This window comes from Pseudopodoces humilis, chromosome 3 (genome assembly GCF_049639895.1).
Source record: "Pseudopodoces humilis isolate 2021_Gansu_Grassland_sample_001 chromosome 3, ASM4963989v1, whole genome shotgun sequence".
Taxonomy (NCBI): domain Eukaryota; kingdom Metazoa; phylum Chordata; class Aves; order Passeriformes; family Paridae; genus Pseudopodoces; species Pseudopodoces humilis.
Window position 1 is genome coordinate 79,540,953 of NC_142202.1, and position 72,089 is coordinate 79,613,041.

Here is a 72,089-nt window from a genome sequence, read left to right on the forward strand (position 1 = left end):
GCATCTCTCATAGAATGGTTAATCTTAAATAAATTCATTTTTTGCAATCATTCTATAATTATTTTATATTAACTACATTTAAATTTAGTAGCAAAATCACAAAATACTAATTTATTATTTAAAACAATATTTTAAAAGTCTAAACTGTGTAAATTAATCCTACAGAAATATGTCTTCATTAATCAACTGGTATTTTTGAAAAAATGCAATTAGAATCTTATTAAATCTAAATTAAAAGCTTACATGCAAAACAATTTAAAAACAGATACTGAAACTTAAGAATTCACACTCTTTAGTGTTTGTTCCTATTACAATGCAGACTTAAGAATTTAATAATTTTTTCCAGGTGGACAAAACCAAAAAGGGTTTAAATTTGTAGCTAGTTTCAGATTTTAAAGTAAACAGGCTATTTAAGTGGAAAGGACATGGTTTGCCGTCTTGTACCCATATGGGAACGTTTAATATTAAACACATCATAAAAATAAGAGAGATTAACATTTTTAAGCAGCTTTGTGTCATTTGAAGGGAGGTTTTATTTTTATTCCAGGCTCTGAACTGAGCTTGGCTTTTTCAGCTCGTGAATTCTGAGCCAAGGATAGGCACAGTGAAGGAAAAGTGAGCATGCAGTGGGCAGGTGTTCCTTTCCACATGGTGAATCAAGGTTAAAAAATCTATAGAGAGCGCTGGCTACGAGGGCATAAAGCATAACAAATGTGCTCAGTCACTGGGCTGGTGCTAAGCTCAATACAACTGGTTAAGCCTAAAGCCATGGTTTGCTCTCCTTGCTTCTGTAGAAGGGTCAAAGTCCCAGATCTTCATTATTAGGAAGCAAATTTTTGGTAAATACTTCCAAACTGGGCCATTATGAGGTACTTCTCTTACCGCGCTACATAATGTGCATTGAAATCTGTGCTTGGCATTTCTTGTGTCATAGCCACAGGGCAAAAGCAGAATTAGACATAGAAACAGAGGGATCCCTGCAGAGACACCAGCAATGGCAGAGTGTGAATTCTTTCTGGTTTGCATAGAGACGTGTAATGTATGATCTGTAGTTGGAGGCTGTACTTCTGAGCTCAGATGTTTGATAGCTGATAGCTTCACATACTGAGAGATATCAGCATAACATAATAGCTGTATGATAGTCATGATTTTACTGACTTGCAGTCACTGCTAAATATTTTTCAGGGTTTATGTTTTTTTTTTTCCATCTTTACCATATAGTTAATGAGCACAGAAGTCTCACAAATGTCCATTGTTCTCAAAGGATTGCCTTTGGGAACTCAAGGGATGCTTGCTTGATTTTTTTGTGGAAGGAAGATAATTGACTTATTGGAAGAAAATCAGGCACATTGGAGCCGGGTATACTTACAATATTTCCAACAGTTTGTGGTGGGTTTTCTGAAACTTAAATTATCTTCTCTGCTGCAGGATTGGGTCAATGACTCCTGATGAAAATAGTGACGTGACTAGAACATGGTTTTCTTTCTCTAGAAGGTTGTAATAACAAGACTGTATCATCATCTCTGTGACTTGTCTGTCTCACTTGGTGTCTGAGGAAGGGGATGGGGGATGGTCTTGTGACAATAAAAGGGAGGCATTATGAACAAATGCAGTGTGTTGTTTGTTCCTTCACGTCCATCATGTAACAGCATATCCTCTGCACCTTTCTATGTTACACTATGTGTAAAGGCCTGTAAATATATGTAAATAATTAGATGTCAGTCATCTTGGGGAGTTGTTTTTCAGTTTAGTGGCAGAAGAAATGCTGAACTACCAAAGTACATGGAAGCAGCAAGTAGAAATGCCTAGGAAGAGCGGGGTCTCCATGACATGGGAATTCACAGTCCTGCTAGAGTGGATGTCTGGCAGATGTATAGACTGTGTTCTGTGAAAGAGACCTCTCAGTATTTTCAAATACTGCCACACCCACACGAATTTCTATGCACTGGAAAGACACTCTGAAGGTCTGAACCAAAGAGCTTTTCCTTTGCTGGGGGAGCACTTGCTTTCCATTCTGGTCCCACTGAAGTGCTCTGTAGAAGCTGCTGATGTGAGTTAAGTATTTATTAACTTAGAAAAGGCTTGTGCAACATAGTCCCTCTTGCTTTCATTGCCTTTTTGAGCTGTTACAATGGATGGGCTTGATACTCAAATCCTTCTTTTTCCTAGAGGAACACTTTCGTTCTCCTTTACAGAGGACTTTCTAAGAAAGGATTTGTAAAAAGTGCTTTTCAGTCTTCTTTCTGGCCTCAGAAGACCATTACTAATACAGATGTCTCAAGTGAAATATCTGCCTGCCTAGCAGCTGTGATTAGGTTTAAGGACCTATTTGATCCTCTTTTCTACCTTTCTGAGCCTTTGATATATGCTCAAGATAAAGACTTAAACCCCTACTGTTGTGCTCGTGCAGAGGTCAGGAAAGAGTCCTGCCATCTAAAGTGTTCGTGAGATGACATGAATGTTCAGTTCTTATTCCTCAGTCTGTAGAATCTCAAAGCCCCAAATATTTGATCTATCCTTACGGCAGTGCTGTTGGGCAACCTTTGAAGAGTCTGCTTAAGGATCTCCAAATCAATTTTACTTTCCCCCTTTTCCAGGTGTTCATAATCTCTAGTGGCTACAAAAGAGTCTGGAAACCACCTTAGTCAGAGGTGCCTCCTCTGTTTAGTGCTGGGTAAGCAAAGTCCTGCTGCAGAGCCTCCTTGCTTCTCAAAATCTCAACCTGAGTATGCCTTGTGGTGTTTAATTCTATTTAATCCCTTTGCCCCTCAGGCCACTCTCCTGAGTGGTGGCAGATATTTTAAACTCTGTGATGGAGAGTTTAGGAAGTTTCCAGCTTCCTAGCTGGAAATAACTCTTTTCTGAAAGCATCCTCTGGCTTTCTAAAGGATTAGCCACAAAATATGTGTGTATATGGGACTGGAGCCCAAATACTGCAGCCAGGCAAATGGTGGATGACTTTCATTCTGGAATGTTTTATGCCAGGAGCCCTAGCAGAAATCTCAAATATTTATTAAGAAGACAGGGTTTCTTAAATTTATTAACTTACATTTTTCTGTAGTATCCATCTATATGACCTGTGACTCAAAATATTGACCAGAACTGAAAAGAGGTGAAAAAGAGGAAGGTATATATAGTTCATTATCATTATGATATTGAAAAATTTTAATTTTAGTTCAGTGGATGGTGTAAATGCCTATTACTTACAGAAGACATAAAAATTCTAAGTGCTGCTTTATAGAAAGAAATATGTGTTTATATATTTCTCAGGCTCACTCTAGGTTTGGCAAACCTTGATTTCTTTTAGAATGGTTTTTGTATGATGAATATTTTCTGAATTTCTTAAACCTTTCACATACTTTATGATTAGAGCCTGGGTAAGTCGAAGGAGCGGATTTTCTTGGGCTGCAAGTCAGGTGTTGAAGTTTTAAACCGTGTTTTTAATGCTCCTGTTTTCTCTTTCTCATCATCTTGATAGTACAGAGCACTGGTGAACATGGGCTGCTTTTTTTTCTTTTTGTGACCTTCTGATTTGCAGAGTTTTGTTGTTCATAAACTGTAATATGATAGGGTTGTGAGAGAATTGGATAGTCACTTCATTCTCTCTTCAGTGTCTTACCCAGGGTCGATGGATCAGTATGACAAAGGCTATATAATGTCAGGACTTGTGAATTATTCAGAGATTTTCAAAGGCTTTCCTTTACTGTCTGAATTATTAATCTTGTTCATTTACATCTTTAACGAATGATGAAATTAAAAGTTGAGTGTGAAAATAACATTCTTTTCATATTTTTTCAATTGCAGATTTGACTCTGCTTCCTGATAGCTCTGTGTATTTTTTTACCTCATCCTCAGAATTTCCTGTGGTTTGAAATTCTTTTACTGACATGAAAACAGTTGTGATTTGAAAAACAGAACAACGTTGAAGCTGGTAATACATAAAGCAGTTGAACTTATTAATATGACTCAGAAACAGGATAGAAGTAAAAGGTGTCATTTCCTATGTGTAAATGGAAAACCTATGAAACGGAGGTCTGGGAATCTCCTGTGATTGCATTGACAGACTGTGAAAATAGCAGGATCCACTTATAGAGACTGACTTGAAAGACCTGAAGACAGATCCAGTGTCGTCCCAGCAGCAAATCTATGGGAAGCTATTTTGTACAAGGAATTGCTATTGATGTAATGAAATAGCTAAATGCTCCTTCACAAACTCTCTCTTTGGGAACCTGTTACCTTTAAAGGGATGGATGGCAGGAGAAGGGATATTCCCTTGCTTTTTAGTGGAAGAGTCCTAGAAATAAGAAATCTGTATTGGTTTTGCATGGCAAGTTTTTGGTAGCAGGAGGCTGCAGGGGTGGCTTCTGTGAGAAGCTGCCAGAACTTCCCCTGTGTCTGCCAATTCCAGCTGGCTCCAGATGGACCCACAGCTGATCAAGGCTGAGCCCATCAGTGGTGGGGGTCCTGCCTCTGGGATAACAGACTTAAGAAGGGGGAAAAATCCTGTTCAACAATCAGAGAGAGGAGTGAGCATATGTGGGAGGAACAGCTCTGCAGATACCAAGGTCAGTGAAGGAGGAGGAGAGGAGGTGTTCCAGGTCTGCAGAGACTCTCCTGCAGCCTGTAGGGAAGGGCATAGTGAGGTCGCTCTGACTGCAGCACACAGAGGGCCATGGGGGAGCAGAAATCCACCTGCAGCCTGTGGAAGATCCCACACCAGAGCAGGTGGATGCACTGGAGCAGGGCCCTGGCAGGACCTGTGGATAGAGGAGCCCACACTGGAGCAGGTTTGTTGGCAGTATTGTGACCCCTTGGGGGACCCAGAATGGAGCAGGACCCACACTGTTCCTGAAGGAGTGCAGCCTGTGGAAGGTACCCACGCTGGAGAGGTTCATGAAGATCTGCAGCCCATTGGAAGGACTCATGTTGGAGAAGATTGTGGAGGGATGTCTCCCATGGGAAGGACCCCACACTGGAGCAGTGGAAGAGTATGAGGGGTCTTCCCTCTGAGTAGAGGGGAACAGCAGATGTAAAGTGATAAACTGACCACAACCCTCAGTCCTTGTCCTCCTGCACCACTTTTGGGGAGTAGGTAGGAAAAAATGGGTGTGAAATTGAGCCCATGAAGAAGGGAGAGGCAGGGAGAAGGTGTTTTAAATGCAGTTTTCTTTCTCATAACCCTACTCTGATTTTATTGATAATAAATTAAACCAGTTTCCCCTAGCTGAGACTATTTTGACTGCCCATGATGGTAACTGGTGATCTCTCCTTGCCCTTATCTCAGCCCAGGAGCCTTTCATTGTATCTTCCCTGTCCTGTCCAGCTGAGGTGGGGAAATGGCAGGGTGGCTTTGGTGGGCACCTGGTAGTCAGCCAGGCTCATCTACTAGAAAATTGTATTACCTTGAATTTGAACCCCACAAAGAGCTGAAGTTTTCTCTTACCACTTACAGGGAAGTAAGTTACTTATCTCACCCCTTGGAAGCCCCTGTTCCCTGTCACAGAGAAGAGAGTGGACTGGAGACAGCTGAGGTCATGAGAGGCATCACAATCAGAGCTCCTCCAGGAAAAGCTACCTCTTCTGCACTTGGGTCATGGTGCACAGACACTTAATGCTGATCTCTCTGGGGTTTATTTTAGTAGGGAATGGGTATTCCCCTGTGTTCCCAAGCTGGATAGGAGTGCTGGAGGGCAGGAAAACTCTGCAGAGAGATCTGTACAGGAGATGGAGAGATGGACCAAAGCCAATTTTATGAGGTTTGAAGTGCACAAGGCAGTGCTGGGTTCTGTGCTTGGGTCACAGCAACCTTATGCAGTGCTACAGGCTTGGTGAAAAGTTCCTGTTAGAAGAAGATGAGGGGTTGGCAGCCAGCTGAACATGTCCCAGCAGTTTGTCTGGGTGGCCAAGAAGGCCAATGGCATCCTGGCTTGTATCAGCAATAATGTGGCCAGCAGGACCAGGATTGTTCCTCTCCAGTGCCAAGTGGAGAGGCACTGAAGATGCATCTTGAGTGCTGAGTTCAGTTCTGGGCCCCATCACTACAAGAAGAACATTGAGGTGCTGGAGTGAGTCCAGAGAAGGACAAAGAAGCTGGCAAAGGGTCTGGAGCACAAGTCCTGCGAGGAGTGGCTGAGGGAGCTGGGAGTTGTTTAGCCTGGAGAAAAGGAGATTCGGGGGGAGCCACGTGGCTCGCTATAACTACCTGAAAGGAGCCTGTAGCCATGTGGATGTCGGTCTCCTTCCAGATAATAAATGACAGGGCAAGAGGAAATGGCCTCAAGCTGCACTAGGGTAGGTTTAGGCTTGGTATTAGGAAAAATGTCTTTGCTGAAAGGGTTGAAATATTGGAACAGACTGCCCAGGGAAGTGGTTGAATCACCACCCCTGGAGTTATTTAAAAGATGTGTAGGTATGACTCTTTGGGACATGGTTTAGTGGAGGGCTTGATAATCTTAAAGGTCTTTTCAAAGATAAACTATTCTATGTTTTTATGGTTCTATAATTTATGTCCAGAATGAAGCATTTCAGTATTGTGAAAGAAAATAGTGAATTGAAATGTAAACTTACAGCTGAATCCATTTGTTTCATAATGTATGTTCAAAGAAAAAAATGTTTAAGTGTGATTCAAAGCCTAAAACTTATTCAAAGCATAAACATTTCCTAAATTTTTAGGAAATTGGATTTTCTGAGAAAAAAGCTTTGCATGTCTTTTACTTACAGGGCGCTTACAGGGCAGCAAATATGAAGATACCCATTGTATTCTCACCTTTGTTGGTGTCAGTCAAGTCAAAATCCATTGAACTTAAGGGATTTAAACTGATATAAAACTTGTTAGAGGACAGAAACAGGTTTAAATCTTAGAACTATGACAATCTAACTGAAAACCAAAATACATTGAAACAGAAAGCAAATCCATGTTTTCAATAATAAGGCACAAACATTGCAAAGGCAAACAGTTACAAATAGGCAATACTAATCAAGTTGTTAATATTACAGAGAAAATGCAAGTAACTCTCTTTCAAGGGACTTAGGCTGCATAGTCTCCATTAGCTGGAAAACACACAGTTAAAACTAATAATCAAGGAAAGAAACAAATGAATTATTTATCAGTGCCATGACTATTTTATGTGTCATGGCAATCCCCTCCAAATTGTTTATTCCCTCATAGTTGCTGACTTTTTACTTTCTGCATTATGTTCACAGCTTAATGAAAATTGCCTTCACAGGTTTATTTCCTTAATGAAATGCATAAGTACAAGTAACACAAGTTTAGGATAATACATGTATTGGTACAAAATGTTTAAAATCACATCTTCTTGCCCTCAGTGTCCACTTTTGTGCCTAAATATATATGATGTTGATCTGCTACAGTAGCATCTGTTTTTCTCTGTCTTTGGTGTGCGCCACAAAATTTGTATCATGGTTTTTGGTTGATATCAGAGAATAAATACACAGCTTTAATCATATAATTATTTTGTGTTAGGAGGATTCTCATTTTAAGACTGGATTCATGTCTCCTGCCTTCCTTTTCTTGCTCCCTCTTTCTGTCCACCTTTGTTTCTTACCTGCTCCTTCACCCTTTTTTCTTCTGATGCTTTGTGGGTGTTTTACTTATGCAAAATTTAACCTTAGAATCTCTGTTTTTTCCCCTGACCTGGTTTGGTATGGTGGGCATAAAACTGGAAGATTCACATCTGTAGTTGTAGGTATGTGTCTGAGCTGAATTAAGTTTTTCTTAGTTTGATTATTGAAAAAATGAGTTGGGTTTTCTTTAAACTGCTTCATATTTCTAATGATAAACTTTTGTTGTTGGGGCATGGGAAGAATTGGTGTTTTTGAACCATTGGCTGTAACAAGAGGGCAGGTATCTGCAGGTTCCTGTGTTGTCCCCAGCAAGGAAATCTTCCTAGGTAGCGCTTCTCTCAGGGTAGCCTGTTGCAGCCTGGGGAAAGGTGACTGCTGGGGACAATTAATCATGAGGAGATCAGCACCGTCTTTATCAAGTTGCCTCTGTGTTGGGATGTGAATATTGTCATATACTGTTTTTAGAAGGTGTTTAAACCTCCTGTCCTGACGAGGCAAAGGACTGCTGGTAGTAATTCTGTTTTCCACCAGGGACCATGGAAGTATTTTGCTTGTACTTGTCATTGCTTGGATGTTTGAAAAGGGAGATTGCTTATTTGCTGTTTTGAATGGGTATTTCTCATGAAGACATGGTCTTCTGGCCTCTGTCAAGTCTTCAAAATCATTGTGATTGTTCTGAGAGTCCAAAAGTGGCTGATAAATGGGCTCAAATGGCATACTTTTTCTTGATGACTCAGGAGGCCCACAGCTTACCAACTCTCTTTCTGCAAACTCGGAAACTAAACAGAATATAAAACAAATCAGATCAGCTTCCACTGAACTGGTATTTTCAAGAAAATAACATGTTATTATCAAATCAGCTTCATCCCATAATAAAATACGTATTTGTAAAGGCATAAATAAGAGTACGTCTTGACAAAGAATGAAATTTTGCACTGATGATTTCAGGCAGATGGTGATCTGCTGGTAGGCAATTGTCAGATTTTTTTGGGTGAACAGCCTCAAATGAGCCTCTCCACATGAAGTTGTCTAGCTTAATTTTATTGAGTACTATAGAATCAAAGAATCAAAGAATAGTTTGGGTTGGAAGGAACCTTAAAGATCATCACAATCCCCATTCACCATTCTCTAGTTCAGGTTGCTTAGAGCTCCACCCTACGTGGCCCTATAGGATTGGGGCATCCACAGCTTCTCTGGGCAACAAGTGCATTTATGCTTCTATCACATCATTTGAAACATGATACATATCTAAATAGCCATGAGGGTGCCATAACTGGAGCAGAAATAAATTCAGATATGGAGGTTGATTATCCTGGCATCTTCTGTATTTCTGAGACTGTGGAAAATGATGTCATGAATATGAGTACAACCCCTCACTGGGTATAGTGAAATTGTGACACTTGCACCATGCTCATGTAGAATAAAGGGAATAATATAATATTAATAAAATAAAGGGAATGTAGATAAATGCCCTTTTTCACTCATAAATGTCTGTTCTTGCAAGTGCTTTAGAGGTACTAGTACCATCCCCTCCTAGAGGAAATAACCCACATATGGACATGGAACAGTTATTTGTTATCACTGTCTGCAGAGTATGTACTGGGTCAGGTGTTTATCTGCTAATTACTTCACTTGATCAAAACTAAATCTATCACCAGTGTTTTGCTCAAAATACTCATAATTTCAGAACAAAATGCAAAGATATTTCTATAACATTTTCAGGAATTTTGTTCCCTTTTTTCCCTCAGACAGGGAAAAAACCCTTTTACCCTTTTGAACTAACATTCCGAGACTTACAACAGTACCTTTTGACAAGTTTTCTTGGTTTTCCAATACAACTGTGATCTCATCTTCTTGAATAGCATTCTGCATTGCAAGGGTTAGTACAGTAGGAAATTCCCTACTGCCATAATTCCCAAGGTTTTCCAGCGTGTCCATTTCAGCCTTCTGGGAAATCTTAGTTTCTGACTCTTTATTCAGCTGTTTATCAGAATTAATACTGTGTTTTTCTGCTTCATGTTCCCTCTGTAAAATGATCAGACACCATTTGATTTGAAGGGAACAAAAAAACACCTAAACTTCAGAAGAAATCATGCTATAAGGTGTAACAGGAAATCTTGTTTTCAAACAAGCCTTAGCTACACACATCAACATTTCATCTGAACAGACCCTACTCCAGAGGTTGTTCCTGAAACCCAGCATTTCATGGGCTGGCAGACCCTTCTCTCTGCCACACAGGCTGCAGGGAGAAAGTTTGCATGAAAATCCACTGGGCACTAGAATGCCAGCTTTGGAGAGCCCTCCTTTAAGGCTTACGGCTCACAGTCTCCCAAGATGCGTAAGGAAGGTCAGGGATCATAAAGCTCATGAGGCAAAGCAGAAACATCACAGAATGCTGTGGGCTGCTCCTGATCCAGAAGAAAGATTGTCATGGGCAAGCTGCTGTTTGCTATGAAAGCAAGTAGTCAGCACAAGACTAGAACAGATCTGGGGAGGTTTTGCAGTGGAATTGCAGCAGGAGGACCTCCATGGAGCTGTGGGAACAGGACCATTCATCCCAACAAGAACATGGGCTTCAGGACTCCTTGCTGCAGTGCCACTTCACTCCTACAAGTGTCTTCCATGCACAAGGGATAGGTTCTCATATGGAGGTCACTTGTCTGTCCTATGATCCAAGTTTTCAGAGTCTTCTCTGTGTCAGCCTCATTCACACTGAGTTTCAAAGTGTCAAAACCTTGTGAAAATGCAAGGGCTGTGAAATAAGATATTAGCTTTCAAACATATTTTTCACAAGGGGAGCATTTTGCAAAGCAAAGAATAGAAGAAATAAATCCTTTCCTACAGAACTAAGTCCTGTGATGAACTGACTGTTTTGTTCTGTGAGCTGCTTCTGTCATAGAACATCTCCCTTCAGGTCTGGTGCTCTTGAAAAAGATATTTCTGAAATGCAGTTTATGAAACCAAGATAACTACCCACATGGATATCCCAGTCCAATGCCAAGTTTTTTTTGCTGCTCTCCATATCATCTTTCACAGACCCACTTTGTCTCTGGCTACCACTTCAAGGATTATCTCTAGTGACTTTTGATTTTTTACTGACATCCCCACAAAATACGAAATTCTTGCTTCCAGAATCAGAGAGGTAATTAATTTTACTATGGTGTACTCATCTTTTTCATGGTTTTCTTCTGATCTTTGCATTGCAAAGTACTCCCATTGTTAAAAATATGTTTTTAACATGTTGTTTTTAAAAGTGGGTGTAATTTGTGGAGAAAAGGCACTTTTGATAGCTTGAATGTATTTTGTGAGTTAGCAATAATGTTTGGAAAAATTTGAAGGACTCCAAACCTCAAATCTGCAGGGTCATCCCATCCTTCCTACATACTTGTAGTACCCAAACACAATTAGGGACATTATTTTAAGAGTATTTATAAAAAGAAACAAAATAAGTTTAAGTTGACAACATATTGCTAAAATCACACTAGATCAATTGGGAATTTGAGATGTCATAAGTGTTTTAGGCTATGCAATCAAATAGTCTCCCAGGATTTTACACACTGCTAGTTAAGAAAACAAATTTTCATCTTACATTTTGCAAGCTGTCACCTTATATACAGTATATTGGAAAACTTGCCATGACTGGTTTTACTGCCAGACCTCTTAAGAGCTAATTGGTTAAGCACCTGGGCAGGAAGCTTTTTGGCAGAAATGCTATTTTCTGCAAGGACTAGCTATAAAGTTCTGGATGGCAAATTGTAATCATTAAGGCTCCCTCTTCTACAGCAGAACGCATAAAATGTAAATACATTGCTTGGAGAAACTACGATGCATAAAAGGACAGGCTGTGTTTTAAGTTTATCCAATGACTTATGGCTCAAATTTGAACATGGAAAGGATCTTATGCTTTTTTAAGGGTAAATCTTTCAACAGACTTTTCTAATTGCAGCCAGAAAAATGAGAATCACATCTGTTTGCATCCAACAAAACTATTATTTGCTTGTTCAACCGTTAACTTCTGTATACAAGGAGATGGTGCAAATACAATGACTCATACTGGTTTTTCAAATGCAGGGGGTTTGTACATGAGAAATAATTTCCACAAACTTTTTTTTTTCAGTTTTAGATTAGAATTTCTCCTGAAAAATTTTCCCCAGGAGATGGTATGTTTCTTGGTTTTGTGCAAAAAAATCATAGAATATTCTGCTGCCTAGAATGGGTTGAATGTACTGTTTTGTGATATGTATTTGAATTCCAAACAATGTCTGGGCAGATTGTGTTGGTAGAATATTTTATTGCTTGTTATTCATAGGCATTATCATGAGTGCAATTACTTTTCTGTTTGTGTTGATATTTGATATGTTTTGTTCTTTTTGGACAGAATATTCAGAAGAGCTAGATGCCAAATTTTTCAACAAGTAACTTGAGAGGGAAGGAGGTTTCTAATTTGTTCAAAAATACCAGAGTATTTTTTTTACTATAAATTTGCTTTTTTACAGATATTAGCTTCCTGCAAATATCTCTTTTCATAGGCAGACAGAAGTATGCAATAATTTTTATGGTCCCAGAAAGAAATAGTGTAAATAAATGGCAACTAGATTTCAGGTTCCTTCATTTTACCTGTGACTCTTAATTGTTACTTGTCTATTTCTGTAAGATTTGATTTATATGCAAATTCTAATTTTTGTGCTTGAATTTTATACACACAAGTTGTCTTGTTGAACTTGGTGAAACTATCGGTATCCTTAAAGTTAAAGCAGATGCATACGTTTGCAAGATCTGGAGAGCTGAAAGGAAATAATGTGATTTAAAGATGGATCACACACTGCTAGTAATAAATAGCAAATAGTTGGCTTTATACAGGATATAGAGAACATCTATCTATGCATTTTGAAATATCCTTGGCATAATTTATAACACAAATATCAAATACCCATGCTGTTGTAATTAAGCTCTAGTAACATCAGGATCTCAACAAGAAGATGAATAAAAAGTGGGAAATTTCCCCCTTGCATTCAGTTAACAGTCTTTACTTTTCTTCCTCGGTTCCAGCTCTCTGTGGCTGGGTGGTCGAAGAAGTGCATTACAGCCTGCCAAAGAGGTGGTTGAATTTGGCCTCTTTTAGACCAAAGCAGAGAATCCTCCCTGCAAGATAATCCCCTGCCAGCTGCCTCCTTCGAGAGCCGTGCCAGCACAGCATGGGCCAGTCTCCAGGGAAGCTGGGGGCTGCTCTTGGCTCTGCCTCTGCCCAAAAACGTCATGCCACCCGTGTGGGGCTCCGCCTTGGGATCCAAGAGATGCATTCTTTTCTTTTCCCTATATACTTCACATATGCTTAGGGCTAAGTTTTGCCATTGTGCAAGTATGTGCATAAAGTAGCTTTAGCTGAAGAACAGGCCAGAGGATGCTGGAAAAATAAGAGCATTGATCGAGTAAGAATGCCCAGCTTGATTTCTTAGCCAGCCTTCCTCTCTTTTTTCCCTGTTTTTGCCCAAATTCCAGCCTTGCTCAACATTATTATTGAATGTTGGAGAAACTGGTAAAAAGTGGTAGCACTGATAGCCGTGATTTAAAAGAGCTCTTGAGGAGAACTGATTGCGCAGGTTACTTATGCAAAAGACTTGAATAAGAAACAGCCAAGAGGTCATTATTAACTGCAAAAAGTTGCAGAACTTAACTACTAGCAAGGGAGTAATATTAATTTTTATGATAGAGAAGAATGTAAGAGGGAATAGAGGGACAAAAATAAGAAACAAGTTATGTAGTGTGATTATCTAGGGAAAAAACAGTGAGTTTGCCAACAGTTTTAGATAACAGAATGATCTCTAAAACAATGCTAGTAGCAGGCTTTGTGTTCATGAGTTTAAAGGTAGCATTTACAAACTTTGTGCTGATGGAAAAAGGGAAACAAACTTTTAATGGCATGAAAAGATGGTATAATTGGTCTGTTCTAATTTCCTAATTTGTATATCTCCCTAACAGATATAAAAAGGTATTATTTGTGGTGGAATCCACTCTGCCAAATTTAGACATTTATCTTGTGCCTGTATTTCAAGTTCCCATCGAAGATGTCCTACTAAAAGTGAGTTATTTCCTTGTGCAACCATCAAAGGGAGATTCTGTCTGCAAATTTGAGAACTCCCCACATTGATCAAGTGAATATTTGCAGATCACCTTGGTTTTGTGGTGCAGAAGAAAGCTCTGTACACCTGGGAGTTATGAGGAAAGTGAAGAAATGAGGAGCTGGGATATGGCAGAATTGAACAGACCCCAGAGTGCATATTCAGTTTACATGCTTAGACATGTCCCTGCTGGGTTTAATCCAGCAAGGAAAGTGCAAAGTCCTGCTCCTGGGGAAGAGCAACCCCAGACACCAGCATGTGCTGGGGCCACCAGGCTGGAAAGCAGTCCTCAAGTTGTCCATGAGTCAGCAATGTGACCCTGCTGCAGAGAAGGCTGATGGTACCCTGGGCTGCAACAGGAATTGTCAGTGTTGCCAGCAGGTCGAGGGAGGTGATGCTGCCCCTCTGCTCAGCAGTGCTGGGGCCACACCTGGAGCTTTGCATCTGGTTCTGTGCTCCTCAGTAAGAGAGATATAGACACACTGTAGAGAGTTCTGGGCCACAGAGATGATTGAGAGACTGAAGAACACACAAGTTTCCCTCTGAACATCAGGAAACAGTTTTTCACCGTGAGGGTGACCAAGCACTGCCAGAAGTTGCCCAGGAATGCTGGTGTTCATCCTTGGAGACAATAAAAAGCAGTCCAGATTTGGTTCTGGGCAACCATCTGTATGTGGCCCTGCTTGAGCAGGGGAGTTAGATCAGATGGCTCCCAGAGATCCCTGCCAGCCGCAGCCTGTCTGTGATGCTGTGATTTTGTGAAAGTCATCACTGCTTTGAGCTGGAAGCTGGTCAGATTATTTTGCGTCAGTACTGGTTTGGGTGTAAACCTTTAACTGGAAAAATGTCAGCACAGAGAAAGAAAATGTCACTCACTGCTTCATTAAACATCCCCTCTTTTCCTCCTTGCACTACCAGAAGTTTCATTCTGACTGGGAAATGTATTTACTAGAACTCCAAAACAATATTTTTTAGTGTTATTAACTTACAATCAGCTATTTTAAGGGTCTGTGCTTGAATTCAGTTTGAATCTCTGCATTAAGAGGGCATTTTGGATGTCAGGAGTGGCAGGAAGTATCCCAGACCCTTAGTCAGCTTGCAACTTTATGTGCATGATCACTTCCCTCTTCCACCCGGGTAGGATGCTGAAAGAGGTCATACATGACATGAAACACTGCCACTTGCCTGGAAGGCTAGATCTCTCCTGGCTGTAAATCAGCTTGATATCCAGAGCTATTAGAAAGCTGGTCAATAGCCCTCACAATATGGGTCTTTTTTAGTGACTTATGATTTAGCAGATCCTACTTAAAATCGTAATATGAAAAAATTTGCATATGTGAAGAAAAGCCTCCTCTCCCTAAGCATGCACACACACACTCTCCAACTCATATTTTTGAGTTATGGCTCTGTCTGCAGACACTGCACAGACTGTTGTGACCTTGGGGCTGTGTGCTGGCATGGAGATCTGGATCTGCTCAAGCTCATCTGAATAATTTCTAGAGGAGTCAACTGGACCTTCTCAAAGTACAGCTTCTCCAGGGTGAAGGCTTTCAATGGGAGGCTAATCGCTAATGTGTGTGTTTTTGTAGCTGAAACTTTTCCCATTGCACTTGTGTGTTAGAAGCTGGAATTTGGCTTCCTGTCTGCCTAGTCTCTGCCTGAAGCAAAATTTTTATGGCTGAGCTGTGAACCCCTTAGTGGAGATGGTTGTAAAAGAAAAGCTTACAGCCTTTTTGACTAATTGTAGCCTTACCAATGATTACCATAACTTTTTGAATTTATTTTTAAAATGTTTGTCCCCTCTGATCTCACTCCATGTTCCGGAGTAAGCTGGAGTTGAAGTGTGAGAATAAAATACAGGGGTAAAAATAAGAAAAAAAAAGATGCTAGGAAAAGATTTTACAACTTTCACAGCTTCCCACTCACCTCCCCAGACTTTGGATTAAACCCTCACAGACCAGTCAGAAAGGAAAGAGATGGAGAGGTCACTGAGATGCTAATGCTCTTTTTCCCAATGGAAAAGTAATCTTATATGTAAAATAAAATAATTCTCAGTCCCATTACAACCAGCAGCTCATTTTAAAAATTCATTAGTCATAAAAAATTATATTTATCTCTGGGAATAAAAAAAATCTCATAAATTAATCACCTCTGAGAATGCCAGAATGTAGGTTTCTTGAGACTGCACTTGGATCTGCAATTTCATAACTATTTTTTTGATGAATTTTTCCCTGTTCCTTGGATAATCACCTTTTTTCTTGTGTGCTACATAGTTGCTGCATTGTTCCTCATAAAAATCCAGGGAGCACTTTATGTCTCTAATGAGCATAATATCTTACCTGAGCTCTTTTGTGGTCTTTCTGGTACCTGAGCAGTTTCTTCAGCAACAAGCAATAAGAAGACATGGCAGGAGAGGGTCTGTTATTTATTAAACTGTTGATAACTTCTGAAAGACTGAACTCCATAATGTTTGTCATGTAGTTTAAAACAACAGGATTCAATCCACTGGGGGAAAATCTGAAATGTTAGGAAGAAGTATTTTAATACAAATGATGCGACCAGGTACAATGTCAGAATTTACAGTAAGCAGACAATACACTTCTTGTGTATTGTCTGTATATCACTTCTTGTGATGCAGCTGGAGTTGGCTAAGTTGATTTTACAGGCAAATTATGATACACAGTTGTGCAATAATCTTCTTGTCTGGCCACACTAACTTCACTGCTGGGCTGAGGCTCTGTTACTGCAGCATTAAACATCCTATTGTTGATATAATTGATTACTCGGAAAGGACACGCACCAGGATTAAGCTTGAAAAATTAAAATATGGAAAACAGCATTTTCTCATTTTTATCAAGTGTGTATATTTCAGTACAGGAGCCTCAAATGGATTAAGAGGGAGATAGTGTGTGTGCATATACGTAAGAAGACAGAAAAGTAACAAAGGCAGGAAAATCTTGAAGGACAAAAGAGAGAGCTAAAGAAAGTACAGTAGGATTCTAATTTTTTATATAAATCAGATTGTGAAATAAAACATGTTTTGTTTTAAGGATAATTGTTTTACTCATGGGTTTCTGTGAGTAGTAAAGTCTAGTAAAGCCATTATAGAAATCATCCTTAGATTATGAGACTCCTGAGATATTTTTTGACCTTGAGTATGAATGAGAACAAACACGTGAAGGAAGGAAAATGGGCAAAGGCAGGAGCAGTGGGCATTTCCCACAGAAATTGCAGCATAGATTTCTAACAGTTCTGGCTGTGAGTGGCAGTGGATCACCATGGTAGGAAAACCTGCTAAGAGTCCTCTAGACACAGATGGTGCAGATTACACAGGCCAGATTACTCTCTTTTTCAATTAGTGTGAAATACTGACCCTTACAGAACAGTTTGGGAATAAAATATGTGACCCATTACTAGCTACTTTACTAGCAGTATGATGTAAAATGCCCATCACCGAATTTAGGCATTTAAAAACATGTGAAGCATGCTTTGCAGCCTCCCAATATGAAAGATGAATAATATCTTGAAAATTGGCAGCATTTATGTGAAGTGTTCTATTGCACATATATATTTCAAACTTTTATAATAATTTTAAACCATAAAGTGCCTTGCTAAGAAAAAATGGAGACTTGTTAAAACCAGTTACAAAGACAGATGAGAATAAAAATTATTAGAATAACAAGAAATTTGGTATAATATAAAAAAGATTTCTCCAGGTGGGCATGTGAGACCTAGTATTGTAGGAAAGGATTAGAAGCACACTGAAATTAGTGGCAGCTGTGAAGCATATTAAGAACAAAATTATTGATACTATATATATAAACAGTTCTATAAGGGTGTTTCCTTTTAAATAAAATTTATTCAGAGTTAGAAGTGTTGATGTGGTGTTTTCTGAAGTAAAACTCTCTCATTTTGGAAGGGCACATAGGAGATAAAAAAATCTTATTAAAAAAAACCAAAAACAAAACCCCCAAAAGGATCAAAAAAATGTTTTCCTCCCAAATCCCCAATCCTGAAATCCAAAGGTAGAAGACAGATGTCAAAACTGTTACCTGTTCTCATAGGCAGCAGTGTTCAGTATTTTCCTGGTGAAACCTTCATTCAACCATTTGTCTTTTATTGCTTCTTTGACTCCAGGCCTCTTATCAGGGTCGGGCTCAAGTAGAGACTGCATGAAGTGTACAGCTCCTGTACAGTATTCCAAAAAAATGGCTTGTTTGCTAGTAATATTTCACTATCTGAGCACTGCATATTTTTCCTGTTTCAGAAATGTAGCACTTGCCCTGCTTCTCCACATTGTAAGAGCCTCAGCTAAAATTCAGTCTCTAGGGCTTTTCTTTGAGCCTGCCATGGTCCCATAGGGTGACCCTTTTCCCCCAAGGGCAGAGTGGGCAGCAGTGGCCAAACCATGCTGAGATGCATGCTAGGGACCTTTGGATGCTGCTGTAGATGCAGTTCCTAATTTTCCTGATTACCCCAGTGAATGCAGCCCATGCCACCAGCAGTCATTAGACAGCATTTGATTAGGCCTCTGATAAGGGGCACTTCAGTGCCAGCTGACTGCACAGGAGTTATGTTCCTCACCCAAAGAAGAAGCTGGTTGCATGGATAAAAGCCTCTGTAATGAGGTATGGAGATGGACTCCTGTGCTCAGATGATGTGTTGTGCTTTGTCTCCCTGGACTTGGGACAGAGAGAGCTCAAACATTCCAGTATGTCAATCACTCAGCTCCAACATTTCATGAAGTCCCTCTTTTTTTTTTTTTAATTTTTTTTTTTCTTTTTTTTCTTCTTGGGAAAACTTTACTGAATTTTTCCATATTCCTTGGGGAAGTTTTCAAATGGAAAAAATGGCAAGTGAGCATTAAACTGGGAATGCGCTGCTCCTTTCACTTGTAATCTCCTTCAGAAGAATTTAGATCTAAAGTATGCAGAGCCAGTTTATTACTGCTCTCTCACTGAATTCCCAGTGGGCAAGAGAACAATGGAGTTATCCACCATCTTCCACTAACTGTGTGGGCTTTGTAGAAAAAGCAGAGATAATGCATTTATTAGCAGAAGCTATAACAATAACATAAATAAGAAAAATTAGAGTTATAATAATTCCATCTACGGAGGGTTTCTACAAAAATGAAGCTACTATCTGGCAACTGATCTCCAAAGAAAGAGAAATGGGAGACTAATGCACAGACATTCTTGACAGCTATGGTAGATATCCTTATTCCATTTACTAGGGGAGAGAAAGAAATTGAATCATCACATTATCTTAATACTCCAGACTAGATCCAGCTAGCTTAATCTGGAACTGTCTGCTGCTTCCCAGGGCTCAGCTGCAGGCAGCTGCTGAAGCTAATCCTGGTTCCTAGGATCATTCTTGCCTAAGAACATCGTAGTTCCTCACAACCATGGGGAGATCTGAACTCCTGCTGGTAGATAGCTGGGCAAAATATGTCTCTCTTTCCTCTGCTTTCCAACTCGGTCAGTGAAGACGTACCATAACAGCTCTGAGAAGGGACCCAAGCCTGTGATGGCCAACAGGGAGGATGTTACTCCAGGTGGAGAGAAAATAGGGATCAAAGCCAGAGGTGTATAAGAATCGTTGTAAAGCAGAAGAATTTTGAGCTTTGAGGAGGTAAACCTTGTACTGCTGACTGAGAGCATGTACACTCCAATGGGAATTCTGGGGTTTAGAGCCATGGATTGTAATTCAGGCTAGAATTTTTGAGAACTATCTTTCTCGGTTGTCCCAAATATACTTCACTGACTGTATCTTATTGAAGATTGTCAGTAAAATTAGTTGAAAAATGCCACATTTTGGTTGTTTCTCATGAAAAATATTAGCAGACTCCTCACAAAAATAATCCTCCCATGACTTTAATAATCTCAGTGTTGTAGGGTCTGTCAGCAGCCAAAAGATAAGGTCTCCATGAAAAAATATCTAAGGTTTAGATAATTTATTTGTGGGAAAAACAGGAAAGAATGCCTGTCTGTGATACACAGCATGGGACATACTAAACATGGCAATGCTCTCATTTACTGCAGATCTGCTCCAATTATGTAAAAGCAACATACATTTTATTCTCCCTGTAAGTAAGCACCAAGAATAATGGTCTTTTGAAAAGACAACAGTGTTATTTTTCTTGTAGCCTGAGATAGAGTGATATTGCCACAGCCCCAAAAAAGTTGTTTCTAAATGCAAACGAAGCAGCTGGAAAAGGTACATCTTAGTTTCCAGAAGACTGTGTTATTGCTAAATTCACATAATTACAGGGGTTGAAACTTTTTTGCATCAGTATTCTTTATAAAAACTGAAGTGTTTTACCAGGGGAAATATCAGATGGAATAGGGCTGATTTCTCCAATTAACATCTTTTGATGCAGTTGCTTGATATTAAAAGGCTCCACTGTGAAGGGCAATGTGCCAGTTAGCATAGCAAACATGCTCACACCTCTGTCAAAAGAAAAGACAAACATCAGAGCTCCCTATAATGCTAATAAACACTGATTTAAAAATCTCACAAAGTTATGAATCAGTTTTCAGAGAGTTGCCTTCAGCATCACAAATGAGGTTACAAATTACCCCTAAGCAGAAATTTGTACTGAATACACATCTTATGCCTTTTTTTCTTTGTGTAAATGCCATTTTATCTAGAAAAGAATGCTTTGGGAAGTGTGCATAAAATAGAGTGTGCAGTGAGTGATGGGAAAGCCTGCAGTGTTGAAAGTGGAGACCTGCTGTTTATTTTAAAAATAAGCTAATTGGAGTGACAGTGTAATGTACCCAGCCCATCAGAATAAAGCGTTTTGGTTTGGAGGCTGAGTGACAACACGGCACAGGGACTGATGCAATAGATCTTGTTCCAAATAGTAATTCAATTCTTCTTGCTTTGCTCAGATTGCTAAATTAGGTGTGACTTATGCCTAGAAGGCTTTCGTTTGGTAACAGCTTGCTGTTGGCTAAAGTCTTAAAACTTTAACTCTTGTGAAAGACTAACAGCCTGCTAGCAGCAATCAGCAAACTTTGTGAAGGTTTGCCATTCAGTCTGGAAAAGTACCAACTTTTGGAAAACTTGCTTAGCTGTCCTGAGTTTGTGAACAGGGAGGCTTCCTTGAACACTCTCCATGGTACTTCCTTGCTCCAGCTGAACTGCACCACCACAACAGCTCTGTTCTTCATCATAGAATGAATCATTGAACCATAGAATGGCCTGGGTTGGAAGGAATCCTAAAGATCATGAAGTTTCAATCCCTCTGCTGAGGGCAGTGACACCTTTCCCTAGACCAGGTTGTTCAGACCTCCCTCCAAGTGTCCTTTACCATTTCTCTACTGAGCTCAGCAGAAATAATAATTTTAGGAATTCAGGCAATTCTAATTTATTTGACTTTTTGGTACACTAGTGCAGATAATATCTGTGAAACAAATCTGTGATGTGTTCAACTCTGATTTTTATTAATGTGTTCAAACAATTGAAAAACATGAGATGGACTTGCTGTTCAAAACCTCTTTTAAAATATTACACACAGTTACAGCTAGTAAACACTAACACACTTGGTAGTTACTTTTAGATGGAATCTGAATGGCATGTTAAACGTGAAAGTTTATTAGCCATAACAAACTGCTTCTCCTCTGTCCTACTGAACTTGAGGATTTGTTTGAATACAGCAGCTGTTTCCTCGATTCAGCTGTTGCATGAAAGCCAATCACTTCGCAGTCTCCAAAGGACCTTTAAAATCTTCTGCACAAAAGTAATGATTAGGCAAACAGGCGCTGCAGTTCACTGGTGCATCTCAGGAGCCTTGCCTGTACTGCAGCTGGATCTGGTTGGGTCTGTGAGTGTGCTTTTGACAGACTGGCTTTCTGGTTCCTGTTGTAATGACCCCTTGTTGGTTCTGCTGCATAAAGTCAGTATTTCTGCACTACACTGAAATATTTTCATTCTAGAGCCCCATCAGTTTGTAGTCCTTTACCTATTTTGTGACAACAGAAGTAACTTACCTTTTAACTAATATTTCAGTCCATCAGAATTCCCTTTCCCAGTATGATAATGTGAAAAATTCCAATTTAAATTTTATACGTGCTTTATGTCTGAGGTTCAGAATATGTCTGTGTAAAACAACAAAGGCCATATAGATGTTTTATATAGACCTTGACCTGTTATTTACTGTTTATTAAGAGTGAGCTTGGTAAATAGTTCTAAAGATTACTGCTTTGCCCCATTCAGATATCTGAAATGTGAAATCAGAATTACCCTATTTTAGTGTTGACAGCATCCTCTAGACATGATTAATCTGTGCTATGTTTACATAAATCCAGAGTAGCACTCTTGAAAACCAGACAAACATTGAAGTAGTTTGGTAGCACGTGTTCCTTCACCCTTAACTTTGTGTACTATTCATACCCTGTAAATTTAGAAGAAGCTGAGATATAGGAACCATGGTTAGATAAAACCTCAAATATATAGTATGTCTGCCAGAGCAGGTCTTGAGAGGAATAATATACTTTCTATATGTATATAAATCCTTTTTACCTTTTGAGCATATAGGAAAACGAATCTTCTGTTTTAGGCACCTGAACCAGGTGTCTGTATGCAACTACCAGCAACCCTGTAGAGCAAACTAAAACTCTTTGTCCTTTGTGAACACGTAGTTTAGTCTTTACTGCTCTTTACACAGCTCTCTTTATGGCTGAGAACTCCTCAAGGAGACTCCATATCCTTGCAGATGGACAGGCAAGTGTGACATCCCTGTTCAGAGCAGCTGGGTACCTCCAGGCCTTCCTTTCCTATTTGCAGGTGCCCTGAATGAAGTGGTTTAAATCAAATGCAGCATTGTGTGTTAAACACAATGGTTTGGGTTGGAAGTGACCTTAAAAATCATTTCATTCCAACGCCCCTGTCATGGACAGGGACACCTTCCACTGTACCAGGTTGCTCAGGGCCCCATCCAGCCTGGCCTTGAACACTTCCAGTGATGGGGCATCCACAGCTTCTTTAGACAACCTATTCCAGAAGCATATCATTATATCCCTCAAATAAATATGCTTGTGAGGTGGGATGGGAGGGGTATTTCTAAACTAAAAAGCGCTGTTACTCTTAGAAGCCTTGCGAGCTATTTGAAATTCATGGGATTTTATCACTGGCTTCAAGAGCTGGATTTGCACTCTAACACTTGGTAGTCAGGATACTGCAAGGAATTATGGTTACAATTGTAAATAAATGGGAAGAGTCTGGATGAAAGTGCATTTAATGAGCCAATTTTTTTTTCCATCTTAATATTCTAGGCGAAGATTTGGTTTAGTCTGTATTACTCATACTCATTTGCCATGCCCTGAATCATTCCTGCTAGAAATTGGCTTAAAAAATGTCTCCTGGGTGGAGACCCAGATATCTGGCTACAGTGAAAAAGTGGAGGAGAAGCTGATACACTGGCATATATATGTATATGCATATATATACATATGTATGTATGTATGTATGTATGTATGTATGTATGTATATAAGCACACATATATACAGATAATCATGAACTGCTTTTGGCAAAATGGTGGACATAGAGAGCTGTTCTCCTGTCCAAATCCATGAAGATTAAAGAATACAAAAATCGACTAATCTACTTAATATATCATAATTTTCCCAGCTCCACCTAGGAAAAATGTAAAAAACCTCATAACTTCCCTACTAGAACTACAAACTGCAAATGTGTTTAAAAAGTCTAAGATACTTTATGTGAAAAACTGCTCTTCTCCTGGCACCTTCTGCATTCTTGCTTATTACAGGAGATGTATCCTGTAGATGTAATGAAAAGGGACAGTGGAGGCCATGAAGGTTTGTGTCATCTATGAAGGAAAAGAACTCCACTTTATTATCGTAATTCAGTATAAAGGGCTTTGCTAAGGTATGGGTGGAGGTCTCATAGCTCTGTTATACATCTTTGGCCTGTGTGTCCCTGAGACTCAAATTTTCTGTACAGATTTACTTTTTTTTTTGCAAAATTTGCCTTAGACAGAAAATGCCCATTTGTCAGTCCAGAGCTTTCAAGGAGTCTGATTTTCACAGAAGTTACTCAGCTGTCAGCTGAAACCAGCTGCCAGGACAGGAGGGTAGTGGGGTCATTTGAGGGGGTTGATATGCACAATTCTTTCTCTGACTTTTTGACTTAAACCTATAGCACAGGTTCCTACATGCAGGTACCCTACCTTCTGCTGGCTTCTTTTGGCACTGGGTTAATCCAGAGCAGCATGTGTATTGATCATTCATTTTTTTTTCTCCAGTGTTTTGCAATGGAAGCACATTTCAAGATACTCAGTTGTTTGGTTTTTTTTTCTGGTAACCTTTCCCTGTTATATCTCTGCTTTTGCCTTTAATGCCCCAAAGCTGAATGTTACCAACCCATTTAGTCTTCTCTAAACCGGTCAGTGCTGAGAATGTTTCAATAAGTACATTTTTAGATCTACTTACATGGACCAGACATCTACCTTTGGACCATATTTCTTATGAGCAAGGAGTTCTGGGGCAGCATAAGCTGGACTTCCACACTGGGTATGTAACAGCTCCTGGGAGAGACCCTCAAACCTTGCAGTATTGCTCAGTCCAAAATCTGATGGTCACAAAGCCAAAGACAAAGAAGTTTTAGTGTCTTTTGAAATTGCTTTATCAATTATCTGAAAGTAGGAGAAAGACAAAACCAGTATCCAGTTGTAGCATCTATTGATGTCTCAGCTGTGGATGCCAATTTGGGTTTGAATAAACATGCCATGAATTAGCAGGGGACTTACAGTGAAGTTACCCAGCCATGGACCTGGCTTGATTGATTTTGGTTTAATTATTTTGGTTTGTCTCTGTTGACTGCATGAGCTTAACAACATAGCCACATTAGCATGGCTTAATGAGCTATGACATTGGGCTCAGCTCTGTGTGCTCCAGCCCATGGTAAATGTGGGGGGAAAAGGACTAACTTAAGCCTTTTTCTCTGTGTATGTGCACGTGTGCAAGGGGGAGGAAGGAGAAAGGTGTGATTGTAAAGGACTGGCTGGCTATAAAACAGGGGTGAAGAGTTGGTGCCTTTTTTTCTCAGAGGTGTTAAGCTTTTAAAAGTTTGGGAAACACTGGGTTAAACATGTGGCTTCCCTAAGATTTAGAATCCGTTGTGAGGACTTTTCTGCGAGGTTTCATGGAATAAAATTAATGTTTCTCTGAGCTGTGTTAACTGCTTGGTGCAAATTCTCTCATTTTTATAATTGTTTGCTTCACAGCCCTAGCAAGATTTCTGTTAGTGACCAAAAGAGTCTCTCTTTTTTTTTTTGACACATACCAAATGATGAGGTCTCTAGCTGAAGTAATGACTCAACAGAAACTAATGTGTCCATACCTGTGTTTCACCCCAGAAGATTTATTTCTTTGTCTACAAATCACTTCTGGTAGGAACAGCTTTCTACACATAAATGCTGTAATTGTTTCTTGGTTCACCAGCAATACACAAGGGAAAATAATCCACAAAATTGTTTTTCTTGTTCTCTTAAAAATATGTTGCAGTTAAAGTTCAAATAAACAAGCTGTTACTAACTTGAATTTATTCTAAAAACTCAAATATATTTATTGAATAATCACAAGCTCACTTGTCAAGTATGGTGTTTGAACAGTAGCTGAAGCTGCACGCACACAAAAAAAGCAGAAAGCAAGCCTCACAGACAGCGGTGCACCTACCAATGATTTTGATGTTGTTGTTCTCATCAAGAAGAAAATTTTCAATTTTTAGGTCCCTGAAATTAAGGCAGAAAACAAACTTTAGGATGCCTGATGTCCCAGCTAAACATTTGCAGATAGTTTTTGGCAAAGTTTAATTGAAATTATAACAATAGTTCTGCAAAGCTCTGCCTACAATTCTAACAAGATCCTTATTCCTTCCTGAAATTTTCAGTCAGGAAAATGGAAACTATCTGTATTTCAGGGAATATTTTAAGAATATACATTTTAAATAAAGTATTAATTTTAGGAATCATGTTCTACTGATTTAGACTTTTTTTTTTTAGTGAATTGCATTTATTTCTTCTTTTGAGTAAAAAAGTTGCACATATTGGACCACAGTTCATTTGGCTTTTTGGAGTATTGAGCACTCCTGCATATTTCTGATTTCTTTGCAAGTAAGTAGTGCCCGGGAAATGTGAAGGGTGAGAGGGGAGCTGGAAAGTGAGATTTGCCTTGCTTGTAAAAGAGGGGATATGTATCAAAGCTGCGTTGGAGACAGCTACCCTGAAAGCAGAGACATCTTTGGTGATGTCCATGTAAACAGAATCAATAGGATTACAGGAAGATGTAATCCAAGCTGCAAGAAAAATACTGGCTCAGGTACTTGTGTGAGCATTTACATATTTCCAAATTAAAAACAAAAGCCAGAATAATGCCTTGCTCTGGGGAGTGCCTGAAGTGTCAACTGAAATATTTGTCATCGTGGAGGAGTTCTCAGCCAGTGTAATTTCTGAGCTGGGGGCCAGGCAAAGATCTTGCAATGCTTTTCTAAGTCCTGGATTTCCCTCCCACCTGCTCTGAATCTGTGAAGTGCTTTTGTCAACTCTTGGGGAGACCTTGGAGGACAAACCAGAAGGAGTGATGGGAACAAGGCACAAGGGCTGGGTGAACTGGTGCTGCATGAACAGCCTTGCATTGCTGCAGGGGATCAAGCCTGGAGGTGGTCGTGGTGAGTGGGTTTAGGGGAGCATCCTTTTAACTCTGTGGCTCCGGATGGGACAGCATTGCATTCAAAACTCTCTGCTGCCCCAGGCTGAGAATGGGGATGGATTTAATGATATCTTTTTAATAAGTTTTAATTTGAATAGCATGTTTTCTGGAGTGGCAAATTAACAGTGCCCAAAAGCTGGGAGGTAGATTTAAGGTAAGTTTGTTCATAGCCTGCCTGTGCCATAACCCTATGCACTGAAATGCTGTGGTTTAAAATAATTTGTGTTTCAGGCTACTGCAAATCTGACATTTCTATTAGATTTAGCACCCCACAGTGCACTCTGATGACTTTTACTCACTGCCATTAAATAATGTTATGTTTGCTATGATTGCTACAACTGCTGTTCTTTAGGCTGAGCTGACTGCTCACAGAGTTAATAAAAATGTAGACTTTCTTGCCTGAAAAACATGATAATGGTCACTATGAAAGTTTGCATAATGTCAGAAGTTATCTTACATCAAAGATACATCATGTTCTTTTTTTTTACCAAAGGAAACTTCCCAAGGAATGTTGTAAATTTAAGCAAGACCATGATTTTTTTTCCTCCTCATTCCCATGGGCGCTTCAGAGAGAGAGAGAGAGCCTAGAGGGCAGCTTGTGATGTTTCTCCAGGACTTTGGTTCAGTAGGGATTCAAAGGAACATATGACATTTTTATTTGAGGGGAGGGAAAATATCCAGGAAAAACAGGCAGGAAAAATTAGGAACTGTATAAACAAGTAAGTTACTGTCACCTCGCAAGTGCCAGCTGCAGGGGTCGGTAGCTGTCTGCGCACGCGCCACTCCAATCCAGTTGCAAGGCAATGGGATTTAGCTTACACATCTTTATTTGGGGTTTCTAAGCTCAGATGCATTACCTCACCACTTGGCCATGTCCAGAGCAGGCACAGGGATAGTAAGCAGAACTCAGTTGATGAGTGTTAGCTTGTGGAGCTGTTGAGCCAGCTCTTGTGCCTGAACCTTCTTATATCTGGCACAGTAAAATGCTGGGCGTCAATGCTCCATCTTCTGGGTCATTTTGGCAACTGTGACAAAAGATCAACCATGATCTTGCATGGACAAGAAAGGTTGCTACCTTTGCTCTGAAATGTGGACTCAATTTAACCTGTAAGGATCTGGTGCATCAGTGCTCATTTTAGTGATGAATTGGAGAAGTAAAGGTTAAAACACCAAATAGTTGTCCAAACACAGTATCAAATTTCGCTGGAGATATATCAGTTTGGACTAAAAACAGCTACAAAATTGACCAGTTTTTCAGCAGGTATTTTGTTAAGACAGTAGAAAATATTATTTTTCTGAGATACATGCAGGGTTAAAAATCAGGAGTGCCCATTAAACACTTTGGTGAAAAGTAAATTAAATTAAAACATTCCTAAGTGATGAGCTTAGGGATGAGACCCTACTATCAGCAAACACCTCAATGCTTGGCATAGACCCAAGCATTGGCACACAATTATGAACTCATAACTGGTGTGATTCTACCAGGATCCTCTCCACAGATCAGCAGCTGTTCCCAACAGGCAGCTTGGGAACCCTCCTTTCCTTGTGTTAAAGCAATGCAAGGAGTTGAGTTTTCCTCAGTGCTTAGATGGGAAAACCAGACTGGATTTGTGAGGCAACTTTCCTACTTCTTCCCTCATCTTTCTGGAAACACTGATGCCTTCGTTTCAAAAGAGGATACACCCACAATTATCCATGTTGGTTTAACCTCTGCAGTGAGTTGCAATAAATCACTGCAGCTGGATGAGCTGAGCGGGGAAGCCCTTCCAGATCCTTCCCAATCTGCTTCTGGTGAGAGGTCAAGGCCACAGCTCTGAATCTCAAAGCTAGAAGCAGGTCACGAGTTGAAGTACTGCTGACTGAACCTACACCTGTGACTGGGCTCCTGCCAGGCCATGCAACTTCATAAACTCTGTGACAAAGTGCTGGAGAGGCAGGAATGAATTTTCCTTTGGTATGGGCAGTTTGATAGTAAATCAAGTCACCAGAGGAGCCCACACGACTTTGTACCTGCCTACTCTCAGGGTGTGCAGAAAAATTCTTCTCTCCCACAAAGCTTTTCCAGCAAAGCATGAACAGAAAAAGACAAGTGGGGCAAGAAGTCAGGCTAGTCTCCAGCTCACTGTGAAGAATTATTCCAAATGAAAAGATGGGAACAGGACTTGAGAAACTAATGGCGAATGTTGTCATGGGAAGAACATAAATGTTATGATAAAGAGCACTGAAGAAATGCTGTAAAATAGATTAGTTAGGAAACCAGCAGGGCAGGGATATCAGCCTGGACTAAATGGGTGCAGCTCCTTGCATTTGTTTTCTGGTGTTTTTTTGGTTTTGTTGTTCGTTTAAATTCTCTAGGTCAGATACTGACTATTTCTTTCTTGACCATTCCTTATTAATTGACAAATTCAATATAATGAAGTGCTGGATTGTAAGCATTTTGAGTCACAAAACACTTGTAATGGCTGAAACATCACATTTACAGCTTATTTGTTTCATGGTTGCTGTAACGATGGAGTCAACTGGGTTACTTTTTAGGTCCTGTGGGCTTTCTTGGTGAGTGCATTTACCATTTAAAATTAAGAATCTGATTGACTGTGAATTGTTAAGTAAAACAGAAAACCGGTGGGAAAAACTGCATCTTGCCCATTCTTCCAGCTAAAATGGAAGTCTTATTCTGCTGCTCTTGACATTTGTGCCAAGATCCCTTATAGAGAGGAAGATCAGTTCTCCTTGCAAGGGTGCTCAGGTTCCTATAGCAGTGACTGAATTCATGATCTGTCCTCGTAATGCAAAAACCAACATGGAGAGTCATCAACCACCGGCAGGACATGTCCTCTTGATAAGCAGTGGGCTGTGATTCCTTGGATTTCTGTTCTGAGTTATTTCAATACATTGTGGCTAAACAAAGTACAACAATATCCATATGCATAGCCACACTAAAATATTTGAATAATTTCAAATTATTTTAAAATTATAAAATTATTAAAATTATTCAAATTAGTTCATTTGCCATTAACTAATTCTGAGACAATTGTGACAAAGTATTGGTTTGTTGTGCTCATCTGCTCTTGTCCCTGGGATAAGTATCTTTTTTTCTTCACTGCCTAAGGGGTTCATAACAACTCATAACAGTACTAACCACTACAGAAAATAAAATGTGTTGTTAATATGAGCTGAGAGAAAATAGTTTTCTTTGTAATCCCTGTTTTTGTGATGGAAAAAATAAAGATATTTCTCTTGAAGAAGAGAACTCTATGTTCTTGCACGCTTCCTTTTCTTACTGTTTGAAAGAGGAGAAACATCTTACCTGTGAACAATCCCCTGGCAATGCAGGTGCTCTACTGCAGACAGAATTTGCCTGGTATATCTCCTTACTTCCTGTTCCACCAGCCTCTTTTTGTCACAGATTCTGTCCAGGAGGTCCCCACCGAGGCACAGCTCCATCACCATGTAATAGGAGTTGTCAGTCTCCAAGGTCTCATATAGCCGAACAACGTTGGGGTGCTTAACCATCTGGTGTATCCGCGGCTCACGCTTCATGTTTTTTAAAACATAGTAATCCTGCTTGGCTTTCCTCTTGTCAATGACTTTTATGGCTACCTAAATGGCAGGATATTTGCAAATTAGCAACAAGCTTTGCAACAAGGATTAGTTTTCAGGAGGATAGGGAGTAAGATGATATGGGAGAGATGCTTTTTTTGAAATGGTGTTGATAATCAGAATCACATGATGTTTCTGATGGAAGAATGCACTTTTCTCTTGAAGGCCAAAACAAGAAGGCTGAAGTCTGTCATATCTGTCACTCTCATTGCATTAATAAGAATGCATATATGAAATATTCTGAAATGCAAAAATCCCTTCATGTTTGACTTGTAACAGTGTCTGAAACATACCACACTTTTCTTCTAACATGCTCCCTTCTGACTTAGTCTAAAAGCCACTCCACATACTGGCTATTATGGGCTGGGGAGCTAGCCAGATAGCGTAGCTACCGAAGCCACAAGAAAAGTAAAAGTCAAAAATTCCCTTGAGAGTAACCCACTTGTGTCTGGTGGTATGTTACTTTAGCCCAACTGAGCTGGAGATAACTGATGCTATCTGTGTCCTGCCATATAAATATTTGCTGTTGGAAGGGTTGACTTTTCATTCAGTGCTGTCCATAGCTTTAAAGTTGAGACACATGGCACTAATTGCTCAGTGAGGATTATTAGGCAAAGCAGATTTGAAATTGTCTTTATGCCAGCATCCTTTTCTCTTTCAGGAGAATATCTTTGTTGTCTATATTTTATAACTGTGAAAAAAGTTGCACTCAATATGTATTCACACATGTGATTGATTATACATAAGCAGTAAACTGAATTTATGAGGTTAATTTATGAGGATAAGGTTCAGAGGATAATTCACTGAGTAGATTGTGGTTTTCAGATTAAACATCTGAAATTTTCTGCCATAAATTAGTGTGGGGTTACTTGCAATTCCTAGTGCGTGTTACCCTCTTCTTTCGAGCTTACCTTCTCCCCTGTGGGAATGTGTAGTCCCTCCATCACCTTGGCAAAGGAGCCCTTGTTGATCATTTTGCCTACTAGGTAATTCCCAACTTGTTTGGAGTGAAGGAAAGTTTTCCCAGTCTCTTGGGGCATCTTGTTAAAAAAAGCAGGTATTTTTATATCCTTTAAGATTTTCTCCCATTCTGGTAATATCTCATCCAAGTTGCTGGTATCTGTCATTTTGTCATCCAAGCCTGCCTTCATTGCCATGGGTGTCCCTGTGGAGCTGGACTTGTACTGCTACTTTCCAGATGTAGCTTCCGACTCACGGCAGATCCAGGCATTAGGTCGGAATATCTCGTGGGGCAAGAGCCATCCTGCTGATCACAAAGCAACTAATCCTTTTCCCCTGAGACTCCAGCTTTGTCAACTGATCCCTATTTTGGGCACACAGATCTGCTCAAGCAGAACCAAGTGGTGGATTATTAACCTAACCTGATATGCGATGCCAGTTAATGCCCCAGAGCTGCCAAGTCAGATGACACATAATCCCAGACTTAGCCTGGAATATGAGGCTCTTTTCCTCCTACAATAACTCCCTAAACACATGTTCAGTGCAAGTTGCACCAAACTAAACTGAGTCACAATTTTCCTGACATGCATATGGCTGGTGTCCAAGGACACAAGTTTACTCTAAAAACACTGTGCAAAGCAGATGGATGCAAAGCTGAGTTATGTACCTGATGCTCTGCAAGCATTTATATATTTGCTGTGCAAAACATAAAACTATTTATGCATTTGTAACACATTTAAGTACTGGTCTGACTCCAGGTCGCACAGAGGTCTTTTGTGTTTCATGGGATGTAATTCTCTGTCCAGTGGGGACTCTGTGTGTCTGGGTGTATATGTGTGTGCAAGCTTTTTCCTCTGTACAGTAATGACTGATTAAAAAAAAAAACAACAACAAAAAAGAGGCTTTTTTCTTTCCTACAGCTGTTGTCTGGCTATATCTGTCTTCATCACCTGGGTTCTTTCCAAAGTCATGGAGAGCGAAAAGAGCTTTTCCAAAGAGTGCTTTCACATACCTGCAATTTGAGATGGGAGTTGCCATCTCCCTCTACTGACTACAATGTTTGGGACCCAAAGCCCTTCCCAGAACTCAGTGCGATGACAAATCCTTTCTCCACCCTTCATCACTTGGAGTTGAAAAATAAGCAGTGTCCTGCTTGCCTGATTTGACTTGTGGAGCTCACTAAGGGCAAAAATTTCCCAGGATGAGTGAAAATTAGAAGGAATTTAAAAAAAAAAAAAAGAAGTGTTTATACTCCCAAATGGATTTACTGTTTGCTTTGCAGCTCAAACTCTCCTGTGTGAGTTCAATGCATCACCATCTGTACACAGCTGCTTGCAAGCACAGGGCAAACACTTGTCTTTTAGCGTCTAAAAGATAAAGTCCCACTAGGTTGAACAGGTTGTCACACTTTGAGATATATATGTTGCCCCACTGGAATGGGACTTAGGATGCTTTTAACTATTTGTTACAGAAACTTTTTTTAAGGGAAGAACAAGGAAATTGTCCCTGATTTGTGCTTACTATTTTCTCTGCCTCTTTCATGTCTTCCTAAATCACTCTTCCTACTGAAAACAGGACAAAAAAAGTGAGGGGAACCACTGTATAGAACAGAAACCCCCTGTTTCTGGCACATTTCAGAAGAAAGGAAAAAGCCTCTTAAAAATATATATCAAACATTTAAAACATGATAGCTAGCTAACTTAACTCTTGCTATTTTTGGGGAAAGTCCCAGCCCAACACCTTTAAAAATGTTGAAATCAAAAAGCTTCCAAATACCTTTCAAAGTTTGGGCTTTTTTTGGCACAGGGGAGGATTTTAAAAAGGGGGATTGGGCAGAAGGAGCATAAGAGAGTCCATCTCTCTGTTAGGACGTCAATGGCTACTGATCACACAACATATGAAGCTGAAATGCTGGATGAGAAGGGAGCCACCCTCCAGTGCTAGGTGTGTCTCTGCTCTATGTTTCAGCTGTTATGTGATGTACTGCAATGCAACCTGAGGAAAGTGTGAGGAGAGACCAAAGAGAACAGATCTCTGGAAGAAGAAAGGTGCCAGTAAGGAATAATCTCCAGCAAGGAGGACAAAAAAGGAAGGAATGACCTTCTGAAGGAATGACCATAGAAAGAATGACAACCTTAGTGGCTTCAATAAACGTACAGCCTTTCTCCCCAAACAAGCCCCGTGGAGCATTCATTTGGGGGTGTGGAGGGAGAGGAAACACTTCTTCTTCCCTAAGAAATAAAACAAACCAATGCAACAAACCTTCAGATCTGAGTAAGGGCTACAGTTTTGCTACCAACAAGTGAAAAGAAAAAAATCCTATGACTTGGAGACTAGCTCCATGTTTAAGAAGAAAACTTTTGCTTTATCACTCCATATTCTTACTACCTTCCATGGAAATTGAAGAGTTTTTCTCATGATATGTCTGCTACTGATCCAAAAAAAATGAGGCCATCTGGGTGCAAGGGGCCACTTCATGTTAATGCCAGGCTCGTTAAATAGCCTTATTTGGTTCATCAGAAATTCAACAGCACAAGCAGGAATTTGTCACTTTGCAGCCACCATCTTGGATTTCCTCCTGTGAAGCAAAATCCTGCCTTCAGCTCTTTCCAAATCTCTTCTTGTTTTACATTAGAGATGAAGAAAAATGATCCTGGCTTCTGGATTTAGCTATTTCAGGATGGAGCTTTGGCTTGATGAAAGACTGGGGTTTATTTCTTGGAGGAATTCTTTTTGAAGTCCTAATTTATACTTCTGTGAATAATGCCAGTTTTGTAAAATCTAGTGTGAGATTTTTCAAAAGGGCCAAAAAATCAGATTCTTAGAGCTGTGAAGTCTCTCTGAATTGATTTAGGAGTTCCCTCAAAACCTGGATTTTTGGGATTGCAGAGCATATGCCCTACCTAGAGATGTGCTTTTCACAGATACTGAGGCATGCCAACTTGGTGGAGTCTGTGTTGCTGTGCAGGAGTGATGCTGCAGTGGGCTGGGAAACAAGGTTCATTAGTCAGGGAGCAGCATTCCACTGGAGACAGGTCTGGTTAACTGGGAGGTAGCATCTCACTCACAGGACAAAGTCAGCACCTCCTGGATCAACATTTTCATGGAGATGTACCAGTGTGTGCAGAACTAACGCGAGCATTTCTTTTCCAAGAGTGGTGCTTTAATGCACAGAAATCCTTTGGTGCTTTGGCAATGCTCTCCACTTCCTTGATTTCCTACTTCCCCACTAACTGGTGCTGTCTGCTGCTTGAGGTATTAATGGTGCTGGCTTAGGTCCTGAGCTTGGCTCACTGTGAAGGTCCTCAAGGTTGTGAACAGTTTGTATTTCCACGAGGCTTAGGTTACCTGGCTGTGGGATGTAGGCTCAGAAGCTCCTTCTAAGACTGAAAGCTTTTCTGATTTCATGCTGAGAAGTGGGGATTTCCTTTACTGAGAAGGAAATCCAAGATGGTGGCATCTAAATGTGGTGAATGGAACAAATAAGGGAGAAAAAAATTGGTTTGAAGGCATGATAGGAGGAATTCAACTTAAATAGCAACCACACAGTCTGTATCGTAATAAGTCTTAGATCCTGGAACCACTTCAGTCTGTGTTTTATAATGTACCTAAGACATGCCCTTATTGCACTGTAACACCTGCCATATTGTAAGTTATTTCTGACTTCTCATACACTTTTTGGCAGCCATGGAGTTTACTTTAGAAGTTACTGCATGTGCAAGTTCAGCAGCTTTTCTACAGAATTTACTTACTGCCATGTGTTAAGGAGTTAAGAAAGCACTCAAGGGCAGGTCACACTCTCCTCCCAGAATGGAGTAAATCAGGAATTGCTCTCTTTGAGAGTCCTAGTACTTCCTTAGTCAAAGAAGTGTCTGTTCTCCACCACCAAAAGACCAGTGGAATCAGAAACATATGGTCTGTTATTTTCTCTGTATAAATCTGGTCCAGCATTCACACAAGTGAATGGGAATATTTCTTTTGTCTTCAGGACTTGGATCAGGCTGTTAAAGTGCAAAAGACTTTATTCTCCATAATGTATTAAATTTTAATGCATGTAAGAGTATTTCCAAGATGTCACTTGTGAACATATTTCATTCTTGCCATCCATATCACCACTAAATTTGCATCTGATTCTGCATGGATTCTTAGGCTGGTGGTTAAGTTTAAAGATGAATAGGTTTACTTTGCAGATAGTCCTTGTCTTCTGCAATGCAATAGATGCTCACCAGATTTACAAAAATTTTGTCATGAATGCTGATATTCCTTTTACAATCATTTTCCAGTTCTAGGAAAGAAATCTTGCACATTTCATAATTTTTCCTTACTGGCTCATGGTATATTTTACATGAACTAAGTGTGGGTGTCTTTTTCAAACGTATTGACAACTTTGGTCTAGTAATCCTCACTTTTTTCCTTGAGATACCTTGTATTTTCATTCATGTTTCAGTATTATATCAGGCATGTGCACATGAGTATGAAATACAAAAAGCATCCCTAAGCCTTTGAGCAAGGCCAAAACCAGGTACCTGGAGTTGAGCATGTGAGGTGAAGCCTATCTGACACCTCTCAGGAACACATCCCAGCCTCCAACCACTTGCCCACTCAAGGGCTTCATGTGCCAAAGGTGGGTTCTGTTGACTTTTTGCAGCACTATTTACAACAGTATCTTTCAAAACCTATGGATATCCACCACTTTTATCCTTAAATTCAACATAATCTTCAGTGTTATGTTATGATGAGAAATGCTAGTCCTTCATTTGTGTGTGTACCAGGAGTGGCAGAAGTATCTCTGCAATCTACTTCCAATGTGGTTTGAAGGGAGCAATGTTGGTAGAAGCAAGAGCAATTTTCCCAAATTCCCAAATTCCAAAATAAACCTAAATAGTATTTGGCATCTGCTACTAAAAGTGTCCATAGATTATGTTTGTATTAATCTTTTGGAAACTGAACTGAGATACTCTGCTCTACCTTCACTAAGGTATTAAGAATGTGTGGTCAGAGGCATGAGGTGAACTTGGGTTGCTGATAGAAGTAGAGAGTATCAAAGATATTGCTGAAACTGGAGTTCTTTTTTTTTCAGTTAATTCAACTTTTTTTCCCTGTTGTATCAATTTATTTTTACTCCCCAAATCATAAGCATTTAGTGCAGATTGTGAAGAGCTGGGTCTGTTGAGGCTTTTTTTGTGACTGGGACAAGACAGTCACTAAGGTGGTGAATATCAAGTACTATAGCATCTGGATTGTTTTACTTGTTTGCCTGTAGCCTGATGAAGGGAAGGACCAACTACTATGCATTCAGAAACAGGGTGTTTCTAGGGTTATTTACTTTTTTGACCTGTGGTGTTCCCATCTGACTTTGGTGGAATAAAGTTGAAGAATAAGACACCTTAACTTGATCATTTACAGTTAGGTGTCCTCATGGGGGCCAGTAAAGGGGGTCTGCTGGTTAAGTTTAGGCACTTAGTGGTGCTTGAATTGATCAGAGATATCCTGACAGCTTTCAGATTCTGTTTAAGACAGACGTGGTTATCTCCAGGGTCCCATGTCACGTCTGCCAGCCCCAGGAGGGTGTCTTGGATACCATGCAGTGTCTCAAGTGATGCCAGACAGCTATATTAGCCATGGGACTGATCTTTCAGTGTCAAGATAAGGATGAGATTAATCACTGCTGAGGCTTCTCCAACCCTACTAGGACCTCCATGGAGTACAGCAGGAATTCTGAGCCTCTTCTTGCATGTAGGAATTTCCATGAAGGAAATCTGATCTCAGAGTGTAACCACTGCTCAGTGTGCTAAGTGTGTGTGTGTGAAGATAATACCTTGCCCTTGATAACATGCTAATTTAAAGGTGAATTTTATCACTGCAGCATTGTGAAGTTTTACGTGTAACATTATGATTGTCCACAGCTTGATGACTTCAGAACATGAAGTTGTATTGCTGGGGCTATTCACTGATTAGATAAAGTCAGATCTTATTATTACCTTTCTCCATTAATGTCTTTTGGAAGAGGATAGCTACGTTCTTTTTTTTTGTGAGTTTGTCTTTATTGAACTCAGGGGAAATCAACAGTATCAAACTGTAACTCTTAATGAACTGAACTTAGAATGAACTCCCTTTTTTTTGTCAGTTTTTTTGTTGCTTGTTTTATATTTGCTTTACTGCTCTGAATATAAGAGAGTGATACTATTATTGTCTGGAGCCTGTTGTAATCAGCTATTTTTTTTTCTCCCTTAAAACTCTGAGTATAGACCTAACATTGTCCTTGCTCAAGTGAATGAAAAACTACCTCTCACTGAAATGGGAGCAGAATCATGGCGATAAATAGCCATGAAATCCCACTGAAGATGGGCGGAGATCATACCATTTCCTGATAGACTTTAATGCAAATATATGTTGGACTTCCAATTAATAATGATCATTGGAGACCAAGAGGAGAGTGGACAATAATAAAAAAAAACTTAGACATTTTGTATGTGTTCAGAGGTTTAATATACTGCTGGCAGGAAAGAGGCAAATGGGAGCCATTACTTCATATGATTGTGAGATTTCTCCTTGGTTTCCTGCTCTCTGACTCCTCACCATCCAGAGATTTCAGGCATGCAGGAGTAGGAGCAATGCCCTCTGCCCAGCACTCAAGATTACTGACATCCTGAACATGTAAAGGTACCAAATTGTACAAGATCAATGCACGTTTTTGTGGTGTCAACAATACAAAGAATTATATTACCGTATCCATGTTCTTGACTGTCCATCTGCTGCTGAGTTCTGTATTGAATTGTGTCCTCTGTTTGTTTAATTGTAGTTTGCAAGAAACGTAATATGCTGTTTACAGGTTGCTTTTCTACAGTAGCATTGTCTCGAGGCCAGATGGCCACCACTTGCATGGCCACTGAGCACAGGGTAAAATGAAAATTACAGAGATCTTTGCCTTCGCAAGCTCCACAACTTCCACAAGGGTGAGTTCCCTGCTGTGATCTTGCAAATTAAGAGATCATGCTCAGGTGATAGTCAGGTTCCTGCAGTGGTATGATTTTTCAGCCAAGCTGGAGCCCAGTGCCTTTTACCTGGCTGAAGGGTTGGAAGACAAGAGAAAAGAGGTATCCCTTGATCTTACTGATGTATCCCTCGATCTTACCAACATCTGGTTCCTGCAATGGGAAAAGAGTGTTTTGTGTTTTCTTCTTAATGAGGGATTAATCAGTCCTGAGGGAGACAACTCTTATTGTTACACCTGCCCTTGCTCCCAGATGAGAAAAGGAGAGATGTCAATACTATCTGGGTGGTTAGGGGAAAACACAATGCCCCAAATAACAGCATGAGACTAAACTCTCTATGAATGTTGTAGAGGGCACAGCCTTAGTGGAAATCTCCATCCTCTGTCCTCACACGTTTAACAGGATCCTTTTCCTCATTTTACAGGATCCTTTGTAGTGTGCTGTAAGCTTCACTTGCATGGATTTGTAACCTCTGAACAACACTATAATGGTAAAAAGAAAAGGAAAGTATTAACCCATTCTCTATGTGTCTTACATGGGTTGTCCCCTTAACACCTTTCCATTTAATTGATTGGGTTTTTGATTTCAAAAGTAAGAATAAGGACTACAGATCATGTTTACAAGCAAGTTATTTAATTTATTTATTTAAATGAACATCTGCAGATTTAGTACTAGCAAAGTGAAGAACAGGAATGGAGGGGCTGGAGAGTAAGGCCTACTGTGCAAACCTATTGACAATCTGTCAGGTTTCAACTGACCTGGAATTTTTTATTCCATGACAATACAATGAGAACATGACAGTGATGGCTATTTTCAGAAATAGTTACAAAAAAGAAGAGGAGCTAAAACCCTTTTATTCAAAAAAACCTGCGCAAAATGCAGTTTGTACTGCCTTCAGATTCTCATTCCTCTGTGGATCAATAAATTAAGTAGCACATCAGTACCAGATAGCAAATGAACCTCTGCAAAGGAGAGCTTCCCGCTGTGGGTTTCTGTCTTGCCATGAGAAGTGTTTGATCTGGGTGTGCTGTCAGAAAAAAAAAGAAGAGCTATTTCATCATCAACTTTGGGGATTTTTGATGTACTAGCTAAAACTGATGGGATACCTGTTTCTCAGCCTTAATTGGAGGTGGTATGCTTTTATTATTTTATTATTTTATTAATTTATTCATTTGTTAGAGGCTTTTTGGGGGAGAGCAAACAACACACTAAGTAAATAGTTGGAGTACTTGGCTGTTTGAACAGGCAGTGCTAAGCTGGCAGGCACAATGCAGATGAGGGCAGAGTAATAGCTCCTGTAAGCCTTCCCTGTGCTAGCAGTGCTTGCCAGGGCCAGGCTGCTAAATCCATACTGGATGTGTGATTTTGGAAATGGTTAATACTCCTCATGCCTCCCTGGATGGACCCCTCTGTGTGGCCTCAAGGAGAGCTGGGGAACTCTGCTGGGTGTGCAGGTGGGTCCCTGCCAGGCCATGGGCAGCAGGGTCTCCTCTGTTAAACCACAGCACAGGATTTTTACACACAGCAAGGTAATTCCCTGCTGATTTATATCAGGAATACAGCCTGGGAAATGTCTGCTGTGGGGTGGGGGTGCCTATGCTTTCGTGCACACGCATGTGTTTTTGCCTCCTGGAACACCTTTCCAGTGTGTATCCGGAGCTGTGCTGTATTCCCAGCCACTCTCTGAAAGTAAATCCCATGTGCTTGGGGTTTCCGTGGGGTCTGTGCTGTCACAAGAGGGAGAGGCTGGGGAGGGCCTGGGGACACAGCACACCCCTGCAGCCGAGGACATCCCTTCTTCAGGTCAGTGAGGCAGGGGCGCATTAAGCCCACAACTTCTAGAAGGATAATTTTACCTGCTACATCTGTCAGACAAATAACACATACATGTAACACATGCAAAGGGTTGCTTATAAATCAGATAATTAAAGATGTAGCTGGCTTCTTGAAGGGAGCTTAGTATTGGGCAGTGACTTTTATTTACAATTTAACAGTTAAATGTATTATACCACATAAACCTTGAAATGGCTTGATTATAAAATGTGTTTTGGAAAGTCCATGTGCCTTCCCCACAGAGTGCTAAATCTGGTGAAAAATGGGTAGCATCAATAAACACCAAACCTTGTACCAATAAATGTGTTCCCTTCATTACTCAAAGAGCCCAGAGCTATGGAGGTATAAAGGGCCCCATTCTCCCCTACAGGGGAATAACACATGCAGGGTAGAGGAAACTCAATGAATTTCAGCATGCAGCTTCCTGCTCATTTCTCCGTGGGAGGGGGATGGGTAAGGACTTGGTGTGCGCATTCTCCATGGAACAAAATAAATGTCTGCCTCCATAACTTACAGGTGGAACATCTTTTCTAGTTAGTTGTCCTACAGACTGCTTTTGCATCATTTGGTGTCCCTCAGAAAACATCAGACAAATAAGCTGAGTGTTCCAGTCTTGCCATTAGCACAAGAGGAGTGGCAGCTCTGTGTCCATGCAGCACTCCAGGCACCCTGGCAGACCTTCACACCAGCACAGTGCTTGGCTGTAAATTGCAACCCTTGAGTTCTTGCAGTCCTAGACAGGCAGTGTGAGGTCTGCCATGTTTTTGAATAAAATAAAATTTCATTGTTGCCATAAAGTTATGCCACATGGGTTTAATGTCCCCGATACCATGTGTGCTTTATGCTTATATAGAGAGAAAATATACAAAGACAGGGGATATGTAATTTCTCTCAGGTATCTAAAGAAACCTGTTCATCTGGTGCAGGAATAGTGGTGTTTGTTTATTCTTATCACTGCAGCAGCATCTACATCTTTCAGCCCACTGAGCTTGGGGACTGCTCAACCCTGTCCCACTCCTGTGCACATGAAGGTGTCTGATGGGAGGCAGATGCTCGGGGCAAAAGGAGAAAACTGACGATTCAGTCCATGATTTTCTCTCTGGTTTGGGGCATATATGTGTGGGGGGCACATTAACATTTTCCACCCTCTCCTCCTCCCTCTTGCACTCTGCAAAGATGGATTCCTGAAAGACCAGGGTAAACTTGTGCTACACTACAATGACTGAATTCCCACATGCCATTATTTGCAGCAAAATTTCTCCCTTCAGTTGGCCCATACCTCAGTTTAAGCATGAGACATCTTTTCCCAGCCTTTGAATCAGATCCAGAGATGGGTATATATATTTTTTGCATAAGTCTGTTGAATGCCTTAAAGTATCTGCAAAGTTATGACCTTTTCAGAACCTTATTCTTTTCAGATTATTTCCTTTAGGTGAAGTTTTTTTCCCCCAATGTATATATTGAATAAGGATTCTCCCATGCAGCTTTAGCTGGTCTGGAAGAAAAGGTTGAATTTGCTTTGTTTGGTGTTGTTTTTATTTTTTGTGGGTGTAGGTTTGGGGGGTTTTTTTGTTTGGTTTTGGTTTTGTTTCTTTTTTTGTCTAATAAGCTTTCTTTTTTGTACCTGACTTTCTCAAACATAAATCCCAAACCAGACGTGAAGGCAGAAGTGCTCCCCTGCATGCCTCTGTGCAATCTCTCTAAAAAGGCAAAGTGGGAGCCTCCCCAGACACGACAGCTGTTGCAGATGCATTGCCCCTGTGTGGCAGATGAGAGAATAATCAACATGTGGGAGCAGCGAAATGCTGCTCCAATGCTGTAGCAATGAGCATAAGATGAGAGCCCCTGTAAAACAAAATAGATTTTTTGCCCTAATCTCTAATTTAATCTGTAATAAAATTGCATTTATTTAGGGCACATTTCCTCAACTTTTGCTTTCATTACGTTGTTCTCAAAGATTTAAGCCACTGTATCTGAGCACAGACTCCATGGGGTTCCTTGGATAATCAGAAAGATGCTTGTGCTGAAAATTCAATTGAGCTGCTGAATTTCATGAACTGGCTTTTCCTTTTCCATACAGGGGGTTGCTTTCTCTCTAACATGGTGGAAGCCAGAAGTTCCTAGCCATAGCTCATGTTTGTTCCCAAAATATGCCAGGAGACACTCTACAAATCCCCTGGCTGCCTCTGCCCTGAGCCCCCCACCCATTCCAGGAGGCTGCTCAATCCAGGGCACACTGGAGTGGCAGGACAGACCTTCTCCTGTAAGCACTTCAACACAAGTGTGTTACCTTGGGGAAAGGTGCTTTTGCTGCTAAATATCTGACAAATATCAAAGAAGTTGCAATTTTGAACTCTGAACTTGCTTTGTTAGTGAAAGCACAAGTTGTTATTTTTCCTTGTTGTAGACAGCTGTAACAGTTATAACAACTTTTTTCTTTTGTTTTCCACACTTGGAGAAATCCTCATTACCTAAACATCACCTCTGACCTTCTTTTATACTTTCCTCATGCATTTTATTAACTCCTTTTTCACATGGGGCACATGGTGTCTGCCTCTTGGTACAAAGAAGGCAAGAAGTGCAAACTTCACTGAAGTGACTTTAGATGCCAAGAGTGACAGTGAGAATGCTGGATCCTTCCCAACTGTTTATACAAAAAAAAACCCCAAAAGTTGTGGGGATGGTTGAATTAAATCTGGGCATATGCAGTAATATTTTCTTCGAGCTTCCTGGTGGAACAAACCTATTGCACTTAAGGGGATTCAGCTAGGGAGAGTGGAGTGCATCCTTATCCCACCCTCTGCACACCCTGTAGGCAGCGATGATAAATTTCAATCAGTTGCCTGAGGAATTTATTTTCACAGCACCTCTTTACTTCCCAGGCTAAGAAACAAGGCATCCAGCCCTTCTCTGCCAGTAACACTGGAGGTTTTGCATTTATTATGCATTTGGTGAAACAGTATGCGACAGTGAAAATTTACTAGATGTTGCAGAAAGAAGCAAGGGAAAGTTAAAGCACAGCCTAGAAATAAAAAATGAGTACTGTTTGCATGTACTTTTATTGATTTCTGACAGCCATGCTATTTTCAGGGACAACAGAAGGGAAAAGAATTTCAGTCTTTGAATGGATGAGTGATATACTACCCTCTCCTTTTTAACTAGTCTTATATATTTATTTTTTTGTGCTAGCGTGTGCATGTGCAGAAGAGTGTCTACCTAATTGGCCTCAAGAGGGGATTAAACTAAATAAAATCACGGCCCACAGGGGGCCTCTAAATATGGAATTTTAATTTGAAAATTTTTGTGGGTTCCAGTGTAATTCAAGCTTTTCAAGCTTTATTAGTGCACAGTCGTTTGTGCAGCTTGCAAAGCTCCCATCTCGGCGAGTTTGATACGCCCGCCCCTGCTCGAGCAGAAGACAGAGCTGGGAAACGCACCCAGTGACACAACAAAAGCCCTACTGTAAATAAAACACACATAACGGTGACAGGCAGCGGCAGAGGACGGCAAGGCAGCGATGCCACTTGAAAGAGGCACTAAAGAGAGGCAATGACAGTCAGCAAACGTCTCTGCTCTGCCTGCCTCGGAGGAGCTGGGAGCAGATAGGAGCAAATACCAGCGATTTTACATGTTCTCTTGTAGTAAAAGTCAAAATATGCAGCTTGGTGTAACTAATTGCTGTGGAAGGAGAACGAACCAATAGTGCTCGTTGCTGTGAAACTGTTAATGGAGAACTTATGGAGAGAAAGTCCAAGTTCTCTCGTCCAAATTGGAATGTGAAAGAAATCTGTTGGAAGGTGATGACAGAAATGAAGTAAAACAGTTGTTTCCTGATCCGTGTGCCAGATGTGTCACATACTGTGATAAATAAGATCTGCATCTTACACTCCAGAAATTGGGGAATATTACAAGCGTTTATTATAGTGAGGTACAAAAAAATGTACTTGAAATGCTTTGTTTCTCCTGGCACCAAGCAGTGAGAAGTTATTGCACAATGCCTGGAGCTGCTAATTCTTTTGTTTAGGTTCAATCCAACACAGCCTATTAAAAGCTTAAATTCAATTTTATTGTTAAGGTATTTATTAACTGATTATGAAAAGACATTAAAGGGCTCATAATTAAACTATTAACTTGTTCCTTACCTCGACGAATCCTCAGTTTTCCAAGACTGACTTCCATGGTATAAAATATCAGAGTTTTAATTTGGAGGAGAGTGCCTCTCGCAGGAACACCCCCGCTTTTGCTTCAGCTCTTGAGTTGATCCCAGGCTGCCTTGCTGCTGTTCATAAGCCCAGAAAATCATGGCAGGCAGCCTAATGCATTGGTGGCATTTCTTGGGAACGCTGCTCTGTAGGTTTGTGGCATGTTGTCACACATTTGGAGAAATAGCTGCATGTTGATATTGGATAACCCAGTCTTATTACTCAGGAAAAAAGTCTCATTGACTTTTATCCCACATGCTTTTGAAACTGTGCTCTGTGAACAGCTTGCTAGCCCTGCCGGGACTGAGGGCACATGCTTCCAGGCAAAGCAGATTCCCAGAATAAGATGCAGTTCCCCCAAATTCAAAGCCTGGGAAGACAGCGGAAGCTAAGTGATGGGATCTCCCACAGCAGCTCAGAATAGGACCACAAAGAATCTGCAGACCCTCCAGGACAATGATTTTATATAGGCAACTGCATTATGGCTTCATCCAGATGCCTGATATTTGGGTGGGGTGAGATGGATGCAGGAGGCAGACAAGGGAGTTAAGTCTCTTTGTGATTTCCCTTTGGAAATTGCTCTGTTCTTCAGAAAAAATCATATGTCTAGCACCTGCACCAGGGATAAAAGAGTGACTGGGCTGTCTTCTCAGAGGTTTTACAGCTCTCAGCTCTCTCTGGTTGCCTGTGTCCTCGCATAGCTTACCTGCAGAGCTGAAATATTCCTTTCATACAGACTCCACCAGGAGGCTTTTGCTATGAGAACAGACAGAAAATACATGCCTGATTATCACAAGTAGAGATGAAAGCTTGAAACCCCTTACAAGTGTGATTTGGGTGAACCTCTGCAGTCCCAGGAGCCTGATGATGAACAGTAATTCCCAGAATATGTGAGCTGTCTTTAAAAGAGAAAAACAGTAAGTTAGTCTGTCCCACCTTGATGTTGTGACATCACCTATGGCCTTTACTCCCACTTCAGAGAAAAGGACCTCTGCATCATTTTTATAATTCTTGGAAACAAATTTGTTCTTAGGTTATGTCTTTGCTGCTGGACGAGTTCTTGCTTACCCAATGGTAAAACCCCGATTCAGAGCAGCACAGGTGGCTTTTACTTTGAGATAGGTCTTTCACTCCTCCTGGGATTTGCCTTCATTTGTCATATGCTCTTTTACCCTCCTTTCCATTGAAATTTCCCAGTGAGATGCTGAATTTAGCAACCCCGTTGGAAAAACCACCCTTTATTTTTGGCAGAGAAGCTGCAGCTGTAAGTGTTTATGGGAAACAAAGATATCTGATTAGGGATTTTTTTACACACTAAGCTGCATACCCTCTGGTAACCTTATTATTTGTTATACTGTTGGAGGCTGTGGAATAATGGAAAGACTGTAGTCTCTCAACAGCACAGCTAGAGCTGGCTCACCTTTGAAAATACAGAGGTGCTGTTGCTTTTCAAAGACACTTTACTGAAGAAAGTGATACTGTTTTTGACAAAACCAGGCATAGCCTTACAGAAAGGGCTAGTTAGGAGTCTCAGCAAAATGTTATTTTCATCTGGATTCATATTTACCCTTAGGAGACACATTACAAAAGACAATGGACAGTGGGCCACACTGACAGCTTATGGGAGGAAATAAATGAAAGAAATAAAGCTTCCCATGCTTTTGTCAAGCTGACACAAAGAGAGCTGACAAGGGTCAGTTCTTTATGGCTTAGCAAGTGGCAAAACTATCGATTGTCCTGACTTGTCATGGAAAGCAAAAATACCTATCGTGCACACGGCTGAGTATATGAAAAAAGAAATGATGCTGCAGTGAATAGTCAGTGATGAATGCTGTGAACAACACGTGGTGCAGGCTGCCTGAGCCAGTGAGTGGATCCCCTGGGGGAAGGAAATATTTTCATGTTGTTTCTTTATACAATATATGATTTGTTTTTCCTAAACAGAGAACCTAAGACCTAAAGAGTTTAGTACAATCCCTTTTCCAACTTCACAGGAAGGTAAATTCCTTAGATTCTTCCCTGCTTATGCTGAAGGATCCTGGAGAAATGAATATTAGTGGCCAGAAATACCAGTTCTGGGAAGGGAATGCTCATCTGCCCCCACACACCATCCCAGAAGTCTGCTGTGACCCAGAGTGATTGGAGAAGAGCCTTAGCTCCAGCTGGGGTCTTGGCGGAGTCCAAGCATGGAGATGCAGTGGGGATGAGGGGAGCTCCATCTGCTACCTGAGACAGGGACCAAAGCCTGAAACTAGAACACAAGTAAGAATCCAAAGGACTGGAAGCACTGGATTCCTTCCAGTGTAACCAGTGACACTATGGTTCCAGTCAGGTTCACAGAGAATCTTTGCCACAGGACTCACAGGTAACAACTGGGATTATTAACATTTTCAAAGTTTACATGGTGGTTTTCTTGGTCTAGCACAGATTTTTTTTCCAGCACAGAAGGTTCAGCATTGCCTAATCAAGTAAATTCCTAACTCTGGTTAGATAATCCAACTTCACTATTTCAATCTGAATTCAATGGGAAAACAACATGACTTGGGTTTTAGGCAATGGCTGTGTCTTAACATCAAGTTTATACCAGAGACTGGAGCAGCTCGCTCAAGCTGTGCTGGTTTTGGGGATCTTTTCCCCTAAGTCAGGTAAAATGGAGTGGAAAGCTTTAGGGTCCAGGAAACTTGTAAGGTCTCTAGAATTCTGTCCTTTACTGAGTTGTATTGTGGCTCAGTGGACATACAGTCAAGGCAGTGCCTGTGGCTGCAAGAGGTGCCCAGTGTGACATCGGGATGGATGTGGGACCCCCCCATATCCAGTCTGGGGAGTACCTGGGGTAGCTTTCCTTCTGAACCCATGCCACAGTTTGTCCATTCATATTTCACAGTTTGTACTGCTCTTTGCATTTAGGAAATAAAAGCCTGTCCTGTCTTTACAAATAGAGCCCTGAGTATGGTTCGAGTGACCCCTCAGTAAAAGGAGGGCAGCGTGGGGTGCATGAAAAGTGCAGTGTCTCTCATGCAAGCCTGGGCCTGCCATCAGCCTGACTGAAGAAATGTGTGCTGGAAGTTCCTGTCCATACGTGTTACTGACTGACAGATAGCAATGGAGGCGGAAAAATGTCAAAGTGTTAGAAAAGTCAATATTATTAAGACCTTGCTCCCCTTGCTTCCCTGCTCTGAGTAGTTTCTTGAGTATGACCAATTACATTCTTTTTTTATGACCAGTCAGAAAAGCAGTTTTTATTAGCTAGTTTGCTCAATAATTCAAATGTATAGACTTTATTTCAGTCTCATTTGAGTTGGAGGAAAGCATACAAAGATTTTTGCTGGCTTAAATTAGTGGAACTGCCCCTTTGGCTGAATGACAAGGCCCTCGCCTTGCAGAGCACAGCTCCAGCCCTGTCTCTGACTTTTGCCTGTAAATTAGTTTGTGAAGTGGTGTTTATTGCTACATTGGGAGGTTAAGACAGCCTAATTGTATGTTTGTACAGGAGAAAACATCACGCCAGAGCCTTAAGCAATTATTCTTTCCATGTCCTTTCACTGTTTAATCTTGACACTGTTCAGAGGGGAAAGGAGACGATTTGTCTTCACCCTACAGGCAATTAGCAGTAAAAGTGCAGAATGGCTAATGCAATATCTATCCACTGAAGTGCCATCGTCCATTCATCAAGATAAGATCCTGAAATAACATGCATCTAGAACCCCTTGCTGGGAATTGTTCTGAGTCCAAGCCTCATCACAGCCAAGGATATCTCTGTGATTTATAACCAGCGTGTGGTTTCGACATCTGACAGTGCTCAGCACCTCTCCTCCTACTTTTACTCTCCAGTGGCCACCTTCTCTTTATGGAAAAGCTATTCTCCAGGGGATAAGTCTTTTTAACAGACCATTGCTCACTGCAATGTTTTGTCTTTTCTAAACAGCTATGGTGAGTCACAGGGGATTACCTTTCTTTTGCAAGGACATGCCAAACATAAGCCAGGCATGTAGTGTCTTCTCTGAGTTGACTAAAAAGCATGACACAGCAAAAGCACTCCTTTGATATGAAAGCCAGTCTGTTAGAAAGAAGAAATCTCTCTTATGGACTATAACATTTACAGAAGTGGCAAATCTCTTAAAACATTCTGGGTCTTGAGCCGCACATTTACGTGCAAGGATCCTACAGAGTCAGTCTGACCCAAGGTAAATGACAGACACCAGTGGAGTTTTGGTCATGTACACAGGATCTGTATCTGATTCTGAATGTCCAGGATTCAGTTTCCTTGAGAGTGTCTGCAGGCAGGCTCTCTAGTACTTTTTTTTCTGTTGTTGTTGTTCACAACATACTTCCCTTAAAAGTTTTAAAAAACCCAGCATGTCTATCTTCCCTGGGGACAGCTCAAGAGGGCCCCAAGTATTTTACTGCATATACCTAAGCACTGGATGCTTAGGTATATGCAGTAAGAGCAAGATCATGCTCCAATTTTGCTTTCAGTTGGCAGGGCAGAAATTTTCTGGGCTCTTGCCCAAGAGTGATCTAGTCCTATATGCTTTAAGAGGAGAATTCAGCCCCTGAGTGTTGGTACAGGTAATTGCATTGCATCAGGAACGGGCATGACCCCTAATTTCGCTGTTCACTCAATCCTTAGTGTGCATCATTATCCTGACCCATTTTGCTGGCACAAAAAAAGTTTTCTTTAAAAGATACTGAGTTTTGATACAGGAAAACTACAATTTTTCAAAGAAACTCTATTTGCTGGATGGAATAAAAGGGAGGTGCCAAGAACATTTTAATCAAAAGCTCATTACAGAGAGGATCCAAGAAAAAAGGTTCTGCCTGCCCTATTCCTTTCCAAGTCAACAGACTATTTTGAAGGCTTCAGCATCTTTCTAGCTATGTGTACATGCACAAGATGTTCTTAAACTTCCAACAAAGGATGAGGTGGAGGAGTACTAGTGGTTAGCAAGATGGGAACAGGACTGTATGTCAGACAGACCTGGGAAACATGTTAGACTGTTCCAAAAGCTTCAATTCTGACCTTTCTTCAGGGGGGAAAAAAGTGCTTTCTGTAAAAACCCTCAGATCTTTAGCTTCTCAGAGAAATTTTCTTTTGCCAAGTAGCACAGTCACTCACATTCCATACATCTCTGCCAGAGGGTATGTCCCAGCCCAATGCACTAGTAAAATGGGGAGTGTAAATCTGGCTAGGATGCTCACGCCAACCTTGCGGATGCAAGAGGATGAGAGACGGGCTTTAAAAGCGTCACTGCCTTACAACGCCCCTGAGAAGGCCCTTGTGGATACTGCAGTGCCTGTGGAAATCCTGCTTCCCAGGTGCCCCAGGGACAGGAGAAATTACATCACAATGATGTCATGCTCATCCTGAGCTTCCCTAATACTAATCACAGCAGCATCTGCCTCAGGGGAGCATCTCTGAGAGAAAGGTGTAAAAAACATGACACTTTCCAACTCTAGTCAGAGTGGGGAGTTTCAAGCAGTGGAGTTGGGTCCCCTGGGGCCTGAACCAACTTCTCTTCTAGGTGTCTGACTGTCAAATGTGCCGTGGTGCGTGTTTTTCCTCTCCTTCATTTATTTTATTGAGGACGGCATGGGTTACAGCTGTTTAAAAGATATCTGAGCAGGTTATTATGGGAAAGGACAGAAGAAGTTCTTGCTGCCCAAATGCAAAACTCAGATGGTTTTCTTTGCAAGGGTGAAGATCATTAGTGGTTTTTCTTCCTGGGCTGTTTCTGGGGAGGGGAGGCATCTTTGCTGTGCGAGAGCTAGCAGAATGGGCAGTTGGGGATTTTGAAGAGCTGACTGCAGCTCTGGCACTGATCCCCTCTGAAACTTAGCTAAAAATTTCAAACTGGAGTCTCTGAAAGGTCAATAATAATAAGTAATAGGGCTGGCCAGAAAACAAGAATTCTGTTTTGTGAAAAATGTTGTGGTTTCAAAATTTGTTTTCATTCCAGTGCAGAAAGAATATGAGATCTTTCTTCCTTTTTTATTTTTTATTTTTTCAAGTGAGAGAGGAGAAAATAAAACAATAGGCATATTAAAAAGATACTTACTAGTCTAGTAGGATAGGGCAGTGGTTCAGGTGAGGAACTTGACCTGAGATCTCCCCATACAAGGTGAGATGGGGCATCTTGGCTTTACAAAGGTGGTTTTCCCACAGAGTAATTCTATCCCAGAGAATAAAAATTTCTTGAAAACTTTTTCATTGAAACATTTGTGTTTCTTAAAAAAGTTTTAATACTACGACTTTATTTTTCTTATTTAGGAAGAGACTGGGGACATTTCTGGATCATTTCTAATAGCCCCTTGCAAATGTATTTTTGTTATTTATAACAAATGCCTGATGCAGAGACAGTCCTTCATCTCACAGACGCTATCCAAATGCTTGTTGAAACTAGGGGAGATACAGAACGGCAACACTGACTGTTTTTCCATTTACATATAAAGTTGTTAAAAATTCTAGTTGTGTGTCTTGTTCTGCAACTTCTGACAGGTGTGTTAGAAATACAGGTCTTAATTCACCTCTGCCACCTCTGAAATGTTGATGGTAATACAAGGATCTTTTCCCAGCTGACATAGATGTTGATAAATTCATTTAAATCTGCACAGCTCTATGAAAATGATGAACATGAATATGATAAATATGAATATGAAGTCTTAACAGCAGTTTCGAATACCTCACCTCAGATAGCTTCTGTGGAAAAGACAGCGAGGTAATCAAAATTACTGCCATGCAGAAGTATCAGAGGAGCACTCCAGACTGTCCAGAACAACCCAGCCCAAACAAAGGTCTAGTTGACAGGCCAGATAATGGCTGCTCTCAGTTTTGGACATGGTACAACAACACAAGGTTGGTTTTGAACAGGTTTGTTTTGGGGTTTTTTTTTGGTTTTTTTTGGGGGGTTGTTATTTTGTTTGTGTTGTTTTTCTTTTTTTTTCTTTTTTCTTTTTTTTTTTTCCCGAAAGATTTTACCCAGATTTTTTCATGTGAAAGCTTTGGAGGGTTCTTCTAGGTAAAGTGAGCCATTATGAAGTACAATGGGGATGAGGTGCAGCTGCAGCTACTATTTTACTTGTTAAAGCTAATATCAAGTGCTTAAATGGTGCTACAGGAGAAGAGATTTCAGTTGCAGGAAACTGACACAAGAAACAGACTTCTCTGCAAAGCACTGCAGACATTAGACTGACAAATGCAGCCCATGAACTTGTAAAGTAATTTCGAAATTCAACTGGGGTTTTCCAAAGCAAAATAAAATTTCTGTAGGCAAAGTAGATTTAGCACCTATTCTTGCATAGCTGTACGTCTCCTTAACTACCACTGAACCCAAGTCAACTTAAAAATAAAATATCAGACTCTTGGTATATAATAGTTCTGTGCTGATTAATTCTCAGATCACAACATTTTTAGCCCAGCAGAAAAAAGTCCTTGACAGGCCTGTCAATTCCCTTTTGTAGGGAGCATGAGACGCCACCTCCTATTTTTGTAATATAGCAGAGATTCTAATGAGGTAATCCTTAAAAAACAACCTCCAAAGTAGCTTAGATGGGTTGAAGTGGGAAGATTGAATTAAAACAGACAAATTTGGGTTTATATGGAAAGACAACTAAATATGAGAATCTATGATTTTCCCCCTTGAAAGGCAGCATGCTCTGAGCTGCTTTACTTGTTGATGTCCAGGTTCAGAACTGGTTTGCAGGACACAGGATTTACTCTCTGATCTTTCTTGAGGAGGCCCAACATGTGTTTTTCCCAAAATGAGCATTTCCCCAGCTGTCTGGGGACAGGCCTTGGTTCAACCCTCCATTTAGACCTGAGAACAGAAACATACATCTCTTCTTTTGGTGATGAAGAAGGCAACTATAGGTAAAATTAGGTGAATGTGATTGTTTTATAGCACAAAAGATTTTGGGGAAAAAAAAAAATCCATGCCTATCTTCTACATTTGGAAATTTCTTTTATGCGTTTTATGGGTATCGCAGAAACAGAAGTAGCTGGTCCATGATGCAGGACCAATTATGCTGTTGAAGAAGGGAATTACATAGAATAATACCTGGATCACAAAAAATAATTTTTATATTAATATTGTGCAGCACTGAATTCATCCTATTTAGCAGCTGAAGCTGGTCTAGCTGGTATTTAGACTGTGCTGGTATGTTAGGTTTAGGTGCACATCATGATTACAACTTTCATGCCATCATTGGCTCAGAAATCTAACAAACAGATGATTTGAACTGTTAATGCTGCAAGAAATAAGCCAAAGAGCCAGGAAAAATCCCTACATTTAAGGCAAGTCCCTCCCCAAAATTCCTATTTTAAGGCCTGGATCTGTGTTGCCGTATGGAAAGTGTGTGTAACTGGGAAACTGGGAGGGAGCTACAGGGGGTGGCCTCAGGAAAAAGGCTCTCACAAACTTCTTGTGACACTATTCTTACTGCTTCTCTCATAAATATGGTCAGCAATGTCAGACAAATTAATACCTGTATCTGTGTGATAGTAGAGTGATGCCTTGGGACATATCTTACAGGTTTGACAAAGCGCTCAGAAATAAACAAAAAAATCTGCTGCAATCCTTTTCACAACCACAGAAAAGTTCTGTAAGTTCTCTGCAGGGGTAGGGATCTATTGAAGGAGGGTAATTACCCCAGGAAACAGAAGATTTGGCTGTTGCCACAGATCCTTTTTCCCAAGATTAAAAATAACACAGAGGAAGAGTTTGTGGAACCAGCTCCTGAGACATCAGGTTTTCGGAATTTGGAATCAAAAAATAATTCTTTTGGCCCATGTTTGGTGAAAACAGTGGAAAGACGAGATTTATTTGAAAGAGAAATTAAAAAAACATGAGCAGTAATAAAAAATAGTACTGACTATGACAGTAGAACAATTTATAATTGGGGGTCAAGTATCCTATTAGTTTGGGGCTATTTCTCTTTAAATAGAAGACCAGTCACAAAGGATTCCTGAGAGATGATATAATCTGAAACTATATTGGAAAAAAGTTTGCTCCTCTCTTAAATTACCAGGGCCTTTTGTATCCTAGTAAAATACTTTATTACTTGATCTGGCTCTAGAGAAACAGTGATTCCATAACAAACCTTTCCCAGGACTTTAATTATTTCCTTTATTATATCCTGAAAAAGGACTAGGTCACTTTTGAAGGCCACAGAAAGAGTATGAGTTTTTTTTTTTCCTGGGCAAGCTAACAAAAACAAAGGAATGTGTCTTTGTATCACAATACCAAATTGAAGTTAGGTTGCTGCGTACCCAGAGTGCAATTGTTCTGCTCCCAGAAACACATCTCAGATTATATTTCAAAGAATCATCTGACAATCTTCCAGTGAATCTCTTAAAAACAGCCCTACCCCAACACAACTGTGAATCTTCTTTGCCACTATAAAAATAAGGAGGGTTTTCAAATGAAAACCCATGTGGCTTGTGACTCATTGAGGTGCCTCTATAAAGGCCTTGATGTTTGAAGTTTCAGTGATGGACCCACCTGTGCATCACACCACATGTTCGTGCTTTCAAGAGACTGAGGGGAGACTTCACTGCAGTGACAGCTTCCTCCTGAGGGGAAGAGGAGAGGCAGACACTGGTCTCTTGTCCTTGGTGACAGTGACAGAACCCAAGGGAATGGCCTGAAGTTGTGTAAGGGAGGCTGAGTTTGCATTTTAGCAAAAGGCTCTTCACCCAGAAGGTGGCTGGGCACTGAAGAGGTTCCCCAGGGAGGGGGTCACAGCACCAGACTGACTGAGTTCAAGAAGCATTTGGACAATGCTGTCAGGCCCACAGTGGGACTCCTGGGGATGGTGCTGTGCAGGGCCAGGAATTGGATTCAATGATCCTTGTGGATCCCTTCCAACTCAGCATTTCCTGTGGTTCTGTGAAATATCTGACAGCACTTGACCAGTTCCCTCTGTGATGGCCCATTAAATATATTGTCCCCCTGACATCTGCCTGCTGACATGGCCATTCAACACAGAGCAGCCAGTGAAAACTAGAGAGATGTGCAAAAACGTTTGTCATCTTGAACAACAAACAGGCAACTCAGGACCCTCCTATTTGTATATTTACTGAGATTTTTTTTGTAACAGGAAACCAGAGCTTAATTCGCATCTCAGTTGCTAATTTTTCCTTCCTGCCTACCTGCCTTCCTTCCTCTCTCCCTCCTTCCTTCCTTTCTTTCGCCATTCTTTTCTTCATTTCTCTGCTAATTCCTTCTTTGATAGTGAACTGAAAAGCATTTGCTTATCTACAAGATATGATTTCTGTATGTGCAAGTCATGATTTACTTCCCCAAGAAGAAAAGGAAAAAAGAAGATCCACAAGCCATGCTGCAGTCTCATTAAACATATAAAAAAATTACCATCTTCATTATAACTAATATCCTATTCCTCTGTCACTGCCTTATATTTCAGGGCATTCAAAACCTATTGTTTATAGAAATATCCTGAGTAATATGTGGTCCCTCTTTGACTGCATGGGTAGAATTCACTAATGGTCTTCTACTGACAGGGGGAAACACCAGGGTACAACTTGAGGAGTTATCAATGGCAGCAAATCTCCAAGATAGAATAATAACCCTGTTTATTCAATCCAAGAATAAATTTTGTTATTTATAGCATTTAGAAAATTCATATAGATTTTTTTTTTCATTTTTCTGAAAAAATGATAAATAGGAGCAGCAAAATAATCACTTCTAATTTCAAATGAAAAATTTGTGAAGTACAGAAAGAAGGATTATTGAGCACATGATCATTGGGGTGTGATTGGAAGGGCCAAGGATGGTTTACAAGGAAATCAAAGGGAAAATTTAACTGGAAAATAAGCACTTTCTGTGAAAGATATTAGATGACCAACTACTACAACTAGTCCTAAAACCATAGTAACAAAATCCAAACAGAAAGACAGATTTCACCAATGGCTTCTCCCTCCCAAACCACCTGAGGTCTGTTTTCCTTTCAAGTGTGTTGTTATATTGTTGTCAGTGGCAGTACCCTTCAATATCTCCTGTACTTGTTGCTCTGGGAGTACTTGCAAATCTGGTTATGCCAACAGGTCTGGCATTTCAAGGGAAAGTCAACAAAGCACTGGTCTGACAGGCAGAAACTCCTGCAGACCTCTGACATGAACTCATATGTATTTTTTTCCTTGTTTCTTTCAGATTTTTTTATGGTGGGAAGTAAAAAAGAAGTCAAATGGTCATTACTGGTTATTACTGGTTAGTTGTGAGCACTTTTATAGCCAGTGGTGATTCTTGGTTATTGATTCGCTGCCATGTGAAGCCTGATTCTTCAATGGACCAATTTAAACTGGTCTGGGGTAGCTTGGCAATCTGTTTACCTGATCCTGCTCTCCCACCATCTTTTCAATATTTTGAGCCTCATTTCCTATATAACAGTTAATAAAAACAAACTGGCAAGAAACCGTCTTTCCAAATTTATGAAACTGTTGTCTTGCTGTTATTTCACTTTTTTCTTTTTTCCTTTTTCTTTTTTTTTTGCCCCAGGTTTTGCTTGCCTGTCAAACTCATTGAGTACAAACATTTTTGAATTTTAGAAACCTAAGTTCACACAATAATTGGAACAACAGTCCCGTAATTTCCAACTCCAGGGGGAAGTAATCTTGGAACACAACAGCAAAAAGAAATCCTTGGGTGAAAGAAGAAACCTGGTCAAAATAAAATCACAGGTCATTGATTGAAAATGTAGAAGTGATTATTTCTAATAAGCAATGAAGGAAGGTGATTAGAAGAAGCAGTGTACATTTCTGCATGAAGAGGTACATTTCATTACTCTGGCTGAGTAGTAATTTTTAGAGCGATGAAGATTTATAGAAGACACAGCTTAAAGAAATAAATGCAAATATTATGGGGATTTATCCTTTAAGTTATCCTTTAAGCATGTGCTTAACATCGCATCACTGGGATTTAACTAGTGAGTAGAGCTGAAAGGCTCCCTGATGACTCTGCTTTTACTCCTTCCATGCTTCCCTGAACAACTACATCCTTCTGAGTGGGAGTGGCTCTCAGAGAAAGCCCCACCAACCTTATTAGCAGGTGGTATGTTTATTGCTCTGATCAGGAAAGCTGAAAAAACAAGTGTGGTCCAGTGTTTCCCTTGGCAGTGCCTTGTTGGGAATACTGACATTATTCATTTGTAGCCTGTCAGGCTAACATCAGTGCTCTTCTCAGTCCTTGAAGTGGCTTCTCAGTCACCTCTGCTGATGCCTTAGGGTTTTAGCCTTTATATTTTTCAAATCCCATATTGCATTAGTGCATAGCTCCAAAAAGAGTGTTAGTTAACTGTCTTCACAGTTTGGTCAGACAAACCAATCCCTCTAGGCCTGAGGTTCAAGGACACCCTACACCCTCAGGCCCAGAAAACTGGGGGTATATGACTTCATTACCTGAAGCTGTAATTGGAGGATACCTGAATGAGGTAGGAAGTGTTAAGGCTCACTCTGTATTTTCTGTACTCAAGAAAGCTAGGGATGTTTTATCCCACATCATCTCTGCCTTTACAATATGCAGCTTCTCATCCCCAGTCCCTGCTCTGCAGCAGGTAGTGATGAGGTGTTTCCCTGCCTGCAGACAGTTCAGGATACATTTTCTCTGGCAGAAAGAAGCAACAAAAGAAGTTCCTGGCTGCTTTCTTCTGCTTCCCATTCGCATCCTGTTGCCCTGGCAGTGGGGCTGGCCTGGAGAGCCATGCTGTAACCAAAATAACAATAACAATCCAGGTTAAAAAAAATACCAACACATCTTTTCCTGGAGAAGGTAATTTTTGTTTTCGGTCTAAAACACACATAGTCCCCACATGCATACTTGCCTTTTCAGGTAAGGGCTGGCAAGCAGGATGCAGAAATGAACAGTTGCACGTAGAGGAGAGCAGGAAAAATGTGTCTTCACTGCCAAAGGAAGCGTATCATGCATCAGCTTGGCTACTGAAATTAGACAGAGCAAGTCCTTGCAGTGAGCTTGCCAGGTCTGACTCAAGAGCAAACAAAGGCAGCAGCCCTGGCTCTCCCTGGTCTAGGCTCTATTTTCATATCCCTGAAAAATAAATAACATAACACATACTTCCTACAGAAGGTAGCCAAGGACTTTTCCACACTGCATTGCACATTGTCATATAATCTTCACGTCCAAGGAAAATTATTCCTCAAAATATTCCTCTTTTTACAATATGTGAAATAAATCTAACATATCCTAGATGAGTGCAACAATTAGGAAGAACATTCCTATTTGTAAATTACCCTGAGATCCTGTCACACTGTCTGTCATTTAAAAAGTAAAAGTTTGGAAATTCAATTTAAAGCTCTGAGTTTATTCATTGGTGTAATTCCCCTCCTGCTTGGCAGGACCAGGATTTTACCCGAAGCATTGCTAATACCCAATTAATCAGCTGACACAAAGTCAACAAACTCAGAACTTTCCGAGCACGGGAAAGCAAAGTGCCACGAGAATAAAAATTTATAGTGGTCAAGCTCTCTGTGGAGCAGACCAGGAGGGTCACTCCACTCCCCATTGCAATTAGGATCATGTCACTGTTCCCCGTCAAAGGAATGGACCTTGCCATGGCTTTTTCATTTCACTGAGCTGTTCCTGGGGATGCAGGAGCTGCTAACAGGCTTTGCTCCAGGTGTTCTCTCCTATTAAGCTGGTCTTAATCTCTGCTCTCTGTCTTGAGTTAAACAGGCAGCTGCAAACTAGAAGAAAGGAAGTGGTTACTCCAATGCCTATGGGAAAGGCATTGATGTTGCAAGAGGGCTTATCAACAACTTCTATATGTACAAAATTCATGGAACGGCTCCCGTCCCCCAGGGGCCAGCAAAAGCGAGTTCCCGCTTCTGCTGCTTCTGAGACTGGCTCTGTGCAGAGACTTCTGCTGATGCTGTAATGGGGTTCTGGCAGTGTGGTAGCTTTTAGGAAATGTGTATATTGATAAAACCCTCAGTGGAACTACGGCTTGCGACGGCAAAGACAGACATTTGTTTTACAAATGGAGTAGACTGCTTCATGATTTCAATTCTACCTTCCAGGACAACTATAAGATCAGGGGTGGGGTGATGTTTCTGCACTAGCTCCTGCAAATGAGGACACTTGCAAAGTGGCAGCTGCCCTAACAGTGTTAACAGCTGTGTCTGCCACCAGTTTATACACTATAACAAGCTCATAAGCAATTCAGGATTTTGAGTCATAGAAAAAGAGGAAAAAGAGATCTACATTCTCTCAGATTTTGAATAATTGTTGCTACTTTTAACTGATTTTTTTCTACCACGGTTCAGTTTTCTGAGGGCACTGAAAAGCTCCAGCTGAATATTGAAATATGCAACACTACATTTTCCATGGAGCAGTGCTGGAGATAGCCTTTCTGTTTTCAGATGAGAAGCTTGACCACCTCTGCCCCTCATTGCGAGAGGACTCAGGAGCTGCAGATTCAGCTGCTCAGTCCAGTTAACAGCTCTTTGTGTGCTCTTGGCATGAGGGCTGCACATTTTGCCTGCCAGGCTCCCACATTAGTGAGAAACATCCCTGCCTTCCAGTCATACAACAGATTTGAACAGTACATCTGCATCCCCCAACACAGATGGGTGAGAAATCTTTTAGGGATGGGAATTTGCTCCCTAGAAGCAGAGCAGGGACTGTCCTTACTTCCCAATACCTTTAGCAGGAGGGTCTTGGATGCCCAGTGGTTTATACTGCAGCAAATATTGGGACACACAGACTTCATGGTCTCCAAGGGGATGGATGGGCAGTCAAGTGCAGTTCACAGGAAATTAATTTTGGGCTCAGACTTCCAGAATCAAATAGTGGGATGGTTGTGTACTTAAGCTATTGTGTACTTAAGCTATTGTGTGGCTCTGGGCTTTCTGTGTGTTTGCACACAAAAACATGCCAGAGTCAACAACACAGCTGGTCCTAGGACCACTAGAGTTGTGTCTGTGGATTCTCTGACCTCTGCAGAGACATAAGGGTTTGACCAAAGCTAGTGGGAATTGTGCAGTCAAGTCCTGTGGCATCTGGTCAGATCACAGGAGAGCTAGCACTTTCCTGAAAGTATTCCAAAGTTATCCCAGAGAGATAACTGATCGGCCATGTTTTTGGCACACAAGTCAGAAGATACAAGACTTCTTCAATATAAAGGAATATGTGCACAGATGAATTCGGGCAGAGTGCAGTTAGACAATCCCACTGGTCTCTCATTTGCTGGTAAATCACAACTGACCTGGTAAAATTTCTTTCTGGAGTGGTAAAGGGCAGATGACGAGGGCACAAGTGGTTGTGGTATGTTTTCTCTGGTGCAAGGCTGGCCCCTGTGACTGCCATGGTATGTGGGCAAGGGCGAGGGGGCCATTTCAGCTGGCAGCCAGCCACCCCTTCACCCAGCCCATCACATCCTGCAGGGGAGGTGGGCACAGCTGGAGGGGTAGCAAGACCATGGCCACTCACTGTTACAAAGTGGTTTAACCACTTTCCTGTGCTTTCCTCTCCTTTCTGTTTGGCTTATGGCAAGGTATTGTCAGTGGAGAAACACAAACATGTGTTTGAAGGATGCACATTTGCACGAGCAACGAGCCCAGTGCAACTATACCAGCTCTTGCTTATCCAGAAATTGATACAATAACTGCGGTTTATTAGGGTCATCTGTATTATACATTGAGTCTGTCAGGGTTGGGTGCACACAGAGATAAAAACTGAATGATGAGACTGTCAGGTTCAACATAGGCTGTGTGACAGCATTCCTACAACAAATTATAGAGCGAAGGAGTATGGAAACCTTATTGTGGTAATGTGGCTTCCATCCCCTCTGTTCTAAAGGACCCTATATGAAATATATTTATTGCAAAAATGGTATTATGTTTTTTTTTAGTTCCAGAGTCCTTTATTAGGAAGAAATTCACTCCATGTTTGTTCAATATAGAGGTATTTTCTCCAGGCTGAAATTCTGCTATTCTAGAAGTCAACATGAATTTCCAAAAGGAAAACTCTTACTGATTTCAGCAGGACCAAGTTTTCACTCTGTGAGTTGTTTCATTTATCCCACAATACACAAATACTTAAAATATTTAAAAACATGGTAGAATTTTATTATTTGAAATTTAATTAGGACGTGCTAAAACAGGCAGTTCAATGAAATACCTTATCCACCAAAATAATCTAAAACCACGTGCTTTTCAAATCATCTTGAAAAGGGTCAGTTCTGCATACAGTCTCCAACATATTTGGACTGTAAAATGGTTCTTAATTTATGTTCTTTATTTTATTTTATGTGCTTGTCTCCAGCAGCTCAAGCCTTCAATATTGTATTGATGCCATCCTCAAGACATGCAGTGCTTTGTTCTCCACAAGGATAGCTGTGGTCTGAAGTTACAGGTCTGTGTGGTTTTGAGTACACATTACTGTGCCAAGGCACAGGAAATTATTCTGTAGTTCTACCAACAGTTTCAGTACGGCAGACTGTAATTTGTGTCCAAATGCAAAATTCTATGTTCATTACTATAAATAATCCTTGAATCTGCTTTAGCTCTACTTTGGGAAACACATTTATGTTGATTTTATCTGTTAAAGGTCTTAGGCCTTGTCTAAGCATGCAGAATTGGCTAGTCTACAATAGCAGTTCTGCTTGGGCACTTCAATTATTTCAAATAAATTGAATTGAATTGAATTGAATTGAATTGAATTGAATTGAAAGGATAAGTCCTTTATTCTCTCATAGGATAAGACTAACTTTTAGGATACAACTACTTACTTTGCAAGATACATACAAATTCATTAAAAATAATGAATATTCAATGTGCAAAGGTGGAGGTAATTACTTTTACTTTGGTAGAGAGAGTTTCCCTGGGGAGCTGGAAAGTGCTATGTCAGGCAGCTTTAGGAAGGGAGTGATGGAGAGGGAAGCAATGGGAGGAGATGGGAGGTGATTTTCTTAACTGTACCTAAAGACATGAAACCCAAGGAGCTCCTCAGGGCAATCCTATACCTTTTATTTGGAACCATTTCTTCATGCTCTTCCCTGTGTCATTTCCAGTTATAAAACTCCGCCTGTTTATGCAATATTTTTTGTGGGGGCTTTTTATTGGACCCATCCCAGCTCATTCTCCAAGTGTATTTGCTGAGGATGTGAGCTTTAGTAAGCTCACACTGCAGTGTGTGGAAGTTTAGGTGCCTCATCACTGAGCCCAGCCCAGTGCCATTTCATGTGCAGCTGATGCTGGTTCAACATCAGATTACTCTTCTTTCATATCCTAAAGATCTGGCCCCAGTGCCTTTCAGGAACCTGTTCCTCAGTATTTCATCTGATCATCTGCAAACCCGTCCTCTTGCAGAAAGCCAGATAATGTGTGAGACAGAAAAGAAGTCCAGACAAGTTTTTCTGCTTCAACACTTAGAGACGATCCTCCTTCCCTGTAGCTAAAGAATTGAGTAAGAATTAGCTTTTTTTTTTTTTCTTTTCTGATAGATTGAGATCAAAGGAATGACTAATTGATCAAGCCTGAGTGAGTATAATTGACTTCAGCCCTAGACTAACTCACTGTTCTGCACCTGTTAGAAAAGCTGATTCACAGCTTGATCCTAAGCTTTCTATTGATTTTAGTTTTTATTAGGTCTCACAATTGCAACTGAAAACGAGCATTTCTTGATGATTTTGGTGAATTTGATTGCAGTGCCTTGGCCCTTTGATAGTGTTTTAGATAATTTCTTAAATTTCCCAGTGAAGCATTATAAAGCATTATTGAGTACATCTGAGTACTAGCAAGACACTGAAGAGTACACTGTAGGCCATATGTAGGACATGGGTATCACACAGAACAAGGCTACTTTGAAGTAAAGAAATGTCTTTTATTTAAATATTTGAAATTCACATTTTATTTTCTCTCTTTTTTTTTTTAAACTCAATGTGGACAAACAGCTGCATTCCATTCTCTGCTTCAGAAGTGCTCCGTTTTCAGTAGTAAAATAATTTTATCAACCTTTTGTACTTTAATATTTCTAGACTTGTAGTTGAAAATGAGAAACTATTGTGGTCTTACTTCATAGGATGTACTGATGGCCCGAGAGTTTTCATCAACCATTTCTTCTCTTAATCTTATGCTACATGATGCATCCCAGTCTATGGATTCTCAGTACATGGAGAGACTTTTGAGTCCAACCTCACAAGAAGTATGTGACTGATTTTAGGAAAACTTTCAGATTTGTTTGTCTTCCATCATCCACCTGAACCTGCTGGTCTATCCTCCAGATTCTGGGTGCAACCGGAAGTCTGCAGCATCCCTTAGGTGCGCAGTGTGCCTCAGGGAAGGAGTTCTCCCCTCCTCCTCTAGCATACCACAGTCCCACGAGGTCTTTCAGGACAACAGCCTTGTCTGAGGCAGATGCTCTTTATACCACTGAAATTCTTTGTAAATTCCACACTTACCATTGTGTCAGTTCTCAGCATATATGGGGTTTCCCTTCCCTTCCCTTCCCTTCCCTTCCCTTCCCTTCCCTTCCCTTCCCTTCCCTTCCCTTCCCTTCCCTTCCTTCCCTTCCCTTCCCTTCCCTTCCCTTCCCTTCCCTTCCCTTCCCTTCCCTTCCCTTCCCTTCCCTTCCCTTCCCTTCCCTTCCCTTCCCTTCCCTTCCCTTCCCTTCCCTTCCCTTCCCTTCCCTTCCCTTCCCTTCCCTTCCCTTCCCTTCCCTTCCCTTCCCTTCCCTTCCCTTCCCTTCCCTTCCCTTCCCTTCCCTTCCCTTCCCTTCCCTTCCCTTCCCTTCCCTTCCCTTCCCTTCCCTTCCCTTCCCTTCCCTTCCCTTCCCGCACCTTCCCTTCCCGCACCTTCCCTTCCCGCACCTTCCCGCACCTTCCCTTCCCGCACCTTCCCTTCCCTTCCCTTCCCTTCCCTTCCCTTCCCTTCCCTTCCCTTCCCTTCCCTTCCCTTCCCTTCCCTTCCCTTCCCTTCCCTTCCCTTCCCTTCCCTTCCCTTCCCTTCCCTTCCCTTCCCTTCCCTTCCCTTCCCTTCCCTTCCCTTCCCTTCCCTTCCCTTCCCTTCCCTTCCCTTCCCTTCCCTTCCCTTCCCTTCCCTTCCCTTCCCTTCCCTTCCCTTCCCTTCCCTTCCCTTCCCTTCCCTTCCCTTCCCTTCCCTTCCCTTCCCTTCCCTTCCCTTCCCTTCCCTTCCCTTCCCTTCCCTTCCCTTCCCTTCCCTTCCCTTCCCTTCCCTTCCCTTCCCTTCCCTTCCCTTCCCTTCCCTTCCCTTCCCTTCCCTTCCCTTCCCTTCCCTTCCCTTCCCTTCCCTCTTTCTTACAGTTTTGTTTTCTTATTTTTCTTTTTGTTCTTCTTTTACATCTTCTTTGTTTTTCTTATTTCTGCAGTATTTTAACGCTTCTGAGCACTCAGAGAAAACCAAGTCATGGTCTGGTCCTCAAGGTTCTGTGAGAACTCACAGATTTGGTCAAGGGTGAGATTTTGCAAATGCTGTTAAAAACACAGCTTTTCATGTGGCAACATGTTCTTTTATTCTGGAACACATCCTAAATTTTCACACATGTGCAGGAAGTGAAATCACACCTTTTTTATGGCAGAAACAGCTTAGCACAGTGAAATGACAGCTTTTGCCTATAAAAAATGCTTTTCGTTTTTGTGGAAACCAGTGAATTACTTGAGGCAAAACCACAAAGTGTTTCATCAGCATCACAATGGATTTTAATGCAGCTCTTCCTTGAAAAGAGCTTGAGGAAGGCAGAGATCAGGGGACACCACTACCACCACCATGTATATCGGCCTCACAGCCCAAATATGCTGTACACTGTTTGAGTGCCTTTGCAAAAGACTTTTACTTTAATGGTGTCTTCTAAGTCTTCATTTTCCCTCCTTCCTCATTTTCAAAGTCTATTATTTCCTCTCCTTTGATCCCAAAATTTCATCCCATGGTACTTTTAACTCTCCCTGCCCCCACCAGACTGACTCCCATCCCCGCTCCCCTCCACACGTGGCTGCCCAGCCAAGTCTGCCTCCCTCTACCAGCCAGGGCAGCAAAGGGCCAGGAAAGCTGGAGGCATGGCTGGAGCTCCCTGATGTGCTTTAGCAGTACGTGTACGTCCTGAGCTAAACACACCCTGGGCTGTGTCCTGCCCAGAAGGACATTTGATAATCCTGCCATCATAAGTTTATTGCCTTCAGTGGGAACAAGTGCTGCAGCAACTGGAGGAACAAGGAAATTACTTTTTGTTGGGAAAATCATTCTGTAGAGCTCATAGCTGGATATACAACTAGGAGGAAAATGTGTTTTAATTTTGCTTCTTCATGGGGCAGGAGTTGCAGTGAGGCAAGATGGATTGCCATGAATGCTATATTCTCTCCCAAGTTACACTCTTCCCAAACATATTTTCCTTTCCCTCTCCCTCCTCTTTAACATCTGTGTGTGCTTCTTTTGCCTTAGGTCACAGAAAAACCTGTAGATTTGGAGGAGGCTTACCATTGTGGCTCATGGGGGACCTCTCGTAGTGGACTGTTAGAAGCCCTCCAGATGCTTTCAGCAGGAGTCACAAAGAGTTGCTGCATGATCTCAGTGGGATGCAGAATAATTCCAGTTTCTGTGCCGATATTGAGAGCTGAAACTGTGGCACAAGAGCACCGAGAGGGGAAGTATAATTTGCAGTTGCTGAAATACAAAACTAAATAACTAAGTAGTCAATTAAATGTGTGCATGCTCTGTCCTGCATTTGCAGGTACATCCATGTGTGTGGGAAAGGGTACAAGTGAAATAGGAATTTGTACAAGTTTCTGGGCAGGTTGAATGCGCTGGAGCTGAACTGCCTGCTTGTTGAAGGAGAGGTTTTAAACCTGCCTGTAAGTCCAATAATCGGCTTTCTAACCACACACATCCCACACCTACATTTTTGTGTTCTGCAGCTTTCATGTTGGTCAAATAAAAAGCATCAGCACCACATCTACTTGTTTGCATTGAGGACCAATATGTTTTCTTTGCACTTTAAATACTGTTTAGAGCTCTCTTTATGAGCTTCAATTAGGAGTTTGCTATGGAGGGCTTATTAGAGCAGTTTATTGGTACTTTGACACATTTTCTTTGTTAAAAGCTAGTTTAGAAGCTAGTTTAAGAAGCTTGTAAATGGGAGCCACAGTGAGCTGTCTGTTCCACTGACAAACATTTATCAACAGGCCTCCCAAAGGCTTCCTCATGTCACCCGGTCCACCCCTGTGTGAGCATCTGCAGTGAACCCCAGCATCTGCTGAGCACTCAGGAAAGAGAGTTTCTTGGGGACCTTGGGCAATAAATATTAATCATGGGGAAAAAACAACCCCCACGCTGGAATTTTTGCAACTGATATAAACTTAGGATATATGAGACATCCAGGCAATGTGTTATCCAGAAAAATCAGGTAAAAAAACCACAAAGAGTTTACCAAGACTGATTTCACCAGCAGGAGCAGAGGCTAGGACTGGGAGTTAGCAAGCTTTCCTGCTACCCAGGTATTCCATCTGGAGTTTAGGCTGGAGAAAACCACTGCACTGGGACACCTTCTTTCCTAGCTGTGACCTGAGGAGGGAGGAAAGTCTCCTTCCTTTTGTCTCTGGATACTCCTTACCATGGAGAAGATCCCTTCCCTGGATAAGTGCAGTGGAGAGCAGCCAAGGGGCCATGCCCATCCTCACTCAGGTCTGCTTGCCCCTGCAGTAGAAACCACGTGCTAGTTTCTGTTTTCTTTTTCAGAATACTTCTTGATTTAAAGTCACCTATATCTGAGTTGTAGCTACTGAGGGGTATCCTCTGGGAACAGGGAAAGGTACTGCAGCAGAGGAAGGGGTGTGAAGGCTTGCCCAAGAGCACTGCCCACCTTGAAAGGCACCAACAGCCCCTCTCAGGCAGCAGGATAATTGAAACTAATTCATGCTTTGGATTCCCCCTCACATGCTATAGCTCTGTTTGGATGTGGACACCTCATCCCCACCGGCTCTCTGCACCTCCTGGCTCCCCCAGGCATCTCCCCTGAGCTGGATTCCCAGCTGAGCAGCTGCCCTGTCAAGCATCCGTGGCTGCCACGTCGGCAGGACTGCCATCCTCCAGCCCCAAAGGCACTGTCAGTCCCCCAAAAACAGCTTTCTGCAAATGCCTGCAAAGCCCCTGCCCTCAGGGGTCTCACCTCAGAACCCCAGCCGTGACTGCTGAAGTGAGTTTAGGAGTAGGTGGAAAATATCTCCAGCAGAGATCCCTCGGGGAGTGCTACAGAGTATCTAAACAAGTCTGTCTCATTAGCTACATTTCTATTTTCCTAGGAAAAGTATGCAAGTAAATATTTTCTCCAGATTTTTTTCTTTTCTCTCCTCTTTTTCTTGGCTCCTTTTTTCTCTCTAAGCCTACAGTACACCACTCATGATGACTTAAATAGTGAAAACTGTCTACAGTTTATCTAAGGATCAAACAGCTGTTGTCTTCACAGGCCTTTTTTATTAATATGAATTAATGTTTTCCAACTTATTTCCTACATTTCTGCTGGGAAGAATAACCCTTCCCAGAAGCATTCTTTGGCAGATAGCAAAATAATTTGAGTAGCAGATATATGATCTCATTTTTTTCTGGACAGATTACAAATTGGAGATTGGCTGAAAGCGGATGAGCACAGTAAGAGTTTTAATCTTGCAGTGATTTCATGGGCCTAAATGCTTCAGCTGCCTACACTTTCCAAGCTATGAGTGCATCCTTAAGCACTTACACTATCTCTAATTATTGAGGATACAATGGTCTGTTTCTATCGAAATGCAGGAGGGAGTAGGTTGTTTCCATTGGTATGTCACTGCAAAGGTCTCTGAGCATTAACCACTTGCCTGACCAGCATTTTTCAGATGAAGTGTTTAGGAAATGTCAGTGTCCACATCCTACTCCAACCCAACAGTCACAGTAATAGGTTGCTATTCACAAGATAGGCTGGTCCTTCTCTGCAGCTGGATCCTGCAAAGTGGGTCTGGAGATAAAGACCTAAGAACACCACCCTAGAAAAGTTCTAGTGTTATCTTCAGACACAGTCTTTACCACTGTAAATTTGCTTTAAACAGCTGTATGGAGTCCTAAAAGGTTACAGTTGGGCCTGAGAACCTTCCTGGGTTTATTCATGTGAGCTTTATAATCTACACGTGTGTCACAGAGACTTTTGCCACTTGATGTGCGTGCTTTTGGAACATACATGGTTACGGCAGTGACACGTGAACCAGCACACTCCCACATCTCACTGTTTCTGAAATGGGTGACTGTGCACATCTTTTCCATGGAGAACTTTGCACCCTGATCATCAGAGACACAGCAGATGCAAGAGAAACAGTTGACTCTCAAATACAATTACTTCTCCTTTTGGAGAAGGTTTAGAATTTTCAATTGCATTTACTCACTGTAAACATGCTGTTGCTATAAGCAGTCTTTCCATGTACGTTCTGTGTTCCTTACTAGTCCCTATTTATTCCGTGTTTCTCTCATCAACTCAAGAATGATAAATAACTAGGAACACAGTCTCCTCTGCATCTCAAATTATATTTCAGTATAATGTTTGGAAATAGTGGGGCAGGTAGTTACTTTTCCATCAGTGATACTTGATAAGCAGTGAATATGAACCAGTAAGTTGATGGGAAGGCACTCAGTGATCTCTTGGAGCCTTGTGCTAGAATTCCGCTCTCCCAAACCATGCAGAAAGGCTGACAAAATATGTGGAAAGCTGCTCTTTTCCTTCTGAAAAATGACTGAAGGGAGAACTCTGTTCAGGTATAGCAGACACTGGTGCAACTGGGAGGCCCTGGCACTTGTGGCAGGTCTGTCACTGAACCCAGGCTGGACATGGTTCACATCGTGACCAGCACTGCTCTGCAGTAATTTAAACTGGAGTGATTTATTTAAATCTGTACCAATTTTGCACCTCGGGTCCTTTTTCTTTCTTTTCATTTCATATAATTCTCTCTGGTTTCCTATTTGCCTTCTTGATTATTTTCTTCCATAAAGAGAGCTTTTCTGTATGTAGGTGATAGGGGCAGCTAAAGGAAACAATACAGGATTTTATGTCGTAAGAGACCCATCGCATTAGCGTGACCTCCACAAAACCGATTTCTTGGCGCCTCAATCTCCTTCAGGCCTTGCACATAGCTGCAAACCAGTGGGCAGGTTTTCATCAGTATCTTTAATCAGGTTTCAAGACACTATAAAAACACAACAAAAATCATAAAAATTCCTTTTGTCTCAAACACATACCTTAGCAGTAAGGGATGTATCCCTAAATATTTCCTCAGGAAAAATTAATGAAGCAAATTGAAAGAAAAATTCTTTCAAGTTGTTCCAAACAAATTCATTTCACAGCCTTTTATCATACTTCCTTGCCGTTTGGGAAATTTATTTAAGTTATTAAAAAATTCCCTAAAATTCTCAGCTGAAAAGTTGGCTTCTGTTTTTTCTACAAAGCTAACTCACCTGATTTGTCAGAACAGCTCGAAAATGAAGTGCTAACTGGTGGGTTTTATTGAAAGGAAACCAAGTGGAACAACATATGTATTTTCTTAGGAAACTAAAAAGCTCACAGTCCTGTGGTGTTCCTTGGGGTAAATTCTTTGTTATGAATTACAACCTGCTCACTGATGAGTTGTTAATAAAAAGTAGACCTGCCGGGCCATTATTTTTTTCCACACAGTATACCCAGTTTAGCTTTTTTTTTACATTTTCATTAATACACAGAGTGTGAATAAATCTGTTTCCAATTTGTAATTGTTTTCCCTTCATCTGGACATTAATTTATTGCCAAATCTAACACTCTTCTATTTTTAATATCCCTCCAAACTGAAGAGTTGTTTTAAAAAGAAAAAAAAAGATTAGAAAAATGAAGGATAGTGGGAAAGATCCCTCTTTCTTTCTTCCTCTTTCTTCTTTCTTTCTTTTCTCATTCTTTTTATCTCTCTTTTATCTTTCACTCTTTCACCCTCTCATTATCTTCTTCCTTCTTTTTCTCTTTCTCTCCTAGATCATACCCCAGGATCAGGAGAATGGGGCACTGTGGTTCTCCGGAGGCCCCACTGTGTTTTGAAACAACAGCCGCCAGCTGAACTCATAAGTAGTAGACAAAATGGTTGAAAGAAACACAGGAATCAAAGCAGAAACAGATGGTAAACCTGAGGTGGCAGCACGACTTCATCTAATGTGGGATGGCTTTTTATTTATTTGATTTGTTTGTTTATTTTCTGGCTAAGGCTCTCTTTGCATGTGGCAGCTTCCTTCCTCACTCATTACTGCTCTGTAATCTGGGCTAACAGCAGCAAATCTCATTTGTAGAAGAAAATGAAAGGATTAAGCAGAAGGCAGTCAAATGACAGTGTATTTCAATGCATATTATTAGCAAGTGGCTCTCTTCCTATTTTGGTTCTACACGTTTGAAAGTATTCAAATTTGAAAGTATTCAAAGGGGGCGTAAGTCCAGCCCTTAATGATGGAACACTACTAACACAGGCAGGAACACCTGTGGAATCAGCATCCAAAAATGCATATATTTTTCCTGCTGTGAGGAAGAGGAGGATGTATGGAGGGGAGAAAGGGTAAGGGAGAATTAGTGGCCCCTGGGATATTTTCAGAAGCAGCAGCTACTAGGGTGGCAAAACTCTTGGCATGCTTTAAGCCATCCTTGTTCATGGAAGGAGAGATGCCAGGAGATGGATGGAGATGTATAAAACTAAAGCAGTTGAAGCAGTCCTGCTTAAATACAGGGGTCCAGGCAACAGCTCAGGCGTGGTGTCTTTGAGAGATGCTGCATGCTGTCAGCAGCAGAGTCATTACCAGGGCACCAAGGGGGCACAAGCCCTGTACTGCTCCCACAACCTGTGGTGTCTCACTGCCTTGCCCATGAGAGCTACTGCCAGAGAATGGGATGTTCGCATGCAGTTTCTATGTGGCCCTCCACCTACCTGCTGTTCAGCTTCATAAAGGCCTTTTCCTAAGAGTTTCATCTCCCACAATGGCCCGGGCCATGGTTTTGAGTGGCAAAGGGCCACCAGTGGCCCTCAGGTTCCCTCCCAGTCAGAGGGAATCACAGAATCATTAGGTTTGGAAGAAACTTCTGGAGACCATGCAGTCTAACCCCCTGCCAAGGCAGAGTCACAGCTTATACAGGAATGTGTCCAGGTAGGTTTTCAATATCTCCAGAGAGGGGATCCACAGTCTCCCTGGGCAGCCTGTTCCAGGGCTCTGTCACCTCAATGTAAAGAAATTCTTCCTAAAGTTGAGGTGGAAATGCTTGTGGTTTAGATTTTGGACACTGTTCTTCACCCTCTCACTGGGCACCACTGAAAAGTGTCTGTTGCCATTCTCTTGGAACCAGCTTTTGACACATTTATGTGCATTAATGAGATCCCCTCTCAGTGTTCTCTTCTCCAGACTAAACAGACCCAACTTCCTCAGGCTCTCCTCACAAGAGATGTTCCAGATCCCCTAATCATTTGTATGGCCTTCACTGGACCCTTTCCAGTAGCTCCTTTTACTGAGTAGCTTTCTTGTGCTGAGGAGTCCAGAGCTGGACACAGCACTCCAGATGGGGTCTCACCAGGGCTGAGTAGAGGGGCAGGGTCACCTCCCTTGACCTGCTGGCCACATTCTTCCTGATGCACCCCAGGGTCCCACTGGCCCCCCGGCTGCGAGGGCACACTGCCAGTTCATGGTCATCTTGTCATCCATCAAGACTCTGAGGTCCTTCTCAGCAGAGCTGCTCTCCAGCAGGTCAGCTCCAGCCTCTACAGGTACTTCGGGTTATTCCTCCTCAGGTACAGGACCCTGGGAGGGAGAGCAGTCATCTTTTCCCCTTTGAAAACTCCCAGGTTTCCAGGGAGGAGGACAGACACTGAAATCCAAACCTTTCTGGGCTCATTTACTTAAGCTGACATTAGTCAAGGCTAACTTTCAGGCTGCAACAAGCAGATAGTCTCTGAGCTCTTGGACTCATCCCTGCTGCAAAAGCCAGGGGGCCCTGATGTTACTGACATTCTTTTGTTATGCATTAAACACAGTCAGGACATGGATGAAAGTGCCAAAATAGATAAGCATACGTGTGGTGCTTGCATAGCAATTGAACCCACTACACATACCAGTGCCAGATGCAGTTCTGTGATGGACTGGATGTGCTTATCACAAAACTCCTGGCAGCAGTTGCAGGTACTTTTAACTACTCAGATGTATGGCAGCATCATGGCAGCACAGGCTACAAGACATAAAATAAAGAGAAAGAAGAAAGAAATAAGCTTTTCCCCTACTCCCACATGGCACCAGTATTCAGTTCCCTGCTGTGGGGAGCAGTGGGGACCCAGCACGTTGAAGAGAGCAGTTGCAGAGTTTCTCTGTCTCCAATGATTTTGACAGCAGCTTCTGTTGCCTCTGCTCCCCAAAGATGCTGGTTTTCTCACTGTGTGAACTGTACACTTTGGCAAGCCAGAGAAACTGATGCAGATGCATTTTATATTGCAAATATTTTTCTTTTTTTTTTTTTTTTTTTAACCACAGTTAATTCTTCCCTTTTGCCCTGGGTTATAAGACTTGTGTCCGGAAACAATAGGAGCCTAGCACCTTCCCATATGATCTCTTTCTTCGTATTAGCTGCTTGTAAAAACCTATCTCGGTCCCTTGAGTCCTAAAGAGTAATAAGTCCATTGCCTCCACAATTGCCTGCTCCATCTGGGACTCTCATTGGGATTCAGTCCACACATTCAGTTCAGGTGGGATCTTCAGAAAAATCAATAACCAACATGTCTGGCAGCACTTTACTGCATGGTATTTGTGTCCTGCTTCCTGGCTGGGACTCTCAAAATACTGATGTTCTGTTGAATTGGGTTTTTTTCCAAGATTTCCAGCCACCTCTCTGTTGCTCTGTGATTTTTATTTTTTTTTCCAGTTGCCTGTAATTTATCTCTCATAATCTGTACAGAGATGGTCATTCTTCCTGCTCCACCGTTTCCCTTCTAGCTGAGGCCCTGCAGTTTGCAGTGTTCAAATTACAGCCTTTGGCATTACCAAACGATGCTGCTGCTTGGGAAAGCTGCGGGTGACTGCAACCTGACAG

The 72,089-nt window shown here is 41.2% G+C and overlaps 1 protein-coding gene across 1 annotated transcript; it reads right to left on the reverse strand.

Moving 5' to 3' along the window:
* Positions 1-5,817: 5,817 nt before the first annotated feature.
* Positions 5,818-31,192, reverse strand: LOC102109944 (hormonally up-regulated neu tumor-associated kinase homolog A-like). Its single transcript, XM_088052625.1, has 4 exons — positions 30,947-31,192; positions 29,743-30,035; positions 25,404-25,459; positions 5,818-6,038 (listed from the first exon to the last, which is right to left on the reverse strand). Exons 1-4 carry the CDS (start codon positions 31,190-31,192, stop codon positions 5,818-5,820), a joined length of 816 nt encoding a protein of 271 aa, XP_087908751.1.
* Between the last annotated feature and the right edge of the window lie 40,897 nt (positions 31,193-72,089).

Coding starts and splice junctions, on each gene's coding strand:
- LOC102109944 (XM_088052625.1), bottom strand. CDS start 31,192: ATGGCAATGAAGGCAGGCTTGGATGACAAAATGACAGATACCAGCAAC. Junction 30,036..30,946: donor ACATTCCCACAGGGGAGAAG/GTAAGCTCGAAA, acceptor CCTGCCATTTAG/GTAGCCATAAAAGTCATTGA. Junction 25,460..29,742: donor TGCCAGGGGATTGTTCACAG/GTAAGATGTTTC, acceptor CCTTAATTTCAG/GGACCTAAAAATTGAAAATT.